General features: G+C 38.9%; 1 protein-coding gene across 1 annotated transcript; it reads right to left on the bottom strand.

Moving 5' to 3' along the window:
- Positions 1 to 12,106: 12,106 nt before the first annotated feature.
- Positions 12,107 to 63,215, bottom strand: HDAC7 (histone deacetylase 7). Its single transcript, XM_053455907.1, has 24 exons — positions 62,538 to 63,215; positions 38,130 to 38,302; positions 37,549 to 37,639; positions 36,586 to 36,703; positions 36,209 to 36,324; positions 35,241 to 35,363; positions 34,654 to 34,763; positions 33,778 to 33,949; positions 32,654 to 32,844; positions 32,011 to 32,214; positions 31,366 to 31,582; positions 30,085 to 30,218; positions 29,846 to 29,966; positions 28,135 to 28,184; positions 26,088 to 26,195; positions 25,059 to 25,114; positions 24,828 to 24,915; positions 23,168 to 23,287; positions 22,182 to 22,279; positions 17,257 to 17,375; positions 16,983 to 17,116; positions 16,256 to 16,340; positions 15,163 to 15,313; positions 12,107 to 14,823 (listed from the first exon to the last, which is right to left on the bottom strand). Exons 1-24 carry the CDS (start codon positions 62,662 to 62,664, stop codon positions 14,775 to 14,777), a joined length of 2,955 nt encoding a protein of 984 aa, XP_053311882.1. The 5' UTR covers positions 62,665 to 63,215; the 3' UTR covers positions 12,107 to 14,774.
- Positions 63,216 to 68,261: the final 5,046 nt, after the last annotated feature.

Below are 68,261 nucleotides of genomic sequence, written 5' to 3'. Positions count from 1 at the left end.
TTATTATGACACTGGTTGATAGTGACAGTATCTACTGTATTTGCAGTATTCTACTGCAAGATCTAAGGTAATGATGTCATAATAGCTTCCAAAAGATGTGGTCTTCAGAAGTAAAGAAAATTTCTTATTTGCGGTTGGCGTAGGTTATCCGGACATTTTATGAGAATTTTCTGGTTGTGTCCCCAGTTCCCCTGATCAACATAAACTGCCAGCAAATGTTTGTTTTTTTCCCCTCTTATATCAATTCAATTTGATATATCAAGAGGATCAAACACTTTTTGTTACTGCTGCCAATATGAAATGTACATACATATACACACAAGCTACAAAGCTGTATACTCATTCATGGAAAATCAAAATGAATCATCGTTGTCTAAACAGGATAGCAAGCATGTTGCTGTTACTCTTCCAAAGAAAACAAATAATGGTAAAAATAACAATAACACTTAATTTCTGTCCTTGGCAGCATTGGAACACAAACTGAACAACAAGAGAGCTACTCAGATCAGAAATATTCTGGACAGCTCGCCTTCTTTTTTCAGTGGTACAGATAGACAGCAGAGCTGGACTCATCACTCATAGATATGATAAGCACTGAACAGCGATCACAATGCAGCATAGAGGAAAAGCAACCCACCCAGAACATAGGCATGTTTACAAAATGACTTAAATGTTTAATGAGGTCACAAGGAACCCACTTTAACCATTTATTTGCTATCATTGGCCAGTGGCGTTCAGCAGCTGACAAGTTCAAGATGCTTCTTAGCCTGTCTGACTAAGATCCAACACAGTTATACGTGACATAAAAAATGTTAATAATAATAATAAAAATTATTACACCACAAAAAAATGTTGTATGTGATATAAGCCATTTTCTGTTGGCTATCCAATAGCCATGCACATATCACTTTTACATACAATAAACGAGTATTGGACAAGTGCTCCCCAGCACTGTGTAAAGTGCATATTCTACACTAATTTATTTAGGGAAGTGTACTAATTCTACTGTATATGCTGCCTCCAGCATGTAGGAAACAAGTAATTTGAAAAATAATAACAACACTACTTCTGGCATTGACAGCTTTTTACTGAATGTTAGGCAAGAGAAAGTGTTTCTTAAGTTCAGAAGGTTTCTAGACAGGTGCCTTCCTGGCATCCTAAATATGGCATGTTACAAAGGGTGTTGAATAAGTATTTTATTGTATTACAAATTGCCCATTTAAACAAAATTATAATAATAATAATGTCGGAACAGGCAAGCTGACAATGTAACATCTTTTTTGGTTACATACTTCTAAGTGCCTTTTTACAGCATTTCACACAACTCTTAAGCGGACTTTAGCAGGTGTAGCCAACCTGTAGTTTCATTCTCCTAATGGACGACTACAATTCCCATGACGGTTTTGTCAGAATAGTAGTTCTTCGACCGCATGAGGCATCTGTTCCTTCCAAAAAAAGAAGAACATACAAATAAGATGTTTCTGTTTTGGAACCTATGACGATACAATCCCAAAGGTGGAAACTGCGTGAACATCTCGGGAACTGGGAAAGCCGTGAAGCTGGTATTAAATGGTTAAAACTGATTATGTGGCCTGCGGCAATAGAAGGGTTAAATCAACATACAGCTCTGAACAAGGTTCAGCTCTGGCATATGTGAACAATTAGCACCATATTCTTACTAAATAAGATACAGATGTGTCATGACCAGCACATTATCTTTGATGTCCTGCAGTCTGCCATGCTCCTTAACCCCTTCACTACTAAACCAAGTCATGCCATTTACAAGTACCTGCTGAGCTGTCTTGGTAGGTTACATAAATGTAAAGGGTTCAATGCCACGGTCTGACTGTCTGAAAAAAAAAATCAGTTGGTCATTATAAAAAAAAAAAGAGAGAGAGAGACAAAGTTAATTGGTAGGATAATATTTTTAACATCCTAGTGTCTGCCTATTAGAGTTGTCAGTTCAGAACTTGTCCATCTGATGCCTCCAGGGAGAATAACTTGCAAGACACAAAACATATTTTTAATTTGGTATTTCATGTGTTCACACAATGTTACAGAACCACAATGTGTTCATAGGATCAATATGATTAACACAGAGGCAACACAAAAGCATTTACAAGGACGTCATTAACAAGCAATAGTACATATAATTTCTTGCATGTGATGTATGCACAAAAAATAAAGAAAATGGTCCAAATTACGTGTTTTTTTAGAATATGGTTAGGTTATTGACTAATTTCGCAATATGATTATACATAATTATGGCTAAAATCATGTTTGCTCAAAGAATAAATAATTGAATCACTCAAAACCATGGTGGTATCATTTTCCCCATGTTCGTATTAACTATGTGAAAACATCTGTAGATAATGATTAGATGGAGAGATACTAGAGAAAATCTAGACACTGGTAATTGAGAAGTGTAATAATGCATATAGGGCATGTACAATTATAAGGAACAGTAATAAAAAGTGATGACAAAAAATTGGGCTTTGAGATTCTGCAAATTAAAGTGTGGTTAGAGTAAAAACAGCACGGTAAAATCTTTTTTTAATCATCTGCTAGTGAATTTAAAAAAAAACATTAATCTACCCGTCCATTTCTGATATCCTTTACGTATTATCGCAGGTGTATTGGGAAAAAACCTTAGGTGCCTGAGGTTTATGGATCATAAGAGACTTACATAGAGTGTCACTGCGGGTTAATCTTTGTTATTCAGAAGACGCGTGTTCGCACAGTCGCCTGTGTTCACGGTCAGCTGCCATAACATTGAATGAGCAGTAATTCCCAAACAAGATGCAGAGATGTTGGTATCACATACACAGGGATTTAAAAAAAAATAATAAAAGAACAATAATTAACCGATGGTTTACATTTTAAATCAGAGAGAGGTTTGGTATAAAAAAGTATAAAACATGCACTTTTTGAAACTCTTCTTACAATATTCTTTTACCAGGGGCTGACTTGCCAATGATTGTGCCACATTCTGCTAGTGTGACCGGTTGCGCATGTGAAGATTTTTACCCATAGTGGCAAATGGTCTGCATTTTGCATTTACATACAGTAGTTGTTAAGTGTACGCAAATACTATACAGATATGGTAGGAAAGTTTCAGTAAAAAAAAACAAATGTCATCAATACATTGTTTCTAGCTTGGCTACCATATGTATCCTCATTCTCCCATACTACATAATGCCGCTTTATGATTTTTTTCCATGATATCTTTCCTTTAAAAGTCAATTCTTCCAATATAGAGAACCCCCTTATGGTATGGCGCATTTTCAAAAACCAGTGGCACAATATGTGTTATTATATACCTAACAACATCCAGGTTGCAACCCTAAGTCTCAGGATGAATGGGAAAAATTCCAGAGTAACCATATAGTTTGGTTACAACCATTAGCGTGGCAATAGAAAATTTGCCGTGGCTTATTAAAGACTTAATATTTAAGGACAAGTTATAATGCCCCCTTCTATGGCGATGGGAGGGGGTGGCCATTGAGCGATGTCAATTATGAGTGAATTTTTTACAAATAAAATAAAAAGTAGTGTAGTGTGTCTAAAGAAAAGTATTTAAAAGTATTTGCGATTTTAAAGATGTTTATAGCAAACAGTATAACAAACCTGTCAAAGTTATATGAGAACATCAGGACATGGTAAAGATGATAACACTCATTTCAAAGTCTTCATTTCTACTCCAAATCAAAATATTCACTAAAAATCCTTCAAGAAAAGGAATGTTCATTTATGAAGTCACCTTATCTTTCAGTGAAAACAAGCGAGGGAGGGTTTGCCGTGTCTGATGTCACCGAACACTTCAGAGTCGAACCTTGCCTGTTCATAAGGTTTCCATCAAAAATATTAGTTGCACGCACATTTTCTCTTCCCCCCAGGGTGAAAGCTCTCAACAACCAATCATTCACGTTCCTACCAGCAGCTTTCATAGAACCCGACTCTCCCCATGCAGGAAAGACATTTTCTGAGCTTCAAAGGATAGGAAACCCGCAAAAGAGGGAAACATGCTTCAAACATTCACACAAACAATATGGGCGAAAATATGCAATAGCTAAAAAAAAAAAAAAAAGAATTACTGCAAAATAATTAAAATTATCCAGATTCATGAACGTGGTTGAGTTTGTGAGCATATGGAGGTAGTTATGTAAATACTGAATTATATATCAAAAAGAATCCATCAACTTATAAAACTATTATAAATAATGTGTAGGAATAATAATCATTGAATATTCCTTCGAATGATTATGAAAAGATCTTCCATCAGCTACAGGAGACATCATTTTAACATAAATTAAATTCGAAACAAGTATAATTTATTTATTTTTCTGAGATAATGCACCCATTTTCCATCTAAACATGGGCTTTCCATGCTAGGAAACCGGCCATGTCTGTTCATGTTTTGCTTTACTTCCTCAACTCTGCTTTCAATAGAACTGGTTATATACACTGGCATAAAGCAAGGGTTGATAAATTTGTGTAGAATTTAGATTTAAGAGCCAACACGATTTTCTGGAGAGAAGAACGTAGCATGCTCAAAGCCTATATATACAAATAGTCATGGAAAATAGCCATCAACAGACATCTTTAGGAACCATTACTCCAGAACCTGAGGGCCAGTAACGGGCCAGATTCTCTGGATATTGCAGCTCAATTAAAATAGGTTGAACTGATTAAATCACTCCTGTTCAAAGGTAGGATGTACTGTAGGATGTCCCTCAAGGCCTGGCTTTTTACACCCCTTCATTACTCTCTGGCTCCTGGAGATTGTCCAGGACTATCATGAAGTGTAGCTTAACAGCCTAAATGGTCTGGGAAAAATATTCACATTTGTTCAAAACTCTCAGGAGAGGGTAAGAGGTTGTTTCATAGAGCTTATATTGAAGAAAAAGAAAATGTGGTCTATTACAAGCATTTGCACCAAGATAAAAGTGTGATGTTAGTCACACCAAGGTATTTGTAATTCATATTAAATCTGACAATATTTTCAGTATCTTTTTACAGTATCTTACAAAAGTGAGTACACCCCTCACATTTTTGTAAATATTTTATTATATCTTTTCATGTGATCACACTGCAGAAATGACACTCTGCTACAATGTAAAGTAGTGAGTGTACAGCCTGTATAACAGTGTCAATTTGCTGTCCTCTCGAATATAACTCAACACACATTAATGTCTAAACCTTGGCAACAAAAGGGAGTACACTCCTAAGTGGAAATGTCCAAATTGGGCCCAATTAGCCATTTCCCCTTCCGGGTGTCATGTGACTCGTTAGTGTTACAAGGTCTCAGGTATGAATGGGGAGCAGATGTGTTAACACAAATTTGGTGTTATCGCTCTCACACTCTCTCATACTGGTCACTGGAAGTTCAATATGGCACCTCATGGCAAAGAACTCTCTGAGGATCCAAAAAAAGAATTGTTGCTCTACATAAAGATGGCCTAGGCCAGGGGTAGGCAACCTTCGGCTCTCCAGATGTTGTGAACTACATTTCCCTTGATGCTTTGCCAGCATTATGACTAAGAGCATTATGGGAGATGTAGTCCACAACATCAGGAGAGTCGAAGGTTGCCTACCCCTGGCCTAGGCTATAAGAAGATTGCCAAGACCCTTAAACTGAGCTGCAGCACAGTGGGCAAGACCATATAGCAGTTTCAGAGGACAGGTTTCACTCAGAACAGGCCTCGCCATCGTCGACCAAAGAATATGAGTGCTCCCAGCAGTGCTGCAGAGGTTGAAGGGGTGGGGGGTCAACCTGTCAGTGCTCAGACCTGTCAGTGCTCAGTGCGCAGACTAAGGATATGGATTACTGGAACCATGTCCTGTGGTCCGATGAGAACAAGATACATTTATTTGGTTCAGATGGTGTCAAGCTTGTGTGCCGGTAATCAGGTGAGGAGTACAGACAAGTGTGTCTTGCCTACAGTCAAGCATGGTGGTGGGAGTGTCATGGTCTGGGCCTGCATCAGTGCTGCCGGCGCTGGGGAGCTACAGTTCATTGAGGGAACCATGAATGTCAACATGTACTGTGACATACTGAGGCAGAGCATGATCCCCTCCCTCCGGAGACTGGGCCGCAGGGCAGTACGTATGATAATGACCCCAAACACACCTCCAAGACGACCACTGCCTTGCTAAAGAAGCTGATGGTAAAGGTGATGGACTGGCCAAGCATGTCTCCAGACCTAAATCCTATTGAGCATCTGTGGGGCATCCTAAAATGGAAGGTGGGGGAGCGCAACGTCTCTAACATCCACCAGCTCCGTGATGTCGTCATGGAGGAGTGGAAGAGGGGACATTTAGGAGACATTTTAGGTTGGCCTTAAGGACCTGGTCCCTTGTGCACATTTCATGCCTAGGACAAATCAATATGGTTTAAAAATTAACTTTCTATCCCCAGGATTCATTTTCTATTTCAAATTATCCTTACTGCCATTCCCAAGACACCTGCTGTTACTATTTACATTTGTGGAGAGAAAAAATCCCAAGTTTGCCACTTTAACCAATATTCAGAAATACACTCAGGATCAGTGCTAGGCCTAATGGCAACCCAGACAACAATTCTCTCTGAGGCCCCGACCCTGGCAGATGCCTGATTAATGTACACATTATTGTGAATGTTAGCTCTGTAGAAAACTGTGATACACTCATACCCAGAAAAAAATATTCTGAGCTCCTAGAAAAGAAGGGCACTAGATGCCACCCGCTTCAGTAAGTGCAGTCCTCAAACCATTTTAAGTTATAAAAAACATGTAAACCTTCAGGTGCTCTGGCACACAATGAGTTAACTGGAATATTGTTGAAATGTGTGCCCATCTATGGTGGCATATAACTACAAAAGTTAATATAGCTGCACATAAAATGAAGAGTCACTACATAGTTTAGTATACATAAAATATAAATGCAATCACATGTACGTTAGATGGCATTAATATCCGGTCCAAATTATAGATTTATTATTATTATTATATATTTAGTATAAATAATAAAATAATTAAAAATTGAAAAAAATGAACACATTTCCCTACTATTTTACTATGAAAATGGTTCACAAACCAGTTCAATTGACCAAAATACCACAAAATATATTAATGTTTGTGTCCTGAATTTGAATAGCTTTACATGCATAGATTTTTTTCTACCCAAAGTTACAGGGCAGAGAAACTGCTCAGCTCCATCTCCACATTACAGAAATACCCCACACGTGTAGGTTTTTAATGGGTTCTGGAAGTTATGGGCACAACATGCCCATTCCCCATTCCAAACATTAAATTTTAAAATTTTATTTTGTGATGCCTATGTCTCATTTGGGACTGTTTAGCAGCCAACAACTCAAAATACCCCAAAAAAGTATATATATATATATATATATATATATATATATATATATTGGAGAGTGACATCCCAGGCTATTTCACTTGGACCATTTGGTTGGTTAACGTACAACCAGATGGTCACCAATATCTGGCAAAGGGAGCAGTATTATCTATTTCCTTTGCTTTTTTCACCAAATTTTTTATGTTTCTTAGCGTTGTTAACAAAGATTACATGCAGCTGCTGAGAATCCCACCAATATGTATTCAGATTACAGAAATATCCCACATGCATAGGCTTTTGAATATTTTTTTTTAATCTACAGGACACACGACATACTACATTTCACTGAGCAACACCACACAGCATAGGACAGCAGGCACACAGAAAATAAAGCGTTGAATGATAATACATTATGCAAACACAGTTTAAAGATACATTTTCACAACAATGCCAGCCTTTTCCTTATCTCTTGCATCTGCTTTTGTGGGCCGCAACTCCCAATCACCCCTATCAGTCCTGATGACTGCAGTGTTCATGTTTATATGTACTGTAGAAATTATACTGCTGACTGGGTTTAAATTGAATGATTTCAATCTTAATACTTTTATAGGAAATCTTGAATCTGTTTATAGTAAACCATTTTAGTATTATAGAGCCCTTCTGGAGGAGATCCATGTTTTTTTTTTTCTTTTCAGATTTAAAATATGTGAAAATTAAATCTAATAAATGCGGCATGTCGTTACTGACCCATAAAGTGTCTGGATGGTGTAGATGCCGCATATCGTCTTTAGTGTTTAAGCATTAACACATTCTCTACTCCAATCACAGAGGTGCGACACAGAAGAAGCTTTAGTGCTAGAGATTTCTGGAATTACTAAGTCTCTGAAACCAAAACCATATGCATTGCAAGTAAAAATCAATATCCACAGCATTCCCCTCGGTCCCCCTGGTGCACTTCACGTGCTGTCGCCTTGGTGATTTTTGCATTAACATCTTTTCACTATTTCGCTTATAAATATAATCAAAAGGTAGGAGAGTTTAAGGTAAGGGGGGGATTCTCACATGGGTATCTTCCCCAAATCCAGATAAGAGCTTGCATTCCATTTTTTTAATAAATCCTACCATAGCCTTGAGCTTACACTCACTTAAGCCTTCATATGAACATTATGGTGCATTGGAAAGCGGTGTTATCTGCAGATTCTTTTTTCATGCAAATACATAGATTCTTAAGAATTAAAAAATGGCCATTTTCGGTATCGGCACCCAACAGATTATGTAGTTTATTGAATACTACATAAGTGATATTGAATGTAATAAAAAATATTTGAATAAGTTATTCCCAATTAGATATGAAAGGGGCAAATAGGCAGAGTCAAACAGAATCAAATGCTTCTCTTGGGCCTGGTAATCACCCCTGATTCCCGGGCATCCACCCCCCAAACCCCCCCCCGCTAGCCCCGGAGTGTGCCCAGCTCAATTCATTATCTAGTGGGAATACTGAAATTATGTAAATACAGTGTTCGATTTAGGTGACTGTCTCTGTTTGCTTGCTAAGTAGACATACTTCCCAACAAACAGTGTGACATGCAAACTGGGCCAGTCACCCCGAGGTAACATTTTAGACACACAATGGTACCTGAGGGTTACATACCTCCCAACTTTTCAAATGGCCAAAGATAGACACCTTTCTATTATCGGTTGTGGTTGGAGGTGTGAGTGGGCTTTACCATGACTACTTAGGTAACTTTGTGACCTCTAGATTATTTATCATGTATCCAAGTAAGGCAATAGGAGAACAATTATTTTTATTTACACAATTTAATTTAGTTCTGCTGTTTCTATACACATTGTAACTTTAGGGCTGTAGAACGCTGAGGTACACTCATATGCACCAAACATTTTAAGATAATAGAAAAGAGGGGTACCAGAGGAGGAAAGAGGGCCACTTGGGCATTATGGGGTTATTATAAGGGCTCCACAGATTTACATTGGCACTGGGCCCTGTGTCTTTCTACGAGTGAACCTGTTACCTATATTAGTGTATTTTGGAGCAATACACGAGTTAACTCTGCATTATATATTTCATATACCAGGAGTGTCTGTCATTTGAATATACCCATTTGGTTTTTATATGAATAATATATTTTTAATGATTTTGGTGTATTTTTTTATATTTGACGTACCCATTTCATTCTGTTTGTATAATTAAGATTTTCCTGCCTTAAAATAGAAATCCGATTTTGCGGAAGATGCCAAATTATATAATTTATATGGTGTAAATATGTATCAAAGCATACATATTTGCTGAAACTATTTCTAGGCACTTCTAAGTACTTGTTATCTGATGAGATTTATTTTTACGTAAAAATACTTGTTTGTGTGTATGGCCATATACATTTTGTGTAGATATCTATGGGATGATGTAACTAACTTTTTTTGCAGAAAGTATAGAATGTATAATTAAGTAATTAAGAACTTGTGGTCACTCTCCGGATCGTTCACAATGCTTCTTGGTGTGGGATTTTGGTGAAGCTGAATTTTAGCAACTGTTTGAGGCACATCCGCAAATGGTTCTAAGTGACAATTAAGAAGTACTTTAATATTCATTCTTCGCTGGTGTGAATAATACTGCCCATTTAATCTTTGTGCCCAAAGGGCAGATGGATTATTTATATGTTCTGATTTATAATCTCATACTGTGCAACTATGGAATTAATTGTCATCTCTCTACTCTCTTATGGCCTGCAAGACACATACTATATCTATATCTATATATATATAAATGTGATTCGTATATTTATATATATAGATATAGAGATATCTATATATCTATCTATATAGATATATATATATCTATAGCTATAGATCTCTATAGAGATATAGATATATATATATATATATATATATATATATAAATAAACAAATTTATGGAAGGTAATGTATTGCACTAATTTTATCTTTGAAAAGAATGAAAACATCTAAATCTGAATTTGTAAATGTAATATTAAAATAATAATAATAAATAGTTTCCTTATAATATATTTTTTCATTAGCTGGGATAGATAGCGGGCTGTTTAGTTTCATCAAGATTTGTTTAGATATTGTCTTTCTGCCTACACACATACTATAGATATTTTTCAATAACAGGATACATTTTGTCACTTTGGTTCTTTCTATCTAAAATGAAAATATACTTGTATTTATATAGTTTAATTCTAAGACAAACAATCTTCTGAGTGTCGCCTTCACCGAAGACTACTTAATGTTGATTGGGAAATGGTGACATCCAGTGGCATTTAGTAGAGTAGCAGAAATCGTATTTTGTAAGGAAGAAACTATGAGACTGGCCAATGGGTTAACTTGTCAAATAGAAAAGCCATGTCCCACTCAGGGGGTCCATTCCCAAAATACTACTATAAAAGTACGTAAATAATTTACAAAGAAATGAACCAATATAGTGATTTAAAATATTATTTCCATTGGTTGATCTAAATCATTCTTGCCCAGCATATGTGTGTGCAACAACATTTTAAACATATCCAACCAACCAAATTACCCATTTTGGAATGATATCACACTTGGACCACGAGCTGTGGCTTAATTTAGCAAAATTTAAGCAATCCACTTTAGCATTGGTCATGTGATGCCTGTGCCCTATTACTGTTATTATAGTCATGTTCATGGAAAACACTATTTTTATTGCAGTTATTATCAAAATGTAGTTAAAGGCATTATCCTTATTTAGGGGTGATGTTAGTTGACCAATATAACTGTCTGTATGTATGGCTTAAGCTGTTTTATATGTCCGCCTTTATTTAATGATTTATTAATATTTATGAAGCTCTTACATCCCATGTGCGCTATACAAAACACATTGTTAGGGTGGGTTCAGGCCTAACATCTATAAAAGTACAAGAAAGAAAAAATATAGAAGAAATATATATAATCTTGTTGAGTGACTAAGGATTGTAGATTCATTGATAACAGAATTAATTCAAGAGCAGCAAGGGTTAATTATTACTTTTTTTTTTATTTTTTAAATTCTTGCAAATGGACCAGATCAACAGAGTAGGAAATGCTACATTATTATCAATGCCTTTTATTTTTTGGGGGTTACTCATTATAAATTGTGATGTACCAAACATTATTAGATATACGGGCAGATAATGAAAACCTGCATGTTATTTTATAGAGCCCATTCGTCAATTTGTAAAGAAGGTCCATAGCATGGCTCTGTAAGTTTTGGTTCTGGGTTTGCACCAAGTATTAAAGGTAAAAATAAGAATACAAGCTCAGCGCTAGGTAGGTCCCTGTATCTGCATTTCTTTTCTTAAAGCCACAAGCATGTATTTTAGGATTGAAACGCGCTGCTGTACAAATAGCCAAGGATAGATAAACAGGAGGTTAATGGGACGGAAAATAGCCGCGGGCACTTGCCCTATAGCCTTAAGTGACTTTATGTTTTTTGCAATTAAAAACAGTCCCGGGTTCAGTGACCCACCAGGACCTCGCTGTATGGCCAGCCCAGCCTGATTCGCAGGGATCTTCCGCAGCGTTGGATGTCATAACTGTCGTTTCTAGAGTTTGGAAGTTTGCGTAGACATCCGTAATATCATACTCTGCAGTTAACATCACCAGATGACAACGTTGGCCAGCAAAACATTGAGTGACGCCACAGGTAGAAGTGACCTGGAACCATTTTTTCTTTTACTTTATAAACATGGTTATTTCTGCATGTCTCACCCCTATTAATATAACATATTTAACACAGTTTCATTGGTATTTTATCAACTTTGTGTCATTATATTTTATTGCTTTGTCAATTATTCTGTCCCTCATTTCCCCACAAAAAATACAGAAAGATGGAATGTCACATTTATACATTATATACACAACGTAATATTAAGACAAGGGAATTCAGCCTACAAACAATCACACTGGTAACCATCACAGTCGGGAAATAACTCGCTGTAGGAGCGCACGCTATACACACGTGGATACAATGAGTTACACAAACTTGTGTGGCAGAGAATTCCAAGAGCTCGGAGATTATACACCATGCTTTATCTAGACCAGATGTTCACAAATACGGACGATAAGACGATTTTCTTAGCTCTAGAATTTTTTAAAAACTAAAATGCAATGTTATTTCTTGACACGTTCTAAAGTAATAAAGTACATAAAATTGCCAGGGTGCAGGGGTAAAGTATATACGACGTTAGAAGTAGTCATAGTCCCAGAGGATAAAAGCTAGTTTTTGATCCACAGGATCCAGTGAGCGGAGATTTTGGGCAACTGTCTGCTTTGATTTACTACGTAGCCCCTCACGCTTCACAAGTTATCACACCTGACAGGGGTACAAAGTTGGATGGTAGTTAAGGAAAAGGATGCACTGATATCGATGCCTTTCGCAATCACTTCAAAGTTCTATGGAGCTCTGGGACTGACGTGTTTTGTGAAGGAAACGGGCAGAGAATCTGGCGGCTGATGAAAGGAAAACAGCCCAAAGCAGCAGTAGCGGTGGAGTAAATCTCTTTTCTTATTCTTTAATCCTACTGATTTTTAACAGCGCTGAACCTACCTGACATTTTTATTGAGTCGTAAAAAGCATACTACGGCCATGCAACTATCTTTGTGCAAGACTTCATTTGGTACTTCTTAATACCATGCCCATCACCCCCAAATCATCTGTTAAACTGCAGTTCCCATTATTCTCAAGTAGGCCAATTTATGGCTACAACTACCCATATTCAGTTATTATACCATTGTACGTAAATTGTAAAATCACACCCTCCCAAGCTGTCAAACCCCTCATTGTACTCCAACTGTTCTGGGAGTGTTGGCAGTTGTGGTCCGGTTGCCCATATGGGTTTCTTGAAGCTGCTCAAATCTGTAAACATGTTTCGGTGCCCTCGTGTAGTGGTTAGACAAAAGTGAAATGTACACTTTTTGTAATGGGACCTAACGCTAAAACAGGATATTCAGTGGTAGGGCAAGAAATATGTATACGAATAACAGGACAAATGCTGGCATATGAAGCTAAGTCAGTATACAACCGTATAGGGCCCAGACTTAGGTTTGACAATGGCTGCTTATACAGATACACTGCCCATATATACGCTTGCATCTGTAACAAATGATATCGGTCATAGCAGCTGTATTACCCTTGTCACATAATCAGAGGAGTTCCATCAAAAATGATTGTAGCAAACACGAAAATGGAAAAAAGTGACAGACCAACACAATAATATTTCCAACATTTCCTTATATAATATGTGCCTCCCAATGCCTTAAAATACCCTCCCCGCCTGCAAGCTGATGCACACTGGGAAGTGAAATTTGCTTTGATATATCACCATTTGTTCAAAAGGTCTCAAAAAGCATTAATTTTACAGCAAAAAAAAAGTCCTTTACCATTTCTCTATGTAGCCCCTTAAAAGTTGACCAAAGATTTTTTTCATTAATGTTCTTATCTGGTTGTTATGTGTGTGTGTGTGGGGGGGTTAACCCCATAGTGCAAATGAACAACATAGAATCCGTTCAAAGTGGGGATTAGTGGTTATGAGGAATCTATAGACAATAAGGCTCTTTGTAACATTCCAGGTGTGCCAGGCACTTAATATTTAAACGTCTTTCGGTTCAGCTCTATCTTCAAGGTCTTGAATCCAGTGAGTGGTCTGCCATAGGTGTCTCCTATATCTATGCTCAGAAGAAAAAAAAAGTCCACAGTGGTCTCCAATATTTCCCTTTTTGTGAAAATAAGATACACGTAGTTCAATTGCTGTTCAAAACCAGTTTAACTTCAGCAGTGGTAAGATAACATTCCTTTGTTTGGCACTACTACCAAATTTCAAATGAATTGAACTCCAAGGGAAAGTTCAAAAAGTCCTGAGGTTTATGAGTTAATTAACTACATACAACCGATGTGCTTTCTCCTGACTCTAAACCACAGTTACGTTCTATCTGTGATTACTCAATTTAGATTTTTGGTGGGTAGTAAGAGACACTTGACTTGAAACAAAATCAAATGTCTGCGTATCTTCTTAGGTCTTGCAAAGATTGGTTGCTTTACTTCTGGTGCAACAAAAACACCACCAATGTGTAGTCTTCCCTTGGTCCTCCTGTCGACTCAGTTATTATGTCGCCTGAGTGATACCTTTGGTAGAGCGTAGTAAAGTCTTTAGCATTTATTCAACAAAGTCAAAATCATGTGAATAAAAAGCGTATTTGGTTTTGGTAGCAATCGTATATGCTCAGACAAGAAATGTAATTTTAGGCACACATTTGTGTACTAGTGATCAGTGGAATGATACGTCCTTATTAACAAAGTCACAGGTATCGGACAATGTCATTATTGCAAGGAAAAAGAATCAAACTGTATCAACAAAGGACAGTTGACTTAAATCCAACTAAGAAGCGAACCACGGACTTTTCTCAGGTCATAGACTCATGGGTGAATCTTCTTCCATAGGCTCGTCCTGAGAAATACTGTGGAGATAGAACGTGCCAATTAGTTTTCATAGTGAGCACTCTGTACACCCTGTGCAACTACTGCTTCGTAATGTCCCAGTAATAGGAGAATAATGTGAGGGTCTCCTCGGACCACCTGAACATTTCACATGAGCCAGTGCTGAGCAAGAGATTCACACAATGGAATGCATCTCCTGCAAGATAGCTAACTGGAGGTAAATGTATAGAGATAATGCTGGTGAATCCCTATTGATGTGTATGCAATAAAGGGTGAGGCGTAAGGTAACAGCCTGTCATCGTATGCATTAAAGAGTATATGAGGGCTTAAGTGTGCTTTTGGGTCATATATTGCCATACCTGTTCCCAGCTGCCACCACAGACCCTCTTCCCACAGACAGGGACGCTAAGGCAGTCACAGTTTCCACCTCATCCCTATCATGCTTCTGTGCTTCCAGAAGTGAGTAGCCAACTTTGGATGCAAAACGTTTAACTGAAGTCCAGTATTTACCTGCAAGAAAAAACTCAATCAGATCTAGTTGTGCACTGCTTAATAAACACATACCAAGGAACATGAACAGCCCAGAAGCACCAAATTATTACTAGCATAAACAAAAGCACTAGAGATGAGAACAATGCTGCAAGTCCTCCTTAAATGTTAATACACTATGATGATGATGATGATGATGATGATCAAGTTAAAAGATGGTAGAGGTATGCCTATAGTCTATAACAGTCCAAGAAAAAATAGGTTTGCAATTCAGCAGGCTAATGCTTTTTTTTTTTGAAAAGGTGAAAACAGGAAGAAAAAGTAAGTAGTATCATTGAGATCTTTTGTAATGATAACTGATGTGTACCATATATAAACTACTAGGCAATGTAATTGTGTTTTTGAGAGTGATGATTAAAAAAAACCAAGCTTTAAAGATCTGATTGAAGACGAAAAAATGTGATTTTACTTCAAGAGGTGAGATGTGAAAAATGCATTTGAGAAATGCTTTGTAGGTGGAAAAAAAGGAGCTCGAGTTTTATAAAGTTCAACCAGATCCTCCTAGCCTCCAGGACCGATCCCTGCAGGAGGAAGAAGGGGTGCGCTTTTATTATTTAAAAGGGACCCGCTGAAATCTTTTAGTAACCCTGGCCAAGTTGGCTACTCAGTACATATTCTCAAGACAACTCTATTGCTGCTGAACTCTCATTAGAGTTCTGGTATTAATTGGAATGAGATCCCAGAAACATTTGTGACTGATTTATCACTTATGGAGCCTTGTGACAAGCTCTTTGAAGCAATGTCTTCTAAAGCTGTGATGATGCAGGGAAGTCCTTCTGTGTTTCACAGCTGGAATTGCTTGCCACGCATTATTCCGTGTAGCATTGCGTGGCAGGCAGCTATAGCTGATAGAGATGCTTCCTTTTCATAAAACATTCAAAGAAAACAGCCAAAACAACTTACTTTGGACCTGGATACACGTTTCTAAAGACCGTATAGCATTCGGATTTGGCCTCTGCCGTAATGTTTCTTCAGGGATGGGGTCCAGCTAGTAAAACAAGATAACAATGGTTATAAGATGACCCCACCTGTGAGCTCCCTCTCCGCCTTGTATTCTGTTAGCTTGACCAGATTGCTCCTCTGAATAGGGATGCTTAACCCCTTAAGGACAACGGGCGGGCCCTAAACCCATTGAAAACCATGCATTTTGAGCCCGTACATGTACGGGCTTTGTGATTTAGGGGTTAAAAATGTAACACGTAGGGCAGGACTGATTTTAAAACATCTCTAGGCATCCCTAGTTACAGGAACTATCTGCTCACCCAATATATGTATTTTTTAACAGCGACAACGAAAAGCCTCTGCTGTAACAACTCAAGAACGATACTGGTTTTGTCCTTGTAATATTATATGCATGTACAAACAATATGGCATATACATTATGTACTATACATGGGTGAATATTCCAACATTAAATATAATGCATTACCGAATTGTCACATTACTAGTTAATATGTCTCTAGTAAATGTAGAAAGATAAAGGTGCTCAAACAATCTCCAAATCTTTTTATTGTTTCCTTCATTTTTGCTTTATTTTAAAGCTCTAGATGTTAATGAATTTTCTAAGGCGAGACCAAAACATAAAAACTTAATTCGTAAGCACTTTACGGTGCATCATATAATGGGTTACCTCATTTCCCAGAAGGGCAGACACACAAGCCTCAGATGCATCACATATCGATGTAAGGTCGTGGCCACCTTCTAAAGCAAGTACCACTCTCCCTCCAGCAAGACTCATAAGCTGACGTGTCATATGTCCAAAACCTTTTTGGAGAAGCAAAAACAAAGTATTTTTTCCAATCACATTAAAAGGTTCATTTAGAATACTACATTTTTGAAAAATGTTGCTTCTAAAAGAATATTATTTTCCAAAATTGGCCAAAAATGCTCTCCAAACTACTTACATTTTGCTGTTACTTTGTATCCTCCGAGAGGTGCTGGGTGGCCTTCTGCTGCGTCAAACCCAGCGGAAACCAGGACCACGTCTGGTGAGAACTCGTGGGCAATCGGCATTACCACCGTCCTGTAAAGAGAGAAAACATTACCAAGAAGCTCAAAAGACAAACATTGGACATTAAGTATAATTTGCTGGATCCACATGCATGCTTATGTGTAAAATATTTGTAGTGTGTCTGCACTTAACTATGAAGGCAATAGTAGATAAACAGATTCCAATGTCCAAACTTTTAAATATAATTTACCTGAAAATGGGCAGCCAACACAATTTGACAAATTGTTTATTTTGCTTGTATTCGTGGCAAATCGCACTGCTGGCTTTCCCTACAGTATAGAGAGCTAACAAAGATCTTTACTCTCAGTAAAACCAAAGTGACCCAACAGAAGTACAACAGGAGACCAGTGATAATCCGGCTTTGTTATCCACATGCCGTGTATCATCTCTTATCACAACCAAGAATAGTAGGAGTCACAGTTACACGTGTCTTTACTAGGACTTTACTAGGCTTGTGGAAGTCATATGTGCCTAGGGGCTAACTAAGGAAATGTCCTACAAAACACCTGTTGCTGCCTACCCTTAGTCATGATAGAAAGACTAGAATGAAACTGAGCAACTTTAAAACAATTCTATAGCAGATTGTTTTTGAAAACATGAATTAAATGCCTGCGCCATTTGCAGATTTGGGATATAAGGCCGTGCCACCCAATCCACAAGTCAATTCCATGTAGTTTGCAATTTGTCTTCCATTCACCTTCTCCGCAACTGATGTTTATATTTCATTCTATGCCTTTCATGGTACAATTATACTGTATGTGAACAAACCACATAGAAATGTCTTTCCCGGAGAGCTCACAATCTCACTGGAGGAAATGCTTCATAAAAACATTCAATAAGGAAATAGAGATCCCAAGCAAAGCCCTGAGCGGAATCATGCTTTCTTTGTGCAGAAAACCTATTTATAGAATCCCTTTCATGTAAAACGGATCCAGATGTAGAAGAGAGGGACGAGGGCGGGTGGGCAGGAAGAGGCAAAGTCATACGTGGAGGGGAATTAAGGAATAGCAGCAGCCACATCTAAATTCCACTTAACTCCTTCCTAACAATGTTACACCGGGAAATCTGAATACCTTCAATGCGATACATCTGCAAAAAAGTACGCAAGGCAGCTTGACATGTACAGTACAATAATCTCTGGCCTATGCGAGTCCACTAAAAAACCTCCATGGGTTGATTAGTGATGGTCTGGGCTGGTCTTATCCAACAATTAGGCATGTACTGGGATCTAGAACCTCCATGACACTTTGCTTGTCTTCACCACTGCCTAGTTACTGAATGGAAATCCATCCCTTTCAAAGACCACCTGCTGTTAAAAAGCGGTCAAGGTGGAAACTTGGAACCAAACAATGCTTAACATGTTCCTCAAATACTTGAGTGATGGGGACTGAAGCTACCCTAATACATTTAAAGCTCATGTCTCAGCAAACACCTTCTAGGTTCTCTCTCAGAAGATAATGTTTGTTCCTTTCACAAAATTGGTCTTGCTGGATATTTTGCCTGAAGACATTCGATCAGATATACAAATTTTCCTTATGATTACTAAAACAAAGGGAATACAAAACCAAAGAATACAGAAGGCAACAACTTACTCAGCAGGAATTTGGAGATCGCATATATCACATTCAATGACTAATATTCCAAAAAGGTGGTCACCGCTTGAACTTATGTCAACCTGCAGGTGATCTCTTTACTGAAATCTCATATTAGTAAATACGATTTCATCTGTACTAATGTAACATCCTATTTTTCATGTGTAAAGGTTGATTGTTTTGTAGGACTTTCCATTTCCATGCTTACTTAAAAACCCAACTCAAAAATAAATAAGGCAGCATATTGTTGGATAGAGACACGTCACCTATACCTTGTACAGTTTATTGTCCTAGCAGGTGTTTAAATTAAGTTATATTAGAGGATTAACACCTTCCATTCTATGCTATGATAAATGTTGCTTTCTGAAAATGTACTTACTGTAAAATATATCCTTAAAAGCACAATATTGTAGCCTTGTATAGCTAATGCCATACATATAAAATTATTATTATAGTTATGAGCTGTCTAGAAAGCAAGTATTTGTTGTGACAAGTAGGGGAGATGTGGGTAATTTCCGGCTAATAAAATGTTTGGTTTGGCATGTCATCATGTAGCCATATTATTTAAGGAAATAAACCAGTTTACACTAAGATAAAACTTTACAGTTGTAATTAAAGTGACCTCTCACTTTCAGAGGCTTTCAAATATAATGGAGAAATGTAGATTTTTAGTGTAACTGCCTGTAATAGACCTGCCAGTTGCTATGTTAAGAAGTAACCTCTTTAATGCCAGAACGTTTTCTTGTACTATTGGGAAAAGTCTAAATTGGAAACGAAACAGTCAACTTTTTTGTAATATATAAATTACAAATGAGAAGGTAGTAGATAAGTGGAATAGCCTTGCAATAGAAGTGGCAAAGGTTAATATAGAGAGGGAATTTAGACATGCATATGGCTATCCAGAAAGTCGAGACCAAGGACTGATTAAGGTCTTTCCATCAAGCAAAACATGGAGGCTGGATGAGCCGATTGGTTCTTATCTGTCATCAAATTCTATGTTTCTACAAAATATCACTCAGAACTTCGACTTGAGTCTCTCTATTTTCAATATGGTAAAACTCTGCTTAGAACTTTACTAGATAACTAGATCAGAGATAACCGAACAAAATAGGGGTTTAATGCCCCCTTTACATATGACAGTCATTGAGTTACCAGTTTAAAGTAGAGGTAGAGTTGACCTTATAAAGGGACGATATATACATCAAATATTTGTCCAAGTAATTTGTTTGTGGGCTGAGACAGTGGTGGAATATGGAACAGCCTTCTAGTAGGTTCTAAAAATGCATGGGAAACACATACGGCTACCCTGAATACAAGTACAGCAAAGGAAACACATAAAAAAATCAATACGAAATCTTTGGTTTATTATAACTATCATTCATATTTGTTCCTTTAAATCAAGCCTTTTACATATGCAAGGGGAAGTAAGACAATAATATTTCGTCTCTATTAGCATGTATTCTGGAATCGGAATAAATCCGCGATCTTGTGACTCTGAGATTAGTTTTTACACTTGGAGCTGCTGATCATTTCCCCCTTGTGCCTGTTACTTTAGGTTTGTTGGGGGGGGGTTCCTTCTTACGCTTTGCTGTTTCATGCTCTTGCTATATACATGGCATATATAAACAAATATCCGTGTGCGGCAGTGTTTATATGACTCTGTATGACTGAAACCATAACATTTATTTAAACAGAGCCCTACAGGCATATAATACTGCGTAGCCGCGTCTATGTATGTGCTGGAGTCTGAATGGCGAGTGTGAAGGTAACTTCGCCATGAAGCTCGGCTCCAGGAGCACGGAGATAAAAGGTACCCAGTAAATAACTGGCTGAATACCTCATTATATTTTTATATTGGAATATATTTAGCATGTACACAGCGCTGGAGTTTGGATTATCAAGTTGGCCCCTACACAATCAAAGTCTTGGTTGCTAACCTCCCTAGGTGCATTTATTTATGGGTGAACCATCACAACAGCCTGAACTCTTAGTATAGAGTGATTTAGGTTTTACTATGGCTGTTCTGGAAGAGACCAGATGCACAACATCCCACCATTCTTCTACATTGTTGTAGGCCCCGCTGGATCTTTATGTCAACAGTGGATTTTAAAGCTCTCTGTACCATTGTCAAGGAGACACAGACAAAATGGAATACATTATACGTATTGATACAGCCATGACAGCTTTATCTGTGCAAAAAAACCCATAGGATAAAACTTAGTTTTAAAACTTAGCAGTGAGATAGTTGTTAACTTGACTTTGTATAGTAATTATGTTCAACCTTAAGGTGTGCCAGCCTCCACAATCACACATCACATCCGTTGCATAAAAAAGTGTGAAACAGTCACTAATGAAAGATAAAAAGTGGAGAAAACTTAATAGAAAGCAGATAGACAGGGTGGAGTGGTGCTGGTGGTGAAGAGTGGTGTCTTTACGGGGCCGTCTGTCCAGATTTATATTGCAGGGCAATAGGCTACATGCTACCCTGTCAGCAAACTGGTTAAATTGGGGACAGTTCAAGCAGGGGCAGCATAATTAGTACACTCCATGCAACCAATGGGTTAAGTAACCATAAGGGCATATTGACAAAGGTATAAGGTGGACTAAGTATAGACAGGAAGGACCAAAAACATAGATGTGTCATAATATGGAGATCATTTCCACAGCTCAGGACATAGGCTACAAAGACCAGACTGGTTTTCTGGCCAGTTTAACAACTGAATGGCGGATAATGCCTGGTTCTGCCTTATTACATTTCCCAAATGTCACCTGTCTGCACTTACTCCACTCCTCTCAGGCCTTTCTTGTGTGAGGAAGCCTTGAGCATTTTTGTATCGCACATTTGGATTAACCATTTGAGTTCACGTGCACCAGACACCCTTTTGACATAACGTAGTGTGTATTGGGAAGATGCGGGAACCATTTGGCAAACTCTCATGTTGTGCCTATAATATGTATGAGTGTAAGTGACTGATAACTTTCGGGGATAAGTCGGCTGCACTGATGCTGCCCAAGTAATACCTGTGACTGTGGACACCCAGAGGGCTTCAGTCCCCAGCTCTCCTCATCCGGCACTTTCCACCAGCACTAAAATGCACTAAAAGTTCAGAAAAGACAGAAACGAAAAGGAGTGAAAAGTGGGAGAAGAAGAGGAGGTGGGAAACCTAGATAAAGGAAGATGCTGGTACTGGACGAGAGGCTGGTTTAAAGACACGGAGACGCTCACCGGAAAGCCGCAAGATATTCTGCATCTCCCATAGGAGGCTCTAAGCCGCCAGTCCAAGCAACGTTCACATTGAAGCCTTCGCCGCTGCTGGCACCGACCTGCAACCAGACAAATGGTCACTTAAACGTGAGCTCTGATTCTCAGCAGAAGTACCCGCTTTACATACAAAACTTAACCTTGTGTATATATATATATACATAAATCCACATTTAAAAACATAAAAGTGTGTAAATAAATCAAGATAAGTATTGCCGCTTTAAGAAGCCATTTCTACATTTCGATATTTTATACATACAAATGGGCAATGTTCAATTTACGAAGCTGGCATGGCTAGTCATATAAAAGAGTTTACGAGTGTTAACTCCCCCAGAAAAACTCAGAAGTGACGTTTGGTCACGGGAGGTAATGCTACACGGTTTGCAGAAACCTGGGCCTGTGACTCCTCATGCAGTTAAAATGTTCACAGTTCTAGAGATTAAAAGTTTTCTTCTTTATGTTCTGTCTTGCAGGCTATGAATGATGAAATGCAAGCATTCTGTCTATCATTTTTATAACACAGTTTTCAAAGGGGTTATTTTGGGCAAGAATGCCTATTCCCCATCTGTTCCACATCTTCCCTCCCTCTTTCTCGCAAAAAAAATCCTTTGTTCCTCAGAATATCAAAGTCACGATGATAAACTGTTTATGATGCAAAATCCTCTCAGCCCTTCATCCCCAAGAGTCCATTCTGTAGTAGAAAGCGCACATGATCTTAAATGTCAGTTCTAGAAGTTTGCTAACCCAACCTTTAACTCTATGAGTGGCGGAGGGATGGGCAGCCCGGTGCCCCAACAAACCATGTCATCTGGCTGCCATTATTGTAAAGAACTGAAGCAGCTGGCTTATTGTAAATGTTGTGTCACAGACATGTCTGCGGTTTATTATAATAAAGAAAAATAAATGTAGTGGATTAAAACACAGTGACAGATCTTTGCCGAAGTTGTCACCTCATCAGCCGCCCCACTGCCAGGGAAGAAGTTGCCATCGTCGTGTCTATGCAGGGAGATGTAAAGAACATTGGGGTCTCTGTAGAACACTCGTTGCGTTCCGTTACCATGATGCACATCCTATGGAAGAGAAAACAAGAAAGGAATCTTTATTCCAACTCAAGATAACATTGTCTGAAACATTACTGCAGAGCAAGTTGAATAGGAACCTGTTGTTGGTCTAAAACAACTATCAGCGTTGAAGGGTGCAATATTATTATTATTATTTATTGTTTTATATATCATCATATTCCGCAGAGCTGTACAATGGGTAAGCAGGACATAACAGGTAGCATGTATAACATAACAATTCAGCTTACTTATCACATAATAAAAAAGGTTTATCAGTCAAGCTATGTGCCCCAGAGTAAAAGTAAAATGCAACCTCCCCTTATATGATACAACAGAGACTCCTTTCTGCATATCATCTAACATTGCTTTAATATGAGAAAAATAAAACAACCACAACTCAAGTGCAGATGACCAGTGCTTCGAAAACCAAAAGAGGAACTGACACCACATTGAAAGAACCAAAACAGCCACAGCCCATAACTATTTAGTAAAGAACCAACACATCCACAGCTGGAAACCAACTGGACCACAATGTCATACCAAATGATCCTGTGCTTCAAAGGGACACAGCCACATATCCAAAAAATAGCTTATGTTTAAACCAGGACAGTCTCAAGTCTAAACAGAAACACCACAAATACAACAAGAGTACTCGGTTTCCAAACCAAAGGTGGCACAAGTCAAGCTTCCTAAATTATATACAAAATTGGAGTGGCCAAAATTCTAGCATGAGAAACCACGTTACCAAATAAGTGGTGAGTTTGTGCCAAACCTAACAATGAAGCAAGGTCTCGATTCTCACAAAAAATAAATACTTCTTGTTAAAAGAGAGAGAATATTGCCACAAAACCAAAGTGCAAAACAAAAAAATCCCCAAAAACTATAAATTGTTTAAGTAAATACTGTGTTTATATTCCAATAGAACCCAGACGCACCAATCGCATCTTAGACAAACAAGAATACATTCTTTAAAGATTTCTAAATGCTACATAGGCTGAAAATGGGCAAAATCTTGTCAAAAATGCTGTAAGGTGCTTGGAAAAAGACAGAATGTGGTAAAAAAAAAAAAAAGCGTACATTGGTAGGGACACCATCGGAGGGAGCTGGCAACTTTCAAGGGGGGGGGGATGATTCCAGCTAGGCATCACATTAATAAGGTAGTGCAAAGCAGATTTGGAAGACAACATGCTCAGTGTGTGCTATCCATCCAGAAAGGAGATGCCTACAAACACATACAAGAAACTCCCAAAGGATTCAGTCAATGAGTGACTTCTTCCTAAGGCTCTTGGAGCATAGAGCTTAATACAATAAATACAAGCTCTTATAATTGGCATATAGTTGGCATACAGAAACACGAAGTTTGGGGGACCTTGCATTGAAGCTGACTATATTGATGATGGTATATCCGGTATATGGTATATACGATGATGTTTCCCGTGCATGTGATCATTCTCTCCTAACCGGGGGGGGGGTGTCTGTAAATTCTAGTAGTATAGACTTGGTGTATGATGTCCTGTGTACACTAGTGCCACTGCACAGCCGTACTCACCCAGTCCACAATAAGAATCTTCCTGATGTCTAGTCTTTGTTGCAGTTGCTTTGCCGCAATGGCCACGGAATTAAAAAAACAGAAACCCCTAAGGAGACAATAAACCCAACGTCAGGATAGACAGTAATACCCGATTAGACACTTGTGCCTCAAAACACTTTTAAAATGTCTACTGTGCTCATGGGAGCTGTCGCATATTTTTTATAAATCATTAAATGTATGTGATCTTACATGGCAGTTGTAGGGTCCGCATGGTGTCCTGGGGGTCTCACCAATGCAAATCCATTCTAGACAGATGAAAAGAAACATTAGTATTAAATGTTTGTGTGCACAGTGGGTAATAAAATACAACAAAGGGATTTCATTTATTTGGACATGTTGAGTACATCCATAGTAGTCTGTCTAGCACCTAAGCCCGATAACTGCGACCGTTGTTTCAAATCTAACACACATTCATACATACTTTTGAACATGTGCTGCTGTTATTTGTCCCATGATATATTTCTGTATATCAACACACTCATGGCCACATTTTCAATTTTGCTTTACTTCTACACATCAAAGGTAAACTTTCATGTAAGTTGGGAAATACCTCCTTTGAATAGAAGTAAAAGATATGCTTGCATGCGAAAGACATACAAATTTGGGGTTTTATTTACCCTTTCTTTTAATCTGCTGAAAAATACGTCAGAAAAAAAATGCGAAAATGATAAGTGTACTAAAATTCACTCTCTTAAGTTTAAATAATGCTTCCTTATGTACTAGCATTTCTTAGATATTTTTGCGTGATAATTTTATATTCTCCCTCATTAAAACAGCACTGCAGAATCTGCCGGTGATCGACAAATAAAAATGTAAAGATATTTAAGTGTAAAATTGCACTAATTTTAAACTGACAACTACTTTAACAAATAAGAATCAAGTAATATTAAATCTGACATTTTCTACTGAAAATGGCAAGGAAAAGATACATAAAAAATTTGAAAAAAAAAAAAAAAGAAAAAAAAGAAAAAAATCAGAATAAATACGAAAATTAAATTAATGATTAAGCACATTACGGTTAAACTTCACCAATACTTTTTTGTGAAATTGACATTGTTACATACTAGACATTTTCTATTGAAAATGTTATGTTTTATGACCAATGTATGAAATATGTTCTGTAATACCACTTGGTTTATCATTGCCTTATAGGAAATCTCTAGTAATGTCTTGAAGGCAATGGGACATCCTCCTCTCCTATACTTCTCTAGCACTTACCTTCAATTCACCAGTGGTGACCTTAAATGCCAAATCAATCACGCTGCCCGCAGCCCAACGAGCGGCATTTGAAGAATTATGTTCATTCCAAATGGTGTCACTGTCCACCTACAACAGCGAAGAGGCTGGTCAGGGCTAACATAACAATTACCGCCATCCGCAATTTACTGGGCTACATACAACATTCCACCTGTTATTGTCACCTTATATGTATATTACATATACATATACATAAAGATAAAACACTCTAATGTGATTTTATGCACACGCAAACTACAATATTAGCAACACGTATCACCTAAAAAAAAGTGTTTTTTTAATAACATAAATAGCCCATATATTTTTATTTCACCCCATACGTATGAATAAGCGTGCCTTCTGAGGAATGGGGTATTTTAAGTTTTTTTTTTTCAGTTTACCTTCTGGGGAAGCGGGCAGACTAGATGGGCCGGATGGTTCTTATAGATTAATGTGGTACTCAATGTGTTAGCAATATTTCTAACGCATATAATGGGAGATGGATTTAGATGCAGTTAGATTGAGGAATCTGAACTGTTTTGCTATCAAGTTAATGAAGCTCCGTGGAACAACATAGATGTCATCTGGACTTCATTCTTCAACTTGTAAATGGAACTTTGTATTCTGATTAAAGCCTACCAATGTTCCGAATGAAAAAATCTTTACAAATAGTGTAATAATAATTCCAGAAAATGATGATTTAGCAATTTTGAAATTAGCCACCTCAGCAATTGCGATGAAAACACTTCGCAAAGTGTTGTGCTGATAGGTGCATAGTTTACCAACAGCTTCATCAGAGTCTTGTGGTCCGGATCACATCTGGTAACCTAACGCCACGATGTCTTAGTGAATTACCGGAGAATGAGAGCATCTCGCTATTTGAAGTGCATATGAATAAAACACTTAATGATTTTGGGTGAGGCTACAGCCTTGAAAGCCCATGCCCGCTCGTGCCTCTGATCTCAATTATGGTTTGTTTTCAGGAATAAACGCACTGGAAAGGAATTTATTTTATCTTTTTTTTTTTCTTCTTCTTCTTTCATTTCCCGTGAAACATCTTGTTTTCATCAGGGTCGCGTCAGAGCCAGGCAAATAACAAAGGAGACACGGAAAAACCTGGGGGATTCTGGGATAATCAAAGCCATGTGCGAGGCCTTAACTCAATCATCCCCTGAGGTTTAGATAGCCTGGCACATGACTAGGTTGGGTGACTCAATGTTGGGCCCCATTGTAACAAAAGGTAAAGAATGTGGCCCCATCAGCCTTGATGTCACATCCTACCCTTTATGTAGGACAGTGAGAACGAAAGGTATTTGTGGTTGGAATATTTACAATGTGTCAGTAATGTACATCTGATACAAGACCTAAAATTGTTTACAGAAAGAGAGACGCTGTGGTCCATTATTTTGTTTAAATGAAAAAGAAATGTGAAAACAGAAGTATGTGCTTCTGGTGTCAGATGAAGGGCTCTCATATCTGTCTGACTGATTTCTCTAGGGGAATGGTAAATGATACCCGCATCTCTAATATACCCCCTGTTCTTACAGTAAGAGGGGAAGGCAGCGGGGGGGGGGGGGTCTGTTTTCTTACTGTTAGAGGAAAACTTCCAAGCATTGTCAGCGTGAGAATGATACATCTATTTATCTACATGAGGCATTTGTAGGAAAACCGAAAGGCATGAGCAAGGTATAAGAATGTTACATTCAGTCACATTGCAGCGCGCCTGAATACAGTTGTTTGTGTGCATAAAAAGCTGGTGAGAAATGAATGTGTGTAATAGCGTGGTGGTTGGAAGATTGTGCTGGTAGAAAAACGGGAAGAGATATGCGAGTACAGGGGTAGACATGCATATTCAGCAACAAGTGAATTGTAGGGACACAGTTAGTTATCTTTGGGGGAGCACAACAGAAGGTATGTGTCACTAAGTTGAGGACCATGTTATATTTTCCGGTGTAATCAGCGATGAGGCGCACTTATGGATGCTAATGCTATATTAAACAATTATTAGTTTAAAAATACTTTTACTTACCCCAAGTCCTCCACAAGGCAGCATCACAAATACCCTCTGTGCTAAAATGCCTGCAAATACAATATGTTGTTGGATCAATTTGGAGGCAAAAAATTAAATGTATTGGTGGATAACGGCAAATGAATTGAATAAACACGTCTATGCTTTTTTAACATGCATTGTGTATGGAAGCTGCAGTTGCCATAATCATTACATTTTAGATATGTTTGATATGTTAGATGTCTTGTTTTTGTCAGCTCCTCTTACACTGCATTCAGTTTCGATATTCTGTTGGATTGTCATTCTGTAGAATCCCACTCTGAATGTAAATGCACAGCTAAGCTACAATTAGATATTATATTTATATATTGGGTTGATTTTAACTGTGTGTGATTGACTCAATAGTACTTCTTCAACATAGCTGGCAAGGAAATAAACCATTCAGCACTTGTTGTTCCCTTTAAGTCTAAAGCAGCCAACTTAAACTTGAAATATTTATCTTTAAAAAATGCATTTTCTCGGATTGACTTAAGCTTTGGGAGTTCCGATGCAGCAGCAGGGTTTATTTTGTTCTAATAAAGTCATACCTTTATAAATTCTTTTCTTGCTTTTTCAGTTCCCCAAATGCCTAAAGCTGATGTATTTTTTCCTTTAATTCCACAGGGAGAGGCTATACCCTAGCTTTACAATTAGTGATCCCCTTTATTAATCTCTATGTCCATAATATGATCGCTCATAAGTAGTTAAATGTTCATCAAAACCAAAACTATGCTAAATATTTGTATCATCATTAAAACCAGAGGATCGAAATTAACCTCTGTGACTGTGACATTCAAGCCAAAATGACTCTTGTACCTTAATACCATTTTTACTGTACCACACTGCGCAAGAAATTAAATTACTATAACTTAAGCTCAATTATACCAGAAATAATTATTCTTCGTTATTTTTAATGCTTAAAGTACATAAGCTACCTCCGGTAATAGCTAATAGTACTGCAGAAAGCAACTTTTAAAAGTTTTTATTTTTGTTGTCATATTTCACATTACAACTAATAGTACTATATAAAGCTGTTTTTCTAATGGGTTTTTTTTTGTTATATTCCTTTTTGCAGATTTAGTTTGTCACTATTAGCGACATTTGGTGAAGTTAACCAGAAAATTACTATATTACGCAGAATATTTTAGAGAAAAAAAAAACCATAAAAAAAGTGTAGAAAAGCCTACATGTTCTGTTTTTCAGAAGAGCTGAGCTGCTTTAAAGTATTTTCCCAGTAAGTATAAATCTAACGACTATATTAGAAGCTCACAAATAAAATAAAAATAAAGAATCAAACTTTTTACAAATTTTAACAAATTCAGTTTTTTTAATACCCTAGTGACAATTTTTTGAGTGACAAAAATATTAACTCTTTTAACCTGTAACTCTTTTCTTGTATTTAATTATTACGTGATCGTGTTCTTGAAACTACTCTCAATCTGTCAAATACTCATCTGTTAGTGATAATGAGCGCTACAGAATATGATGGTGCTGTGTACGTTTATAAAGGTTAGCATTAATAAGATGTTTTGCTTCTAATGGCCACTAGAGGGAGTCAGGAAGCCCGCTCACTTGATGCGATTTACACTTAATAATGGACACTGTATCTCATCCATTTGCCAAGAGGACACAATGAGTAGTTTTTGCCTCCTTCAGATGTAAATGTCAATATGATAAAAGCAATCGGACATACCTGCCAGCTTGCGATTGTCCAGTTTAAGTCTGTTGAGGGGATTGGTGCCATACAGCAAAACATGAGTCTCAGTGTGTACAGACTGCAGCTCCTCCTGAGAAGCTTTCCTGCCGCGCAAACACTGTGACACGGACACAAGAAAAGAATAACACAATTAATCATTTAACTCCTTATGTCCAGTCAAGGACCCTCGCTATTGATACACCTTCCCTGACCATCGCGTCGCAGGAATGACCTACTTCACATTGGTTGCGCAAGCCTCTCTCCTGCAGACGGGACCAGATGCTCTGGATTCTCCCAGCATGCTCTGGGTGTTTGCTGTTGTCTCCGCAGGTGCACTGATGTTTCAGCATGGTAGAATCATACACAATTCCTGCCAAATAATAACAAGGGTGATGAAATTTATTGCTGGACAAAATTAAGGTTTTTTTTATAGGCGTGCTAAGTATTTGCTTACTATAGCAATCATAAATTGGAGAAACACTACATGTACAATGCCTTTACTTTTTTGCAGTTGAAATATATTTGAGACATTTTTGTCAATAAGGTAGCTAGCTTCTCAATTAGGAATGACTATAAATATTACATGGAGTTGCCATATGGACCATTTATGTAAGACGAGGGAGAAATCCGATTGCCTTTTGGAGTCAAGAAGGGATTTTTTTCCCCCTGATGGCAGAATTCAAAGTAGCTTCATCAGGGTTTTTATGCCTTCTTTTGGATTAAGAGAAGGAAGGTTAGGTAGAAGGCTTGAACTTGATGGACTTAGGTCTTTTTTCAACCTTATGTAACTATGTAATTATGTAACATATGCAAAGTACTGCCCTTTGGGAGCGTAGCACTGTGCTGGTGAATTTGTCCTAGAAAACGTTGTGGACACTAGGGGGCACTATTTAGTGATGCGCCTGGTTCTCCTGCAAGGTTTGAATCTGCCATCATGTGGCAGAAGCTGGGTGATACAGCAAACTATCAATGCAGGAGCCGGTAATAAGGCATAGTGGTCTGATCAGTAATCGTGCGAGGAAGATGCTAGTATTACCAAGGTATCCAACCAAAACACAAACTGCCTATTACACCTCCTAATAGATTGTAAACTCTTCTACACAGATTTGTTTCCATAGGCCTAAATGGTTATGTGATGCTCTAAATGTTAAGTCCTGCTTACCCATTGTACAGAACTGAAAAGTAAGATGGTGTTATAAGGGAAATAATATTTTTTCTTATTTCTATATATGTAGTGCTTTGGATAACAGGGAACAGTGGTGCCTTTATTGGATAACTGAGTAGAATTAGTGTAAGCTTTCCAGATGACTTAGGAACCCTAACTAGCATTACTACTACTAACTACTCAGCTTATTGGGGGGCACCACTGACTCTGCTTGGTACCTGCAGTATCATGGCTAACATTGCTACATATGGTGCAATTGTGATCTATAATCCAGAATTATTGTAAGGCAAGTAACATTCTCGGTGTCTATCTTTAAGAAAGGCACCTGTGAGGCTGTGATCCCTCCACTCACCTGTTGTAAAGCGAGGTTTGGTTGTTTGTTCTGGGACAGGTAGCGATATTGTTTTGGAAGAAGGATCGGAAGGAGACAGAGAAGCTGAAGCAGGAGAAGACTTTGCTCTGGTGAGAGGAGGATGTTCACATCCCTGTACTGGTCTCAGAGTTTCAAACGGTGAAGCCCTTTTCAAATGCTGATGGTTCCGATGGTGACTTTGGTCCCATACATATGCCTAAAAAGAAGCCAAAAAGATCACATAGTACAGTCACTGTATCAGGCTTACCTACAGTTTAGCTCATCTTAAACTGCCATCTTCATTGCTCCAAGCGTAACTAACTTATCAAAACTACGTTTGCACATGTTTTTATCTTAGGAATCATCATAAATGTCTTGGAGGTGGTAAGTATTTCACTGCAAAGGGGCAAAGTAGCATGTCTAGCCAATTTCCTTCTAACTTATCAAAAAGAATTAGCAACTTAATAGGGAGATATATGCTTAATCAGGAGAAATAATCATGCACATCCTGAGACCAAGAATGTAAGATACTTTTCCCATTGTTTATACATACAATGGGTTTCTAATATATGTGTGTGTGTGTGTGATATATTTATATCACTGGCTGCAGTGCGGAAAGCGGGATGCCTGCGCGGCTGAGTGTACCTGCTGTATAAAGTGTTGCTGCGTAACCACCGCCTGGCTGCCGCTGTGCGCCTCGAGCTGACTGCCCCTCGAAGACTCCCCGCGCGCTCTTGTGGGATTTCCTCCGGTTTCCGTGGACATCTCACTAGCTGCTCCACTGTCGTCCATCTCCTCCGATGGGATCTGGCTTAACCTTCGCCTTTCGCTGGTTTTTGACGAACGTTGCTTTGAAGGAACAGATTTACATTAGAACCTCCTGACAAGCATGCAAGAAAGCCACATGGACTCCTGTACTCCACTTATGGTTTATAGACATTTTTACTATTTTTCCCATTAACAGAACAGAACCGTTTAAGAGAAATATAGACTGCGGTGCTTGGAGTCTAAATTGGCACATAGTCTTTAAATAACGTGAACGTTGCTCAAGATAGCTGTGTACACTATGCGCATTACAAATGATTCCGAGTACTAAAATTAAACCGTATAGGTAATGATAAAGAATGTCTTTCATAGCTTTGCCTTGTCTGCGATGGACCTGTACATAATTGATGTGCTAAGCCGGAGGGTAAATGCTCTGTAAATTGGAGTGAATATATATATATTTTTTTTGCGCTATTGGAATCTAACAGCAGAGTACTCTTGATGGCCATGAAGTAGTCCTCACCTTATTGAACGAGAGCTGTTTCATAATCTGGTACTGCTGCTGATGAAACAGGTGCTGCGAGAGGTTTTTGGTCTTCTGAGGGAGAGGCTCGGAACGGGTCCGACTTACAGGCCGGTGATGACCCGCGGCTGACGATGGGGTACTAATGATGGAGGAAGCAAACTGTAAAGGCACAGATCCCAAGCCTTGAACTGAAATAAAAAATCATAAACATATATTTAGTGACGGAAAAACAGACAGAATTTCACGTTACAGTAATTACATTTGTTCTAAAAGCATCAGAAACAGATCAACAAACACGGTGAACAACACAGTCAGATACCTAACTGATATAGCAGATAATTGATATCAATTCATTACCCGTGTAACCATTCAAATGAGTGATTCCTTTAAGGCTCTAGACAAACGTCATTGTTCACATCCTTTTTGCCAATTTTACTACAACATGTTAAATCGGCATGTTAAACAGAAATAGGCTGATTGCTAAAATTCAGTGAATTACAATAAAACTACTGCTACCCTTTAGCAACCACGAGATGGTAGTACAGAGCTCTGTGCTTTGATAAAGTGTAATTTGGTGGAATATATCTGTTCCAAAAAACTATTTATGCTTGGTTTATGTGCAAGAATTCATTGAAACCGAGAGTTGCCTTTCTCTAGACAATTAAGTTGTTGATTTTTACTTAAATCTCAATTTTTTCTTGAACCATTTTATTGCTCAGTTTAACAAGAAGCTCAAAAACAAATGTAAAGTTAAAAAATACATACTTTTTAGTGCTCTTTTCTATGGAATAGCTGTTTTACATTATTATACATACACATTGACTCCGCTAGCCTTCTTGGGAAATACAAATTCTCTGATGATTTAAGTAAATAAAATTCCCCATTCTATTATAGCTTATTCTATTAATGGATTATGATACTATAGGCATTTATTATCTGATATTGTTGGCCATATTTGTTGACACGAAGCCCAAAAAAGAAGTAAACTAAACTAAAACCATGCATGTCTGAATCTGATTGCTGTGTTTCGCTGATGTCCTTAAAAATGTATCTTTATTTCTAATTATCAATTCAGCCCAAGTCTCCACAGTGGCATTCAATTTAATTTATAAAGCACATACCTGCCACTAACGGGGTCCCTGAGGGTTCCAGGATGATCACTGGCTGCAGGCGAGCTGTTGCAATAGAGTTGGTACCATCGTGACCCTCTATCGTTGGCATGAACATCGTGGGATGTGACACAAGTGGGACGCGATGAACCAGACCTGGCAATGTTCTCCTCTCCATGTCCCCCTGAATAAGGAAAACCGTTTAAGCCAGAGTCTCAAGTAGGATATTAGAAAATGTCAATTATTTTTAATTCAGTTTGTGGAACACTCAGATGGAACTCAAGTGATTCAGACAAGTATCCGCATTGTTCAGTTCAGAGATTGCCCTGCCCTGACAGCCTATGTTGCAATAACTGTACCCAATAAAACCCATTAGACATGTTTACATATCTCAAATACTATTTACTAAAGGAAAAAAGCATGCAAAAAGGCCAATGATTAATCTATACGCTGGCTTGTTTTCCTATTCTGTTAAAGGGGAACTGCCGCACCTTTTAGTAGACGTAAATGACTTTATTGTAAATACAGTAGTTTATCAATCTGTGTAATTGTTTTAGACATATTAAGCCCAAAAATGAATGTCATAGAAGGGGCGATCGGTGGCAGGGCTAGCATTATCTAATTAATTTCCCTTTATCACCCTACCCATTGCTTCCACCATTAAGAAGGCTGTGTATATATAATATATATATATTATATATATTAAATAATATATATAATATATATATATATATTATATATATTAAATAATAATATATATAATATATATATATATATTATATTATATATTAAATGTTTACCAGTGTTTATTTAGTGTACAAAAGGTGTTACTTACTCAGGCAGCTTATTTCAATTTATTCTCAGTGTACAACATGGGAAGTTCCTTACCTCAGAGGCAGCTCCTGGGAGGGAGGAAAGGCTTCCGTTTTCGGCTGGGATGCTATCATTTGGGGAGCTGCATCCAGAAACTGGGGTGCTGCTACTGCTGGGCGAAGAGTCTGCAATGAAACAGACAGATTGTGCTTACAAAGGATGCCACAAGCAGGTCTCACACAGATTACTACAAATATGTTTTATAGAAATACTATTTAAAGGGAAAAGTTTACTGGATAGAATAAAAATAGGGCACTTGAAGACAATGTTCATGCTGGATAAACAAGGGGGCTTACAGAGTCATTACAACTCAAAAATGTACTGTGGGGACAATAGTGATCCACATCGTTTTCGTTTGGCGAGTGCGCCTTATAACTGGTCAATAAGCATGGTTGTCAATTCATCATTTACTTCTACATATTCTATTCACGTCAGAGAATGTAATATCTGATAACTAGTGGCAGATTCCAACCTTCACAAGCAATGTATTCTCAATTAGTTCCTCTCTCTCAAATGTACTCTCGCCAATCTATTTATCCTAGAGATGTGCGATGTAGGTTAATCTGAGGCACAGAGGACCCATTTATATATAATAAACCCACCCTGCGTATCTAGGGGTCTCCTTCTGAGCGCAGGTGGAGCACTCTCCTTACGGGTTAGTGGGTTTTTCCTCCGCTCTCCAGACTTCTTGAACCTGGTAGGCCACTTCATGTTAGGCTCAGAGGCTGAAGGGGAGATAAAGGGCAGTGCATAGAGTTTATGTGACACTGTACAAAGTGTAGGGGCTAAATCTGGGCCCCCTGTAGGGAACGGACATCAGTAAAATGAGAGTTGAACCCGTACCTAAACAATAACAGGAGTGGGTACATTTCCCCCTGAGTCAAGAATGGATAGTACCAGGATAGACATGGGCTTACAATTCGATATAAGTTCCACCTTCATGGAGTAAATCATTTTCTTACTATACTAAACTTCATCTTGTTTGCACAGTATTGAGTACTAAGAATTAAACTCACTCATTAGAAAACAATTTTAATTGCTAAAAAAAGCCTTTTAATAAAAGTGCCACAGTATGAACATCCAAACTGTATAGTTTAAGATGTTATCCTTTCTTCTGTGAACCTATCTGGTTAAAAATAAAAGTAAGAAAAGGGGAACGTTTGCCAATGGCGCTGCAGTAAGACACCTTATCCCCCCCCCCCAATTTCCAATCACTGATGTTGTATATCACTGTAGACTGAAATGGGAGTCTATTATTGTGGTTACAGAGACAGAGAACTACCCAAGTGTTGAACAAACTGCTAATGGGAGAACAGGCGAAACATTGTAACTTAAGGAGTGCAGGTTATTGTTACACACTTATAATGGCTATAAAAATGAACTTTTCAAGTCCAGTGGATCTTTAAGTACAGAAAAATCCATGCAAGTTAGTGGACATAGGTGTCAGGGCTGGTGGAACAGCTTAACTCAAGAGTGATGCAAGGAGGACTACATCTGTAAGAAGTTGATCCTATGACCCAATCTTGACTCCTGTTTAAGTGACAATACAATGCTCTAAATGAAATCGCACCTGTCCTCCTGAGAGGGAAATGCTCGGATGGATTACAGCTGTTGGAACCCACTTGAGGAATGAGGTTAGCCATGATGGAGGATGGGTGCGGTTCTTGTTCAATAATCTCTGGGGGCCTGTTGAAGAGACCACAATCATACAATGCTTAAACAACAGAAACATTAGCAATAAGTGTTTGTAGGTTAAGGAGCCAAGCATCAGATTATAACCTTGCCTAATCAAGGTTTTATAAATCGCCTCCTGAAATAAAAAGTTACTAGGCCTCTTTAGTGGCCTCTTCCACCCATTTGAACTATATGCAAGACTAGTTCGGAAGAAAACATACTGTATAATGAGTAAACCCCTACTGGCTACGAAACCATTAATCGTGGACATACCTGTACAGCATGGCAGGGCTGTTGTGATTGACAATATTATTGCGATCTGGTGCAACTTGCTGTTTATTGCGGATCATCTCCTGCAACTTCTGCTTCACTGCAGGACTAGCCATGGCACCTAAACGGACATGGAAAAATAAGCTGTGTTTATACGGGTAAACTCCTGCAGACATACACACAGACTCCAGTCACCTGGAGACAAGACTGTAAGATGAGAACAACTGTGGAAGAAACATCAGAGCAGCAGACACGATGAATAAGTAGTACAAAGCAGTAGACAGGATTGAAATACGAACACAAACAGTCTATTGTGGATGCTCACATATATTCCTGATCTGTCTTATCAATAATATATATTATTAACCTTTATTTATGAATATGGTCTACAGAGCTATACAATTTACATTTGGGGCGGTTAAGTAGTAGTCAATTTTTTTCTCTATCATTTACCTAGTATTTCCCTAAAAAAGACCGAGCCAAAGGCACAAGCTGAATATTAAGAAGCACAAGAAATATTAAATATCCAGAGAAAACACAGACCGCTTAGAACGTCTAGATCTGCTTTATTTGTGACCATGAAACCTATATATTGTTGGATTGTTGCTGAGTTATCTATAGAGGGCGCCCTTGCATTACGATACAACATTTCTCAAAATGGCGCAGAACGTTCACAGATGTTTTGTACAGCGCCTGTGTAGTAAGCCTGTGATTCACAGAAATGCTGTACTACATATTATGATTGCTTAGCCAGAAATGATAACATATAGCTACCCAGCCTCTGAAAAGCCCTTTGAAATGGACAAAACTGTCAATCTGAGTCAACATAAATTATAGGAGTAATTAGCAAGGTTTTTCAGCATTTAAAGCGTTATAAACAATTGGCATTCTCATTGTATCCAGCTAACACACGTTTGTTCTTCACATCCACAACAGTGACAACCATGTAGCAAGATGCATCCTTACTTGGTTTGCTTTTCTCCTTGTGGACGAGCTGCCGCAGACTTTGCTCTTGACGTCCATGATCCGCGTTTCGGCAAGCAGACTCCATGTTCAGCTGTGGTTGGGTAAGCATGTGATTAATAAATGACTGAGGGTGTATGCGTCTAAGAACGCTTGTCCATATAGGTTTGTGTTTGTGATGGTCTGGCCATAAAAACTATCTGTAACTGCACAACGACCCATTTGTCAAAGGGGACAATATAACCTAAGTTTTGTTAAAGCTAGAGGTGCCAGTTCCACCCCACCTTTTGTAATGCCTCCTTCATCGCTGCACAGCCTTATGTTCTCACTCGCACCTTCCCATGCACATGCGCGTGTAGCGGGACTGGTCTGAGATGCTGTGCCATTCCAATGCACTAGTATAGTACACCAAGTATAGTGACACATAACCCAAACCTTGACCTTGGTAGACAGGGGCCCTTAAAAAACTCTCAGTGTTCCTTGCAACCTGATGCCACCCTTACAAATCATATCAAATTATAATTTAGTTCCCACCACATTGTGACACTAATACCCAGGAAAGTATCAGGTTAATATAAACATACCCGCATCTTGTGCTCTGCTTGCTGGTGCTGGCTGATGGTTTGGAAGATAGGTTGTTGGGACTGTTTCATATTTAAGATTGCCGCGTCAGGGCGCTGGCTGAGGTGCTGAACAAGGTGGAACTCCATGGGGGTTGTTTGAGTCAGGACAGCACTGACTGGAACACTCAAATCCACTAGAAGACAAAACAGAAAGTTTGATGAACATAAAATCAATCCAAACTCTCTTGGTTGCTCTTACATTATCTAGTAATTTTAACTCAAATGATTGAGGTCTTGGTTACAAACTAGGCCTCAATTCTCCAATTAATATGCAGCACAGTAAACTACTCCAAAAGCAACGTTCTAGGTCAATGGTTCCCACCTCCATTTCTCAAGGCAACGGATGTGGGCTTCAGGATATCCTCCCAAAGGCCCGGGCTGTTCTTTACTTAGCACAGGAGGATCTGCTAACGTCTGAGACGTATGTGCTGATGTGAAAACATACTGAAAACTGGGAAACGTGGCTCAGGAGATTAAATTGGATCAAATGCTCTCATTTCAGAGACCTTGATCCAGGAAGTATCAATCTAAGTCAAACATACAAAAGAAAGGCAATGTACCTTCCTTCCCGAAAGGCAGCATCCCTGTGCATGGCTATTACACAGGTAAAGGCTGTGTCTACAACAGCCATAAGCAAATAAGGGAGTCAAAAAGTGACATAACTTGGCTTTGTCTGTATGACTCAGTCTTAGACATGTCCGCATTGACATAAGTGCATTTTATTCAGCTTGCTATTACACATGTATAAATGTAAGGTGCTTTTCTTGTTAAATGTTACATCACATGGTCGCAATTTTCAAATCTTAGAATCGTTTTACCCAATCAAGCTAATGCTGCAACAATTATACATAAAAGAATCACTAAAAGAATGATACATTCTGCTCAGTTATTATATATCCTCCTTGTATTCAAATACAACACCGGACAAAAGAAAGCGTTAAAGAAACTGGTTTCTGACAACAAGAGGGGTTATTTACGAAAAAGTCATGGAAACACGGCCCTATCATTGTAGCAACCAATGGAATGTTCCTGTTGATTGGACCATACAGGTCGTTACTATGGAGATAAGCCCACTTTTTTTCAAACTTTGAATAGCTCCATGTTTACCATGTTAGCCCCAATTTAAAAGAACCAACAATAATTCACATGTTTTGTATGCATGGTATAGATAATTAGCAGAGATGAAAAGGAAATTACATTTAAAAGAAAATAACAAGTTAGTTTGTGACTTTGTGGAGAAGAACATTTTTAAGATTAAATCACGTATGTAACAAGCAGTGATCACGACACCTTTATTGTCCTGTTTCGGGAGATGAATGTGCACAGTTTAACCCCAAACACTGCAGAATTTACAAAAAATATTTCTGTTCACTTTTATTTGCATACAGAAGATGATTATCTCATACAGTAAAAAATACTTTAAATATTCCAGAGTCATTTCTTTTATTTTTATTTTTAAGTATCATCAGTTAATGTTTAACCTTCTGACACGAGAGTCACAGAGATATGTCCATAGAGGTGCATTCCTCACCTTCCATGAATGGAGGGAGATCATCAATAATTCTTGACCAGCTAATTATTTGTGAGTACGGCAGATGCCTTTTCTGCTCCGTCAAGAGATTTCTGTACATTATGAATCAACTACCTGGACGACGATAAGCAGTGAGACTAACACACTAAATCAAGTTAAAAGAAAAAACAGTAAAAAGTGGACCATGAGAATGGGGCACATAACTCTACCCAAAAGCCCCCAGCTTTGCTCATGTCAAGTTTAAAAGGGGAGTCCTATGGAACAAAAATAGTGGTTACAATTGACCCATAAAAATTCCAACACACTTCCTTTATCTGCAGATGGAGAGATCACCATTGTTGTCGGTGATGCGATATCTGGAGTGACTTTCCCTGCACAAACATCACACGGTGCTACTCCTTTATGGCAATGCTAACAAAGTCCGTTCCTCCATAGACTTTCATTTGTCGGAGTGTCCGGCTGGGTGATTAACCCTGAGCCGTTGTATTGTCTACCACATGTATTATGATAGGTAGTTGAGGTGTTGGTCTAGTAGATTGGGCTAAAACTAGAACAATATTTTTTAAAAAGATCTCATAACGGACACTAGTAATTAAACCGATGGTGGAATTTTCCGTACCATTTCTACTGTGCGTAAAAAGGACAGGAATGCAGCAGGTGTTCGTATGAGCATTTAGAAAAATATGGGCATATTTACTTGCATTATTTAAAACTTGAAATGCAAGCTATCGGGTTTCAAAATAAACATCTCACAGATAAGACTGGTTTAGCACATTTTAGTAAATCTGCCTGACAGTGAGTCACTTTATGATAATATTGGTTATTGTCCTATGGATTACCAGGCTATACAACAAAAACTGATCATTATCTGTATTGCCTTGAGGGGGATAAAAACAAAATAATGAATGTAGCTGTGGGACTGAAAGCCGGGCACTTTGGGCACACGCATAAAGCTTATCATATTTTCGGCACCAGTTATAAAGCAAAAGGAACGTGAAAATGAATGACATAGGCCAGTCCATGCTGGTAAGTATTATGATCCAAGCTCTGTTGATCTTGGAATTGTATTATTAAAAATATAATGTCTTATCTATAAAAGGTAACCCCAACCTTGTGTTTTAGTACAATGAGCAGGGAACCGTTACCATAATTCCCAACATGGGACGATATTTGTCTATAGAGATGTACATTGATGACACGTTGAGGAGTTCACCTGAAGGACTGTGTCATTGTTTGTGTAGCAGGGAAATATTCTTCTGAAATGTTGGTGTAATGGCCCAGGTGCGGAATTTCCCATTAGATTGCTCGTGACATGGAAAGCCCTAGCCTAGAGTCAGAAACGCTTTAAGAAGGTCTTTTTATAAAGCCAGGAGAAGAAAACTTGCCAACACATATAATTCCGAGAGTGCGGTTGTCTGCAATTTTTGTTTTCTACGATGCCTATCGTCTTGTTAGGCCTTTTGTAATCTAGAAGTCCTTTCACAGGACCTATTCCCAAAAAGCTTACCGACTTTAGAGAACCCAAGTTCTCTAGAAATAGTCAAGGCTTACTCATGCAGCCTGCTTAATAACTATCTGCTCTCAATACATCTGTATGTCAACTTGTTTGCTGGTAGTGTTAGCAAAACTTTGGTCTCTGTCCCTTGCAGTTAACGGGGATTCCCACAAATCTGACCCAAGGGAGCAAAAGTGACTTTAGCTCCTTCTAGACAATGTTGTTCAGGTTTTCTAAAACACCTTCAGTGTTTGTTGATCATTGTTGTAATTGCAATAACAGGAAGCACGGGGAAAACCTTCAGAACAGAGATGAGACACTTCCTTAAGTAATCTAACACCATTGAGTCTGATAGCAACAAATACATACTTTCTGAAATTCCCTTTTTTAATATTACAATTGTACGACATTTACAAAAAAAACACACACATTTAAGTTATTATCATATACGTAGGCATGAAGAGCAAACATAGCTTCCATTCTTGAGCAAATAATAGTTCTCCTGCGCAGGTAACCCTTCCTGATCGATATCAATGACGAAGACACCTTATTAATGATGCAATTTTCGAGATCCCTTCTTAATTGTTGCAAGGAAGGCTCTGGGTCAGATGATATACTAAGTCTTAATATGTAATTATGTTTCCCCACAACAGATACCTGTTCTTGGCATATTAACTTGGGAAACACTTTTACCAACACAAGTGACACCGAATGGCACTGGCACACAGTAAATATAATGTTTGGGCACTGCTTAATGCTGGCTAAATTGTTTGGGTAGATGAGGGTCATATAGGCTGGAGTTTGCCAGACTGAGATCAGCGGTTGGGGTAGTTCTAAACAGGGCGAAGCCATGAATGCCGGTTGCATTCCTGTCTTCTCCCACTTTGGCCAGCAGAAGACACAGTGTAACCTCTAACTGCCTAATGCTTACTACGTGCTGTGGAACTATTCCGTTCCAAGGCAGTGACCACATCATCACCAGAGCTATTACTCTGCATTGTTTTTCTCCAAAGTTGGAGCCGCCTCCTATAAAATCCGATTTTTTTCTGTAACTGAAGACCTCAATGGCTACATGGCTTTACATGTAAAAAGCAATCATTAACATTTTTATATAGAACAGCACAAGAATAAATATATCCCATCTGTTCATGTCAAGACGGCTTGGGACTCTTGCCAAAACCACTGGGGTAGGTGCCAGGTCTTGCTAAGGCCCGTGGGAACTCCTGGGCGGGGTGAGTCAGTGATCTCTGGTCTCCTCCTGCCCCAATTTGGAACGCTATGTGAGTTACCACAGGCTGTACTTTGATTGTACGTAGAGATCACGGTGAAAAATAATACAAATAAATAAACTACTTCTCAAGTGGTGATGATGATAATATACAATGATATTGTTCCAGGAATCCGCAGATCAAAGTGTGTTCTAAGTGAGAAATGGTGCTTCAGGCATAAAATAACAATGTTCTTTAATAACCCATAACTCATTGCTTTATATGCTCCATTGACTTGTTCAACGTGTATCATACACAACCAGTTTTCTTGTATTGAGTGCCGTACTATCATGTGATTTTCTTGCCGATACTGCTCATTGCCTCATTTTAATTGTTGTGAGCGATTGCTAATGCAAATTTCTAATGTTAATTGCTAAATTCATAGCTGGATGAGCTAATGGGGGTTATCCCAAGGTGGCCGAGTCTGGTCCAAACATCCCTCCTTCCCCTTTCGTTGTTAGGTCCTTCAGCAATTCCTTAATTTATTAGAAAGCCTGGCTCTCTGCTCATCTTAATAAGATGGCCATTGGTCTGGTTCTCACTCATCTAGATTAAATTGGTACACCCATTGCAGCAGCCAAACGGTTCCATCACCATTACCACTTTGCACTGGTATTGCTCTTTATACATAACACTATTATCTCTGAAACTAAATACAGTCTATGGTGGAAGGTGATCTTAATGAAAACTGGGAACCAAATTTGCAAAAATGTAATTGTGAAGAACGACTATTCCTCCAGACGGCTCTTCTGACAGTAAGGTACTAGATTAAAGCTAAGAAACACGTGCCACTCCTGGTGGTGTTGGGCTAGTTGTAATTCGCCCACAACTGCTGGAGATTGCAGACTCCCTACCTTGGGGTATTTTGGAAAGTGCTATAGATAGATGGTAAAAAGCTCACACTGCTATAGGGACAAAAGGACATAGTCCCTCCCTAACACCTGTGGGAACAGAGGTGATATAGAATGAAATAAAAGAGGTCATTATCCTGATATTTATGCTCCTTAGTTTAAAACCTTCAGAAGACAAAATGTTAATTAGCTTGAAGTATAAAAGACAAGGGCGTTGGGTCTTACAGACCCAGACAGTGGGTGGAGGGGTTTAAGGTACGCCTTGAGTGGAGTTATAAGGAAACTAGATCATTTCGACATAAAAGAGCAGAAATTGGGCGTCGGTAATCCCGTAAGAAACTTCAATGGGCAGGCTACCTTTGGTATACATTGGGCTTCATTTTTTTTCCCCTTTGGAGATCTGACACAATTAACAAGACGTAACACGTTTTCTACATTTAAATTTTATTGGCACTGGCAAAAGCTTCAATCCCTTGTTCTGAAGTCATTAAAATATTTATTCACAATTATGAAACCAGAAATTAGCTTGTGCAACCGTGTTGCTTATATCCTGTGTCATTATTATTCCAAAACGGTCAGTGTGAAATGATGAAACGCAATGAGTTTGATAACCGTAAGCACAACATATAAAGGAAAGACTGTAATTAACCGATATTAACTAAATGGTAGCTGAAATTGTATGTTTATAGTATGTTTTTGTTTTGTTGCAAAAGCTGATGTAACCAAGAGCACAAGAACAGGTGATAATCACTCGTCTTTTACCAATAGCAAAATATTACCATATTTATGGTTCGATAAATAGTATAAGTACATGACAAAGGGCGTTATTCCATTGTGTTTTTTTATAGCATCATATGCAGACCAAGTTCTTAAAGCACAGCAGTGGTGGAAATGATTTTGACGAAGCTGGAGAAGAACAAGGAAAATGTACTGCTCCATTATTCAATCATTTTTGTTTTGCTTTAGTGTTGAAGCCAATGTTCTGGAATTTAGTAAGGAATTTTGAAAGGAGGCAAAAAGTCACATGTATTCCCATCTGTGATATCACTTTATAACAACAATCTAGTGCTTGCAGCTTGAAAATGCACATTCTTGGCATTGGTCTCACAGCATGGATTTTCAGACATATATTCATATTGAAAAGTCAAATTTCAGTGTAATTTTCTTCCTTCTTTGTCTGAATGAACGGCGGTTCAGCTCAACAACCCCCAAAAGGTGAAATCTTGATGTTTTATCGCCTCTAGATTTGAGCAGGACCATCCTCACCTGTTGCTTCTGTAAGTTAAATTGTTATGGTATATTCTACTTGTTACGTCCCGTCTACCCGTTGTACAGCGCTAAGGGACATGATGGCGCTATGTAAAACAATAAATAATAATAAAAACTAGCGTTACAGAATTATTACTAAATTCTAATTTACTTTTGACTATTGCAGTCCGATGGTTCTCAGCATTGCTTGTTCAGACTGTTGGTAAATACTACATGTGAGTAAGCTTGTGATAATGTGAAGGAATTCTGCTTGGCTGTAGTAGGATCAGATGAGACATGCTGCTCTTACTGGTATGGAATTAGTCACTGCCTGTCAAGAGGATCACAGAGGATGAATGAGTTTGCAGGGGGTGCCTTGTACCTTCTATTTTTGTGTATCCTGCCCCCACCCCCAGCAGCTCACATTTCCTCCGCTGGCTGGCATCGAATGCACAGATGCTCACATAACCAGCCCATTTGGCTTTTGTGCTGCTTCCTTTAACTATTTCACTCCTAGAGGTATAGAGTGACGTCCCAAACATGCTTCCAACACGCTCACCCAAAGAAGGTCAAAGAAGAAATATTGCCACTTTAATCTATTAAATGTTTTTAATATCATGTGACTGAAGTTTACTAAAAGTTTTTTTTTTCAGCACTGATTTTCTACTCATGTTTGGAAAGATTTTGCAGCATTCGTGTAATTAAGCACCTTTTACCACGCATAACAACTCTAAAACCATCTTTATAACTGAAAATGCATCACTGCGGAAACATTGATTGAACTAGTACAGAGTCCGTGTTTTTATAATGAGAGATGTGCTTGTATGTCATGGTTCCTGTATTTTATTCTATTTATTTTGGGTTTAGATGTGCAAACCAGGAGAATGACTATGACTAAAGGATACATCTACTGCACATTTCCCAAACATTATATTCTCTATACATCCATTCCCGCAAAAATGTAAAACACAAGGGTTTCATATTAGTGAATAATTGAAAACTGCTACATTGTTTTTTTTTTTTGGGGGGGGGGTTAGTTAAGTAGTCCCAAAGCGGATGGCATATCTCACAGCATGTGGGATTCCTCCCTGCAGACACAGCACTTAGTGGAACATGAGGTAGTATTTAATCTGTCTAGCCAGGAGCTACTACCAAACTGCATCCAAGGAGAGAAGCGAGGACTTTAACCACAACATTCCGTAACAAATAAAAAAAAAGACCAAAAAGCAGTGATACAATGTCTCAAAAAAGGAAGCGGGAAGCTAATGTGGGTAACGAGAATCATTGAATGATGGCATGGCTCATCCACGCACGCACGCATGTACTTATGCTGCAAAGGGTTCACATATTCATAGATCAGGACTTGTTAAGGTTAATATCACTGCTCCCTTTTAGATTTTATAGAGCACCCTATGACTACACCTCTTTCCAGACTCCAGAAAATAAAAAACAGCTTTTGCATTGGAGCCTCTGACTAATACATTCTGCAAATATTTGTGGAGCCCAGTGTTAACTCTTACAGTATATTACAGATCTGCCATTCGGAAGCTAAGTATTAGGCACATGCCTTCTGCTTATCCAGTATGATCTAACCAGTTGCACAATATAGAATAGCATAAACAGTGACGCTATACTGCCCATCACATTATTTCAACCAGAACAAGTTATTTTACACAAAAAAGTTACTTTTCAGAGAGTTCTTGGAAGTTACTGGTGGTAAAGTCCCCTCCGCAGGGAAGGAGAGCTGAATGTACACCAGCTGAACATTATGGCTGTGAATGCTTGTGGGACTTGGCTGATAGGAATGCAGAAAATGCAAGCCTGAGAGGTCAGAACAAGGTACATTCCCTGACTCCAGTTTCACTACTGCCATAATCACCGAGCACCAATACCACAATACTTCGCACACATCCCCCAGCTGCCTGATCCGTTACAGCTGGAAACTGGGCACTTGGCAGTGACTAGAGCCAAAGGCATAATGGATTATTATTTTACATTTTTTATGTGTGTGTTGTGAAGGCAATGTGAGATATCAGGGGATGTAACAGGACCCCGGGAAACCGATATGACAAAACATACAACAGTATGAATTACCAGGCCATAGTGATAAATGTGGCCCAGTTCCGCAGAGCTTTGTAATGTGCTGTCCATTACTCTGGGAACTAAACACTTAATAGCAGAAGACTGGAGGAATCCTAGTTTTTTTTGTAAGCACTATTTTAAAAACATGTGTTTAGAACTTTTAGAAAATATGCAAATCATGAAAAGCCTGCTATTGCTTTATCAACCCTCAGGTATAATCTGGTACAGCAACTTCTCAAGATCTTCAATTGTCCTTTCAACACAGATATATCATTTGCATTTTTTTTTTTTTACTTTTAAAGACTATTAGAGAAGCACTAGCCACAATTACACAATAGCAAGGCCAATCATGGACTACGTTGCCAGAAAGTGCTTTCTTGTATCTCCTCCGCCTATCGCAATTTTTTTTTGTTTTTAAAGATGAGTTCCCAAGATTTCCTAAGAGGAAAGTAACACCCACTGGGAAATGGGACAGTGCCTTAGGCTCCTCAAAAACAGGCTACACGAGTCCAGCCCATGCAACCTCTCCACCAGGCAGACAAAGACAGCAAGACGGAATCCACCTTTCCTCCACCTTGGCAGGAGACCGAAGCCGTGATGCAGGCACGTCGTGGACAACTGGTTCTTCAAGCTGGAGCTTACATACACAATTCCAGTCTGTATTCCTCGAGTAGCAAGTTATTCATTGCTTTAACACATTGATCAATGGCAGATTCATTATCCTATGATCACTCTTAACCTATACAAACTATGTATCGGCCATCCCACCTACTCTTTCGAATGCACCGCTTGTAGATAAATCCAGCATTAGACACTTTTTTTTCTAGTACTGTTGTGTGTCTGAACCCTTCCCAGAAAAAAATATTTCATATTGTAAAAGCTTGCCTCGTTCATCATCATTCATTTTTGCCAAGAACACTTAACTGCCACGTGACACAAAAGCAGGCAACGATAGGATGTTGCCATAGACCCCAAAAAATCTTTCTAAATGTTTCTTGTGTTTTGATTAGATTAAGTCTTAAAAAGAAACAAGGATGAAATCGGTGGGATTGGCACACTAGAAGTCTTACTTAAAACAATGTTGGGATACTCAACATAAATCAGAGGCCCATTAACGAGAAAATAATTCTAGTTCCTATAAAACATATCTGAATTATTCTGTCATTAAATTGTCAAAATTCTGATTTCTAGGCTTTTTGTTTTGTTACGTCAGTTGCGAGACTGTAATTACAATAGACATTTTTTTGTGCTTTTTAGGGACTCAAATGTAGCTAAATATTATAACAAAAGCTACACACCCAGGATTATTTTGACTGCTTCTCAGGCTAAATGCCTTTTAATATAGTTTAGTTCCCATAGAAGTCACCGAAGGGTGGGGATTCCATCAGGTTAATTTAAGCTTCTGAGTCATTCTATATGTAGCAGTGATATTCTCAACAATAAGTTGCTTCAGGGCTTGTTTACAATGTATATGGACAAAAGAAGGACGATTTGTTCCGGAATACAATTTATGGACCACAGTGGCCACACGATTTAATAGGCCACAACTCTCACTTACACTAACCATGCATTAGGTAACCGAATATTCCTTCGTAATTGTATTTAAAACCAAATCTCAAAAAATGTACTTGTTCTTCTGGAAAACGGTGCATGGTTGCCTTCTATTCACATTTTCACATTTTAAGAGTTAAGCCAATGACATCAACATTTTCTGCAAAGGAGCTTGCGAGTATTAATCTTCAAAGACTTGGTTTCCTCTGGCAAGGAGCCGCATATTGGTAGAAACCAGCTGTGATGGCATTATTTAAATAGGGAGTATGATCTCAACCTGGGAATTAGAAATTAAAACGCTCTAATATATAGCATAAAGTAATTGTTTCCCATCAATGTGATAAGAAGCCAGCTAGGAGTAGCCCCAGGATCTTAATGACCAGAGTTCTTGACCAGAACCAGAGTTCTTTTTACAGGTGGTTCATAACATTTTGAGTTTTTTTTCTTAAACGTGCTGTTTAAGAAAAAAGGCGGACTCCAAAATGAATCCTATCTTGAAAATGGGTATTTAGGTAAAACTAGATTGGTGGATAATCTGATTTACTGATCCTATAAAGTCAGTCTATAGATTAAGGACTAAATGTATCACAGACAACAGACATATGGTGTTTCTGCTTCTTTTAAGCACCTTTTTTTGATAGCACATTTAGAAGTAAAACCACTCTTTAGTCAAATTCTCCAATAAAACCTTAATCTAAAACCCATTGCGAGATCCTAACTTTTAGCCACAGTGTAGGTAGGCAGATATCATTCACGGAGATCTCACAGCTTAGCTCGGTCTTCCAGGTGAACTTTATTACTTCACAGCACATTATTACCTATTGTTTTATATAGCGCCATGAAATTCTGTAGCGCTGTACACACATACAGAAACAGTATGGGGTTCAAATGGACGTAGCAAAGTCCAATGATGTTTCTGAGTGCTGCTGGTGAGACAACAGGCTAAGGTGCAGTAATAACTATAGAAATGATACTCAACAAGGAAGTACATTTAGACCACCTTAAGGCTTCATAAATAACGACACAACTCTTTTAGAAAGTCTCGTAACATAAAAAGAATATAAAAAAACTCACATTGACATTTAGCTTGTGAATGAGTTAAACATTTAGCTCCGCGTCTCGAAGAAGTGGACAGACCTGCTTGGCGGCAAAAAAAAAAAACAGATGGCAAAGAAAAAAACATGACGGGACTATGAAAAGAACATTGAGATAGACTCGCATTTGCGCTGTGGCTTTTAGGAGCTGTTGCTTGGGGATCTTGGTTGCTTTGTTTAAGTACACAAGATCAGTTTCCCCCTTAATGCACTTGGCAGTTTGTCGGCAAAACCTATCACAAGCGCGGTTGGCAATCTGATCTGGTGCCAATAGGAGATTTTGTGGCTTTCTCTGGGAAGTAATGCTGTCGGGTTATTACAGCGGAGCTCTTTATATCAGATGGAGGTGGGGGGGGTGTCCCAGAGATCTGGCAGCTATCTGTGTGGCTTTGGACAAACCATTTTGTGGGGCTGTATATCAACATATTTGTTCGATGTTTGACATTTATTTAACATCCCCTCGCTCAGCTCACTGTGTCAAACACAATAAACGTTTCTTAGGCACACCGTGGCAATGCCAGCATTAACTTTAAGGGAGAGGGACCTCTAACTCCTACCATGCCCAGCATGCTACAAAAATAACATTACGTAAAAACAGAGGCAATTTATAGCACCACGGCGGCCCTGGATTACAACTCCCAACAAACCCAGTAAGCAGTTCATTGCCAGTTAGGTTACTTCAGGAGCATTCAATTTTAAAGCACTCGATCTGCTGTGAGAGTGTTAACACCTATCATGCTCAGCCAGCCTCTGGGAGCTACACACTGCCACAGGAAAGGAATACGACAGAGGGAAACATATTTGCACATTTCCGAGCTATTTGCTGATATAAAATGGAACTAATCAATGAAAACAGAGATAGAATGACTTCTTTGTTTACTGACCAAGTGGAAGCGTGCACAGCTGGCGAATGATTACGGGGAAAAAATATGTATATTTAGAACTTTAGGTATACCTCCCCTATATACATATGCATGCCAGCAAAGCAGACTTGGACTGCCCGCAATATACTCTGTGGTATCTCATTGCATTTCCCATTAAAAAATTCCAGTGCCCTGCAAGACAGTGAGAGTCACGCAGTCAGCGATGATGCATGTTCTGACCCCGCGTTGGTCACAGTTCTTAATCACCGTACGATGAAAACGCGGGGAAAGTTTTGGGGCAATTACAGAGAATGTTTCTTTGGAAGAGTATGAGCTTGGACTTTCTTTGTGGCCAAGGTAGCGTTGGCAACGGCACTAAAGACTTCTTAGGACAGACAAAAGATAGGACAATGCAGGAAATAAGTAAAAAAATAAAGTCAGGACTAAAGCGGTATAGAAAGGGACTCGATTAAAGGGGCTAATCCAGCGATTTCTGTTTACAGTATGGTTGCGCTATAGTCACACTAACCCTATAAACCATGTTCAGGATAAAAGGGCTCCCCAAACACACGGTCCCAGTGTGAAATATACCTTGGCAGAGAAAATAAATCAGCAGATCACCCCAGCTCAGTAGACTGTACCGTGGATGATATGGGCATCAAAGGAGCAGATTCTGTATGTTTACATACTTATTATGTGCAAACAAACTAATATTTTGAAGAATACCCCTTGTGACCACAGCACTCCGATGTACTTTTAGAAACACACGCAACAAGTCACACCATTACTAAACACAAAGTTTTTTATTTTTGTAAAACCAAACAAAAAAAAGAAAAGTTTCCTTATCGGATATTTCTCGTTTTACAGATATTCTTTTTTTTTCAATCCCTTTGACCGGTCTTGGAATCACTGATCAGAGATCAGTTTCAGGACCTACAATCTGGGCAAGCTACCGTACCTGCTGCCGCTTTAAAAATGTGCGGAGTTGGCTTGATCCCTAAATCTTAATGGGTGTTTTTCTTCTTGAGTGAAAAGCAGAACAAGCCCTGCTGACGATCTCAAGCTCCAGAACTGGAAATATAAAAGGCAAGGCCATACGTCAATGCAGCATGACTTGTTGCTGTCTGGGAAGCCAGCAAGCTCTGACTGGCATCATCTGTCCCGGCTTAACCATGAGAACGAGCCAGGGCTCAGACGCATCCTGTCTGTCACAGTGCTATTGCAAAACGCAGACGTTCAAGCGCCGCTATCATAAATATATAAGTACTGATTTATGCGTGCGTAGGCACGGTCAATCAAGGACTCAAACTTAATATACTAAAGTATGCATTGTGATGAAAAAAATATATTGTGTGCATTAAAACTAAAGCAAGTTTCATTCATCTACGCTGTAAGCCTGCGAGGTGGGCCCTCTTAACCTAATGTATAGGTTTGCCTTTGTCTTGGTTGTGTCATACCCTTTAAATGTATTTCTACAAGCTGATCTTATGATCTGGAGAACCCGTTTTGTAAAAAAAATATTTCTCATACAAGTTTGGAAATGTAAGACTTTTGTCAGTAATTTGCAATCATGACATTATTAACAATAATTGCACCATTTCCCTTATTATATATGCTATACATTTTTGTATCTGTTTTTTAGCCCTCTCTGAAATGCAGTTCTGGTGTTGTCAAACCAGTTAAAACTAACTAAACCACTAAATCACTAAATATAAAAATTAGGATGCCTAATTACCTGCTTGATGTACAATAATGAGCAAATGCTACTAACCCATTAAGGAGCAATGGCAAAACATGCTTTTGCAGCCATCTGGTTCAAAGGAACTCATAGGAACTTCTCCGATAGTTGTAAGAAATATGTATACAATTTTTGTCATAAAAGTCATATAAATAGTAATTATTTGTTTCAAGTGAATACTCAGGTGCCCATGATTGTCTGCTATTTGATAAGCGAGCTCTCTCTACCTGGAAGCCTATAGGAACATGTCTTTAAGCAACAAAAAGCTACATATATTTCCAGGTACTCTAATAATATAAATGCCACATACAGGAAACAAAATGGCGGAGCTTCCCCTTTAAAGACCATATTCTGGCATTGGGGCCGAAGGTCGCTCTTAAAGCTGTTAATTAGAAGGGTACTTCATGCCAACAGGATTCTTAAGGTCCATAATAATCTGACCCCATATGCCATAATTGATATTTAAAGGTGGATAACTATTTTCCTTTTCAAATTATTTTCCGGGAATGAATTGATTACTGGTAGTGTGTTAGCAGGGTTCTTTAGAGTTATTGAAAAAGCAGGACGTTGTATAGAAAGACGTTCCTGCCCACTTTTGGTGACAACAACCTCAAGTCATTGATCTTCATGTGGGTAAAGGTTAAGGAGGAAAACCTTACACGACCATTACTTAAAAACATGAATACAAAAAGTATTTGTAATGATATGAAAAAGCTACTTCCACATGGCAGATGCCACCATCTGTAGTAGCTGATTTTAAACGTCTTCCAATACCGAAACAGTTAAGGTTTCTTTTTGTACAGAAGGTCTTGACTTATTACTCAAGGGAAAACCAGGCTATTTTAGCTTAAAATTCAGTAGACTGAAGGTCAACCATATGACATCCTTTCCTGTCAAGTAACTCTTGCACAAGGAACCCCTGGAGCGCTGCACAGGAATATAGATTTTCCCAGAGCTCTGATCGGATCTGCTGGTAATGATCCAAAATAGCAGATCCAAACTGCACAGCAGCCTCCACTAGGAGAATCAAAAGGGTCCCTGGGAAAGAGACGCTCATATCTGCTGATCCCCGTGGCCTTTCCAGAGTGTTTTTGTTGCTAAAAAAAAATAAAAAAACAGAGAAGTTGGAAAACTGAAGATCTTGCAGCTTCTCAATATAGACTGGCGATTATTTCCTATCACCTAGAAACACACAGCAATGTCCCAAAATAATGACAATCCCACAGGTCCATGAACGACAGCTTGTGCCGAAAGACAGTTCATGAAATCTCAAGTGCAGACAAATGCTATGCCACTTACCTCCATCTGAAATATCTTCTTAATTCAACATCATCCTTTTTTTTCATGATTTTATTTCACTTCTACATTTAGATTTTTTTGTTAACCCCTTTTTATTAGTGATCTAATTTTATTACCTGGCTCTTCCCTATATCACCCAGTCTTTAATGCATACAATATACACTCAATAGATGAATCCACACATTATAAAGTAAGGTTAACCAAACGACAGGACGTATGACCTTCGAATGATTGTGTTGGCATTATATGGTAAATGAAACACCTTCACGTTTACATGAATGAAAGACCTTGAGGACAACCCTCAGGTCAAGGTTCCAGGTGACATTGTGCCTGTAATATATAAAGCAGTCCTCAAATGCATTGTCAACACAACATATCTTACTGCTTAAAGGTAAGCTCACGGGGCTCTCCTCACCTGTTGTTTCTGTAAGTCATATTGTTATGTTATATATACTAATTGTTATGTCCTGTCTATCCTCTGTACAGCGCGGCAGAATCTCATGGGGCTTTATATATAACAGTAAGTAATAATAAAGCAAAATAAAAAAAACAAAAAAAACAAAAAGCGAGTCAATCCTAGCCACACACACACACACATATATATATATATATATATATATATATATATATATATACACACACACACATACATATTTATTGTTTTATATAGCGCCATCAAATTCCGTTGCGTGTGTGTTTGGCTAGGATTCTACCTAAGCCTACAATAGGATTATTTTTTTTTTCTTTTTTTTTAATCGAGGATTACTCTACACAGTTAATACGACTAATGAGAAAAAGCTCTAGTATGCCCCGTTAATCAAGTATTATAATTAATGTGTACAAATACATTCTGGAGTACAATGCGATGGACAGGCACAATGTAATGGATACATTACAAGCTTAGACACAGTAGAATAAAATTCTACTCAGCTCAAGTGAGCTTACGGTCATTGTGATAATAATACAAAAGCACAGTGGAACTACATATGATGGCAGAATGGCCACTAACATACAGAGTATATCAGAAAAAGTAAAGAAATTTACAGAAACCGGAGGGGTTGCAGAGAGAGAGAATACTTGGGTAACCCCTCTGCGAAGCATGGTGCAACACTGCACTAAACGCATTTCTCTTCTCCTATTAATATCAGCCTTAAACCCTAAACAAGCTGCACCTGCATGGACGGAATGACATAATCGCATTAAAACCACCGTATACTATTGTGGTATAATCATACTGGTCGTGCGTGCGGTGGCAGACGAGCCGAACGCTGTGTCTACTGCTGTTTGCGTACCTCAAGATGCCCCCAAAATAACAAAGCTTTAGGTCACTAAATGCCTTTTACAGGAAACCCATGCTGTGCATAATGCAGAAAGTATTTGGAAACCAAATTAAAATTCCCTGTCTTTTGGAATGTCATGTTCCAAAGATTGTAAGCTTATGGGCACGGCCCCCTTTACCTAATGTATCGGTTTGTCTGTATCTGCCAGCTCTAGTTTTGCCATACCCTTTGAAGTTCTGCATAAATTGCTGGAGCTATAGAAATAAAAAATCATATTCACTTATAATATGACACCGAAAGTTCATCATATTGGACATTTTCCACAGAGAATTACAAATGTTGGAAAACGGAATACTCTGGTTACCCTATGGTTTCCTGCAAAAATATGTTCTGCAGCAAGTCTAATTCCTATTCTGCCCTACACAGCAGTCCTTATTCAAGAAAGCAACCGCATATAATCTGCATATGGGAGCAGTCCCACTGAAAAAAAATATAAATATATATAATGTTTCTACTTGGTATAGAATACAGTGCTGTATACAGTAATGCATACTGGTTTTATCTCTTATCTCAATAAAATCCCTTTATCTGCAGATGTGGAGGCTGCCATTTTTGTCAGCCATGTGATATTTTGGTAAACTTTCCCTGCTCAAAGCTGATGCTTTATGGCAATGCTAACAACATCCGTTCCTCGATCAACTTTCATTAGTCAGCGGACGGCTGGGTGATTAAGACTGAACCACTTTATTGTTTGCCACAGGCACTATGATAAGAAGCCAGACTGATTGTCTAGAAGAGTGGGATGAAATAATAGAGCTTGAGCACGACAAATGGCTAATGGACAGCTGCCTTAGCTACACTAAATGACATCATACTAAACAAAAAAAAAAACAAAACAAGTATTTTCAATCAATAAATAAAATAGATGAGAGTTCCCGAGTAATTATATAAAAGATTATTTAAAGGGGAAGTATACCCTACGAAAAACTCAAAGACAATGGCTGCCACCAAAAGCCCAATTCCAAGCATCGCTCCCTAAGGGTACTATATCCTCCATGAGTGATCAGGCAGGTGTGACTAGCTGTTTTCAGTCCCTGCTCCCGAGAGCACTGGAAGGTACTAATTAATTTATTATTAAAGATTTTCTTGGCTTGGTTGTTGACAATGCACCTTAAATAGATTAGCGTCTATAAAAAGGTATCAACAACACTACCCATCGCACATTTCATTACGGACCTCCATCATTCCTGGGAGAAGCATGTTCCTGCTCGTTGATTCAAATTGTTTTAACGCTATTTTTACACGTGTGTTTAACGCGGAGATGCACCACAGCAGCCCATAACTGTAGCAATCGAAGTTTCTGTCGCTGTCAGCCACTTGGGGCCCTAAAACAGTTGTGAGATTCTGTGCCGTACTCACCGATAAAGAGATGTATGATTGTAATTGTGAAGGTGTTAGCACAGGGTGTGTTTTGCAGTGATTATGCTATTTTATTTCACAACCTTGGCTAGATCTGGTTATATAATAATGGCTACAGCACCTTAAGGGCATCATTACCCAACAGAGCCCTGTAATAGTAGACGACACCCTGATACAGGTGGCTGTTTACTGCGTGGCCTCAGTCCACTGAAAAGTGGGAGCCTTCCAATTAACCCATTATTTCGATTTCAAAATCACGGAGCTCTTTGACGAGAACTATCAAGGTAGCCTGCAAGAATTAGAAACGTTCCAGATCTTCAGCTGAACTATATGTCCGACCATTCTTTCAACGGGGAGGATTATCGTTTCCCATACTACAGGGTGTCCTCAGTAAAAGGGACATCTGTTCATCCACTTGTGCTAGGTTTCCTACACAGCAATGTGGCATCATTGGCCATTTTTACTAGGACTTCATTATAACTCATGGATATGATGGGACCAACCAGCTGAGTAAAAAGCATTGACCAATTCTGTTGTACCATAAAACCTATACTACCTAAAATACAAAAAACCTACCTATATAGTATCATGTAGCACAGTATCTCCTACCAGGGTGAGATATAAGAAAACCGCTAGTTCTATTTATCATATTATTTTTTTTCACACTTGGCTTGCTACATATAATCAGCACAAGATGACAGGAAAAAAACTGTGAGGTAAAAGTTAAAGGAACCTCACTGTATTTTCTCACCCAGCTGACAAGACTCTTGAAGACCTTCGGCCAAGACAAGAGCACAGGAACGCATACGAGTTCTTTAAAATGACACCCGGCAGCAATTTAACAGCCGAAAAGCTGTGTGCTCTGCCGCAATCTGGAGAAGATCTGGAGGTAAGCACCAGGCAAACTCTTTACACAAACCAAAAACAAACAAAAAAAATCTACTTTCCAACCAGTTGCACTGAGCATAAAACTGCACAATGAGGGCAGACTTCATAACACAAGCAGAAGACTTCTCAACACAACAATACAACAAGTGCTACTGTTTAGCAGGCCCAGCGAAGCAACGTTCACGCCTTTCAACTCTTACCTCCTTGAGATGTGAGCTGCTGGGTAACACACCAGAAACTGAGGAGTCTACAGAAAAGCGGTTCTCATAGCCTGATAGAACAAACGTATTTTCCATTATTCTCCTCCCCTAGTTTGGTGCAGAGAAGCCCAAACACTACATGCACACAATGAAAGTGACACGGACCGAGGGTCTGCCAGCTCCTCCATTATCAGGAGTATCCTAACAAAACACGGTTGTCAAGTGCAGGATCATCCTTTTTTATACCTAATGGAACTAATATGTATATGACTTTGCATCAACTTTGCTGCTTCTTTTTGCAGGATGGGTACAGACTTTGGATTTTGTGTATCTCTGCTTACATACAGGATAAATGGTCAGACTACTTTTTTACTAGTAAGATCGTTCTTACTTGCTGTCAAATTGTGTTTTAGGTTACCCCTATTTTGTAGGAGCTCAGAATTATTACTACAGTGTTCTGCAGCCCTAAAAGCCCCAATAATGCGTATAGAAACAGTAGACAGTGTGCTTATAAACTAAAATGTGTAAATAAAACACATTATTCGTGTTTTAAATGTCTTATTCTATGAGACCACTATGAAAAAGCCATATCACATACAATATTTTGGTGAAAAGCCATGACTCCTAACCATGTCTCCAACCCTTCCCCCAAAAACAAAAAGTGTCCCTCTGACTATCTGCAATGTTGGGATGAGAGTAACAGCTCTCAAATTAGCTCAATCGCAGTATAGCATTATGTGAAGTTGGGTATATGTAGAGTATCTTTGATGAGTACTTTTGCTTACATCGAGCAACGAGGGAATACACTGGAAGGTGTTATGTTCCCTGAACTGTTTTTAAAAACAAACCTTCAAGATCCCTTAATACTATTAGATAATAGATTGGAAGCTTGTGAGCAGTAGTAGTTTTGTCATACTCTTTGAATGTATGTGTCCTAAGAAGATCTGCGTAAATTGTTAGTGCTATATAAAAGATAATAATAATATATTCTACAGCAGTGGTGTTTCAGGGGGAGGGTACAATACTTCATGTGCTTTTAAAAGAATGATGTAATATAGTAACGCTTATTTATATCCCAGGCAGACCAGGGGCCACAGAAGAGGTCTTGTTAGCCATATGTAGCCCGGAGGCCTCTAGTTGGAAATCCTTGTTCAAAGTGATGCTGAGCAGCGGAATTTATTGAGTACTGAAGACATCTGGTTTAGGCTCGTGGGAGCAGGGTCCTCCTCAGGTTAATTCCAGGGTGTATAAACCACTTATTTCCATACCCTGCCTGCCTGCCTGATGTATAGTACGCAGAATACTGCAGAATACGATAGTGTTATGTAAATAAACAATACTTGAATACAATGAATCAATATGAATTTTAAAAAAACTTTTTTAAACATAATCTATGTGTAGTATAAATCGGTCACAACCCTTACTGTGTGAATAGTTGGTGCAATAGACATAAACAATAAACATAATGTTACGCATTTTAATTTACTCGACCAGGCTTTTGTACTTATATTATATTCATAAATGAGCCTTTGGTCATTTTGTAGCTTTGTAAATGTCTGTCGCTACTCTTAGAACCAGTACAAAATTTGATGTTGGTTACGAACCATTCAGCTCATCAAGTCTACTCGTTTTTCCTGATGTAAAGACTGTATTAGCCTGTGCTACTTCTGCTGAGATGCTGTTCCACTTATCTACTACATTCTCAGGAAAGGAGGACACCAGAGGGTTTGAACATTAAACAGGTTTAGAAAAAGACAACAAGACAGGTTGACTGTTTATGAATACCCTGTATTTTCTGCAATATGGTGTATAATGCACACTACACTGCATCCGTTCGCTGCATTAGTGGATAGCTCTACAACAATAATCACTGTAGAACAACACGTTTAATAGGAGGTTTTCTGATGCATTATGGTCTAAGATCTCTTCCTAGTTCTAGTCAGAAATGGACAGAGATAATGATAATGTTATGGTGATAAGGCAGAGGGCAAAGTCATTACTTGGATGAGTAATACATGCTATATCCTGTGATTCCTATGAAAATTATCCCCTGTGCTCGATCGCTTATTGTTCAAACAGATTGAGAGCTGGGTAAATAAGATTAATCAAGTTCTTATTTTTTTTAAGTGTTTTTTGAAAACCTATTGATCCTTGGTTTGGGTCGTAAGGTTAAGGGGGCTTCCAACATTCCTGATCCTCTGTAAATTGATACTTGTCCTCCAGTGAGCCACTTGCAAAACACAACAGATTACAGAAAGGCTTCCATGCGGCTGTTGGACTACAACTCCCACTATCCCCCTCACTGTGTGAACTATCGCAACCTATAGGCTGTGAGAAATTCTTAACAAGCAGCCAATCCAGGCAGAGTATCAAGGGCTACCTATAGGTATAAATGTAAATAGAGCACTGGTTTCTATGTAACAGGACGAGCTTGGTAACATATATATACAGATATGCAAACATACTTTAACATATTAATCTACGCTGATGCCGGCCGCACAAAAAGTGCTATTTCCATTACCCCTGGTCTAAGTCTTAAATGGTCTAGAAAACACGCAGGAGACATCAAGAAAGAAAAAGCAAGCAGAAATAAATTAAGAACCATTCAAATATTTATACCTGAATCTATTTCCTAATTAACCGATTTAAATAATACTAAGGTACATGTGTGAACAAGTCCTTTTTTCTGTCCTTTTGTAAAAGCCCGTCTTTGTTCTTCATCAGAGACAGTATTTGGAAATGTGAGCGTATTACTAAGTAGAATAATAGACCTGGCCATCACAAAAGTCTACTGCTGCATAGAAGCTGGTATCAGAAATCATCCCTTTTTATCCCTATACCAAGCGGACAAAAGAAGAACAGGTTGCAAAAGAGACCCCACCAGCGTCCTATAATAAAGAAAGTTACAGATCTCAGGCCGCAGACTACAAAAGAGTATTAAACAAGCCTTAAACAAAGGGAAAGTAGGTCACATTAAACCTTCAAGAGGCGTTGCTTGTAAATAATTGGGACAAGTATATATATATATATATATATATATATATATATATATATATATATATATACACACACACCAGTGTGTATGTATGTATCTATGTGTGTGTGTACACACATATATATCTTGTAATTTTTTTATGGGCACAGGGTGGTAAATAACACACTGGTGTTCAAGTCTTAACCCCTTAAGGACAATGGACGGTCCCTAAACCCATTGAAAACAATGCATTAAGGGGTTAAGTATCACCAAAGTCAAATATTCTTTAAAAAATATGGGGAATCATTTATTCATTACATAAAATACAAAAAAAAATAATCCATTGGACACCCTTCAGTAGAATTTATTATGACATATCAGGATTTTAGGTGTTCACACCGCAAAATAACATTGGATACATTCTACGCCCTTTCAAAACTGATAAACCTTCCTAATAAATATGATTATTGCCCAATTTCATCCTAACGTTTTTATTATTATTTTCAGGTATTTATGAACCTAAAAAAAAGAAAGATACGGCAAGTGGCATACGAATATTATAACTGACCTGATACTATTGGATTTTTTACATTTTATAATTTTTTTCTAAATTCTTGTTCACCTAATAGATGAAAGCATTGTTTTTCATTGTTGAAATTCGATTTCTTAATATATGTTTTTTTACTAAGAAATGAACTTAGTAGCCACGATCTGGAGCTTCCGAACGATCCAAACACCACTTTCAGACGGTGCAGGCAAGCATGGGCCAGAGAGACTGCTGGGGCAGGAAGTTTGTGAATAAAAATAATTGTCCCAAAGGAGGAAGTGCCTAAAATCTGATAGATTGTACGTATCAACAATCATTGTTCACACCCTCCATTGTAAAGAATATCTTAAAGATACACTCATTCAGCTAAGCCAATGCGAAAACTACATGGGGTCTGTTTACAAAATGTACAAAAAATATGGAATTTCTGCAAATTTTTCAGATTTTTTTCTAGTAAGAGCATTTATTAGAATGGGTGTCGGGGTGAGATATATTTTTTTTTAATGTGAACGCCCCAAAAATATATACTTTCTCATCAATGAGACAGTAAACCTGTTTTGGGGGTGTATGCATAAAAAGTGAGTTTATTGTAAGGTTTGAAATGTGCTCTTATCACCTTAGAAGCCATAGGTTGTCATGACGATAACCCTGCTTCTCACACTGCTTTCTTCACCACCTCTAAGGTGTTATTGTTGATTTTTTTTATATTTTTTTTTTAATCACAATCTGTAAATAATATATTTCAGATGAACCATTTATGCAAAAAAGAAAAAAAAAATTGTAAATCGAGCCGCCTGCCCAACACCATCCAGCAACTTTCACCAAATCTTAAACATGTTAACAGAAATATTTGTTGCAATGTTTTGGTTAGTAAACAGACCCAGGAGCCTCAAAAAACATAAATGTTACATTAAAATAAAAGTAACGTTTTGGTGTCGCAAATGGAGCTGCCCTCTCTTTACGTCTCATGATTCCACTTTCTAACTAGAAAACTTTGGAAATTTACAACTCAACCGTAAACAATGCTTGGTTTCTGAAAGTATTTGTCTGAGATTCTAAATGAAAAGAAAAATGTGTAATTATATTTATATACATATATTAATTCAACAATTATTAGAAAACACATGACTTTGTAATGTTTTGATCTACTAGAGAAATTGGGCCTGGCACACTTAAATATATTAATTTTCATTTTAATGCCAATATTTAATATGCAGAATGGACATTTATCATGAATGAATCATCCGCTGTATTAATAACATTTCAGTAAGGTATGTCAGTTACTAGAGAAAAAAATGTACTGGACTCGTAATCACCTTTTATGTTTGTTTGTTTTTATGTGAATCTGTGGCATTTTACCTTAACAATAAAAAAAAAGCCTTAGGCATACTTTTCCAGCAGTTTAACACCCGGAGGTCCAAGGCGAATTAAGTGTAATGTAATGTAAAGGTTAGGGAGGTCATTTCAAGGTAATATTCTGTCGTGGGGACCGACCGATACTTTTCATTTTATTGTATTTTTGTTTTAATTGACTGTAGCCACAGAGCTGCCAGAGGCTCGTGCAAAACATTGTGCTGCAGGACTGCTCGGCGCCGAAAGAGTTAATGTACCCACTGCGAGGCAGTCAATTGCAGTGGGCAGGAAGAACAGACTTAAGAGGTCACAGGTCCATCCTGCTTCTGTTCTAGCCAGAGGCAGAAAGGGCAAACTCGAAATGCACCACGAGAGCCACTTCACTGAGTGCCACTTAGTGCACAAGTGGGTCACCTTGTCGCACTTAACACCGTGAAGCACTGGATCGCCGGAGCCCTGTCACCAGCCCTGCAGCTGATAAGAACCGAATGCCTCACTGGGGTCTCTTTAATCATTTAGCACCAGTGATAGCGGGGGTCGCAGCGGCCACATGACAAGGGCAGATGCCACTAGAGGCTACAGGGTCCCAGATCCACACAAGAGAGAATGTCAGTCACGTTTCCCTTTGCTGTTCTGGATCAATTCCAATAGGACACCCCCCCCCCACGAACGCCCGGGGCGACCTTACCTGCTCCCCCGGAACTGCTCTTGTGGCCGAACCTCAGCCCCGGTTCGCCTCGTCTGATGATGGCATCTGTGGAACAAGCGGAATCAGCTTCGTAAATGGTGTTTAACATTTGATGTAATCCAGGCATGGGGGCGAATGTGTAAAGGTGGTGGCAGCGGGCACCAAGGTCCCCTGTCTACTCTATCCAGATCAGGCGGCCACTATCAGTGGCATCGGGGGAGGGCGAAGCTCTATGTAATTCCAAGGGTGTTTCGTTCTGTTACATGGAGGGGGGAGCCCCCACGCACAGGACACACTAGTCCACGCACAGGACACACCGGTCCCGACTGTCCTCAGTAACCCGCAAAACAGCCCACGGAGCAATCCAGAGAAGATCTACAGGACACACATCCCAAATCCAGCTTCAATGGACCTTCCCGTCCGCAAGCGAATCCCGCAGCCAGATGTCACGAAGCGGGACAATCCCACAAACAAGCAAGTTCGCTCCCCGTTCGCTCACAGGCGGAGGCAGCAGGAGGGTGAAGCAGGCGCTTTGCAAACGGTTGGGGACATTCCGAGGAAACGTTCCGGGCTGCAGACTGGATCACCTGCCCCGGCTGCGAGAAGATCTGGCCAGCCTGCTCCGGGTGCGCGCAGTCCCTCTTACACCACTGCCCCGAGCTTAGACTGACAGAAATAGATCGGCAGGGGGCGGGGCCAGGACAAAAATAGACCTAATATCAGAAGCCAGCTCCGCACACACACATATACAAAAGAAGTGTGCATTGTTTGGGCAGGGGGGGGGGTTCCTGGGTTGGCTGGGGCTGGCGACCAATCAGGACGCACCTTTTAGCTTGCCCATACTTTATAAACCCAGATTCATGGCTCCATCTGCTGAAGGGAATTGAACAGGAAAAGAGAGCCAGTCACATGCTTCCTTCCTCCCTGTACCTGCAGCTTGGGCAGGCAGGGGCACTTTGGCTGTTTATTTACAGTACGGTCATTAAAAAAGGGAGGGCAAGGTGAAAAAGACACTTAAAAAAGAAAAACAGGCAGGGGCTATAGCCACAGACTGGAAACGTCTTTTATGCTGCTGTGGCGTGCATCTCTCATCATCCTCAGCCAGCATTAGCAATGACCGTGGAAGATGAGATTTGCAGTCCACAACCACTAGATAAAAAGTTGGTTATCTCAGTTTATAAAGGAGCGTGCAACACGGGAAACTGAGCGTGATGTGAGTTGTAGTCCACAACTGCTGGTTTATAAGACACATGCTGGCTATAAACAAAGAAGGCAGATAAGAACCATTTGGCCCATTTGTTCCGACCCATTTATCCCAAACCTTAAGCAGCCCTTGATCTAGTCTTAGGTGCAGGATGGCCGTATGCCGATCCCATGCATGTTTTAATGCCCTTACTGTATAAGCCTCTACCACCTTCACTGGGAAACCGTTCCACACATCTACCACCCTCTCAGTAAAGTTAAACTTCCTCGCATTACATCATATCAGTTTATCTCTGAAGCACGGGATGGGTTAACCGTTGTTGCTAAACCAGATTTTCAGATCGCTGTGTATTTCCTGCATGTATTTTTAGACACCGCATTCTTCCTCCATCCAAAAGAACTAGAGTAACATAGCATCTAGCAAACACATACATGAAATACCGGGCTTGGTTACTGTTTAACGCTGGCTTTATCAGAAAGAAATGGCACGTTGCATCTGCATAATACCAAGTTCCTGACAGTGTTTGCACTTAGGGATACCATTTCCTTGACATGTGATTTTTATTACCACTATAAATAGCTAAACAAACCTTTCTGTTATTCTGTTTTAAATACTTAGAAGAGAAAAAACAATACATTCTTCACATGGATCCTTGCAAGGCATATCGGTTTTAACCCTTTTTATCCAGGCAATGGGCTTTTACTTATATTTAGTTAGGGGATTAAGCGCTGAAGTTGGAGTTTGCAGGACCGTTGCGGTCCACATACGGTCCACATACCCACCCGATCTGCCACTGGGTGTTGCAGGGCAGAGCCAGCACGTTACGTGAGCAGATAAAGGCAGCTTGCGGCCCGCATAGCCACATGTTGGCCGCACTGATATCCTCAGGGGCCACCAACTTCAATATGCTCCTCAACGCATATCATAGTTAAACAGAATGTTGGGCCACGAAGAGGGTGGGAATCTGCAGCAACTCTGCAGCTACAGATTGTTCCCAAGGTAACTACATATTTTCTTTTTTCCCCCAACTTTAATTAATGCATATGAAAGTTTTCTGGTGGCTCCCTGCGACACTGCAGTGTTCCTTTAATAGTTTATTTCAAATTCAGTTCTCACTTGGCAAAAGGCGCCAGATAGAGAAAAATACATAAGACAGTTTGCGGCCGGGCATATCCAGTCGGCGGCCGCGCACCGCAACGCCTGCAGATGGAGCGGCAGATGGCTGATCCGGGCCTGTAGACATCTCTCCTCCATTCAAAACAAGCAGGAAAGATTGATCCTGATGGGCTAATATTTGGTGATATGGGGTATATGGGGCATAGGAGCCACAAGATGGGACCAACATTTATGAGAACACACACCACAAGTGTAAAACGACCAATAAGCACCTACTGGAAAATTTGGTCATGAGCAACACAAATAGCAGACCCAGACACAAAATGTTATTGGTTTTCCATTTTTGTACTAAACACACACACACGCATATGGAACCTACTGCCAAACAAAGAGCATTGAAGAAAAGACGGAACGGGAAGAATCCTTTGTAAGATGGGATCCTATAGAAGGTCAGGTAGCGCTACACCAGTTGCACATGCAGCAGTACATTATCTGCTAGAAATAGCATATCTGTGTTGTTTTACTTAAGGTACATGCGTTTTTATTGAATGCTCAAGGTGAAAGGGCAAATTCTATGGCTCCGACACGTGATTGGGAACCGGTTGTATGCATGTACACTGCTGTTCAAAAGTTTGGGGTCGCTTACAAATGTCCATGTGTTTGAAAGAAAAGCACATTTTATCCATTAGAATAACATGATATGGATCAGAAATACAGCCCAGACGTTGTTAACGTTGTAAGTGACTATTCTAGCTGGAAACTGGCTGATTTGTAATGGAATATCTTCATAGGCGTACAGAGGCCCTTTATCAGCAACCGTCACTCCTGTGTTCCAATGGCACGTTCTGTCGGCTAATCAAAGTTTATGTTTAAAAGGCTAATTGATCGTTAGACATTTATGTTATGCAGCTAGATATTTCCTTGTTTTCCACGAAAAGTGACCCAAAATTTTGAACAGTAGTGCATGGACATTTTTAACACTAACAGCATAATAATGTCCAAGGCCCAAGCCAGGGCACCGCCACCAGCTGCACCCCCCCCACCACCACTTACTGCATATTCGGTTATGTATCTAGGCCTAGGGCAGCAGGTCCAAGGGGGCAGTAGTTTCCCTGCCACACAACTGAGAGGTAGATTGCCCTCTTTGGTGATCAAGCACCTTCTTTGATTTTTGCTCAAATTCCGCTTGCCTTTAGGATATAGCAAAAATTGATGCCATATGCCTGTCTTCATGTCTTAAGGGCACCTTTGAATGCATTGAGGAGGCCATATCCCGGCGCTCAATGTCTTAAGGGTGCCTTAGAATGCATTGAGGATGCTAAATGTGGATGGGTGAATTCCCCACTGGTCATATCCCGACTTGGCACAGTCCTCCATATTGTTAGAGGGCTGGTTGGGGAGATCAGGCATATCCTTTTTAAGTCCCATTCAGCAGTGATGCAGAGGGCTTATAGAGTAGACGGCCTAGCCTAGAGTACACCACTGTTCATACAGACACAATGATTGGCCTAAGCAAGAGTACACCGCTGTTCATACATACATTATCAGGATACATGTAATATAAAGATATGAGGAAAGAAGGGCCCTGCTTCAAGGAGCGTATAGTCTAAGTAAAAAAGTATCCAGGGTTATTTCTATTTATAATAGATAAATAGACAAATTAATTGCTTATTGTAATACAACGCATCCAAATCTAATTAGGAAAGTGTCCCTTGTGTTGGTTGTTATGATGAATACACCACATTTTCTACCTTGCACCAAAATTATTCTCCAAGGGAATACGTATGCCCATGTATCATACTTTAGACCATTTTATATGGTCTTGGGCGCAACTAAAAAAATATGTTCTTTAAGCACAAGTAATCCAGTCCAAGCCCTGCCTACAGTATGATCATTAGGTTATATAACAAGTGACTCATTATATAGATCTGTATCTGATAACTGCACTAAAAATATCTTAACAATTTATGGGTAGGATTAAAGCAATGTTCAGATTTAAAGGGACTGTGAACCTAATTTTAGTATGAAAAAGTGAAGCGATGGGATAAGCTTCACTTTACAATTTTTCTATGTTTTCATGAGTTGTTATAGCAACTTCATCCTATACCCCTCCTGGCATCCTACATGAAAGCCAGTAAAACAATAATAATAATATTAATTTTCCCCCAAAACAAAACCGTGCTGTTGAGTGGTCCTTTAAGGAGGCGCTGTGTTTGCCAGGTTTACGGAAAATGCTTGAAGACCATAACTATACTGCTTCTTTAGTTCTATCATTCATGGTAAATATCGGTAGTAGTTAACTAGTGATTTAACAAGAATGTTTCTTTTTTTAAAAAACATTATAAAATAAAAATAACTATAGTTTCAAAGTGAAGTGCGTTATTTTTATGAAGAAGTGAAAGTTAGATGTATTTGAGAAATCATTTTTTTGTGGATCACCAAAGTTCTCTTTTCTTTACAAAGTGATTACAGGATGACGTTGTCACCACACAATGTGGCCTGATTGCAGTCGAAGAGACTTATATTTCCCTTCACTCACTGTTGAAATAAGCAATGAATATTTAATGTCCAAGCTTTTGTCTAAGCATTCACACGTAGCTTTCGTAAAGCTGGTAATTTCTAGACTTGTGCATTCGTCTTCGGGCGAACATGAAAACGAGCACGAAGAGGCCGTTTTTTTGTTCGGTCCGAAGGAACGTAGAACAGAATACAGTGCCGGCAAACCGTAGGCGAAGACGAAGACTCACAATCACGAAGAATCGAAGATTCTTCGTGATCGTCTTCGTTTTTGCCGCGCAACCGCCAAAATTTCAAACAGGAGTGAGCTGATCCTCGTCTGTCCAATCAGCTCACTCTTGTGACGTAACGCTAAGGGTCTCGTCCAATGCCTGTGCTGCTGTTTTTTGAATTCTGAAGGCGCCTTTATAAGACCAGAGCTTGCCTGAGAGATCCATTCATTTTTCGCTGTGACTGCTTTGGCAACACTGCTGTGCTGCATCCGAGCGTTACAGAGAGAGATTGTTCTGTTCTGTGTGAGACTGGTAAGCCTTTCTCACAGTGTACTTCATCCTCACTTCAGTGCTACTTAATATAATTAATTTAATAATAATAATTTGATTAATTTAATTTTTTTAAAATTAATTTGTCATCAACTTTAGTGTAAGTGCTGTTGAGTTGACAGTGCACCCAGTGCCTCAGTGGCACTGGGGTGCCCTTGCCCTGGGCTGGCACTAGTGCCTATTGCCTGTCCTGCTTAAATAAATTAAATAGAATTTATAAATTACAATTTAATAGAATCTATAATTTAATAGTTCATTATAATATTATATATATATATATATTTGTCAGTCATATATATATATATACTATAGTATACTAGTGTAGAGTGTACTGTAGACATTCAT

Source organism: Spea bombifrons, chromosome 2, assembly GCF_027358695.1.
Source record: "Spea bombifrons isolate aSpeBom1 chromosome 2, aSpeBom1.2.pri, whole genome shotgun sequence".
Classification (NCBI taxonomy): Eukaryota; Metazoa; Chordata; class Amphibia; order Anura; family Pelobatidae; genus Spea; species Spea bombifrons.
Note: the sequence above shows the minus strand (reverse complement) of the source record. Positions and strands in the feature narration are given on the sequence as shown.

Bases quoted from the DNA above. Each gene is read 5' to 3' on its own strand.
- HDAC7 (XM_053455907.1), bottom strand. From the start codon at position 62,664: ATGCCTGGATTACATCAAATGTTAAACACCATTTACGAAGCTGATTCC. The intron at 36,704-37,548 runs GTAAGGATGCAT...ATGTCCGTTTAG, and splicing joins CAAGGAGAAAAGCAAACCAA to GTGCCATGGCTAGTCCTGCA. The intron at 22,280-23,167 runs GTGACAACTTCG...GTCTGGTTGCAG, and splicing joins GCAGTGGGGCGGCTGATGAG to GTCGGTGCCAGCAGCGGCGA.